The sequence below is a fragment of the Rattus norvegicus genome, chromosome 18 (assembly GCF_036323735.1).
Source record: "Rattus norvegicus strain BN/NHsdMcwi chromosome 18, GRCr8, whole genome shotgun sequence".
In the NCBI taxonomy this organism is placed as follows: domain Eukaryota; kingdom Metazoa; phylum Chordata; class Mammalia; order Rodentia; family Muridae; genus Rattus; species Rattus norvegicus.
In genome coordinates, this window is record NC_086036.1 from 2,733,746 (window position 1) to 2,805,834 (window position 72,089).

A 72,089-nucleotide genomic window follows, 5' to 3' on the forward strand; every position below is an offset into this window, starting at 1 on the left:
TGTCTTTGAAGTATTCTGACTTGGCCTATTTGATGATGGCTTGAAACCCAAAATACTGCTGCTTAGAAGAATATTATGTGTACACGTGTCTGTATAGCTGTGTGAGCATGTGTATGAGGCCCACAGAAGCATCATATTCCCCTCAAACCTTAAATACAGGCAGCTGTGAGCTGCCCAATGTGGATGCCGCCAGCTGAACTCCCGCCTCTGAAAGAGTGTATGTTCTTCAGTGATGATCCCTCCCTCCACACCCTAGAGCAGTGGTTCTCAGTCTTCCTAATGCTGTAACCCTTTGACACAGTTTTTCATATTGTGGTGACCCCAACCATGAAATTATTTCATTGCCCACATAATCGTAATTTTGCTACTGTTGTGAATTGTAATGTAAATATCTATGTTTCCTAATTGTCTTAGGTGACCCCCAAGAAAGGGTCACTCAATCCCCAAAGGGGTCATGACCCACAGGTTGAGACCTCTAGACTATCCTTTACTGATAACAGGCTTCATTTTGTTCAGATAATGTTTATTCATTCCAGAGTATGAGATAATATGCTAAATGTTTTACAATGTTTAATTTCATGTAAGTTCTTTGTAGTCAAGACCACCATTAACTCAGATGAGGAAGCAGAGAGACATTCAAAGCAACCTGTTCAACCAAACCAGCAGTGTACAGTCTTCAGTAGGAAAAAACTAACACAAACAATGATGGAATTTATCTAGCAGATAGTAATATCAGTGCACATAAATGTGAGCTACTCATGAGCCTTAGGCAACAAGATGATAAAGAAAACCCATGTGTCAAATGTGGAAACCAAAGAATATTTATTTCAGGACTTCATGTTGTCATATGTAGCTTTCTACTGCTCTGGTATCCTCTGTATAGCTACTTATGTATTTACACATGGAATATCACACACAGTTAGTATGCAGAATATAGCATATTCTGTTTCCTCTTTGATGGTTCAGTATATTCCAAACTTAGGATCTTTCCTGATCTTTTCTGATGTGCTCTACCTCAGTGAGTAGCTCCTTTGGAAGGCAGAGATTCCAGCTGGCCCTGCACCTCCATCCATCACGCCTTGAAGTCTGACCCACTGCTGAGGAGCCCCTTTATCCTCACGTCGCCTCACCAGTATCCAAGCTGCCACACAGTATCTCCCTGACAGGGTTTAGAGGCTCCCCAGTCTCTTGTCCTGTCAGTTCATGCTACCTATGATTCTTTTCCCACTCTATCAGCACAAATTCTTTTTTTTCTTTTTTCTTTTTTTTTTTTTTTTCGGAGCTGGGGACCGAACCCAGGGCCTTTCGCTTCCTAGGCAAGCGCTCTATCACTGAGCTAAATCCCCAACCCCACAAATTCTTTTTAAAAGTAAACTTTGATGGCTTTCTGCATTTCTAAGCTAAAGACCCTTATCCTTGAGATAATTACCCCTTCCTTACCAAGTTTAAGTTTCAGCACACTAATTCATATTCTATCAAATGATTTTCTATTTTTACCAGAAACATCTAATATTCTCTACCTCTTCTCTTTTCATGTTACCAGGTGCCCTACTCACAGGGAGTTTCCCTTTGCTATGGTTATGTAAGGTTGTGTTTTCTTTATAGTTAGTCAATTTCCTATTATCTGGTTATTTTAGTATGTAATGCTCCACTAGGTGAATTATTATGAGGACAGATACAAAACAGGTGTGAATATCCCACATAATCACCAGTACCTCAGGGAGGGCTCAGAGACTTACCAAAATATATACCACACCTAAGGATAAACTTAAAGATATGTGCTCAAGTGAAGAAAACTGTGAAACTTTCCTGAAGGAAATAAAATACTGAAGTACTTATGTAACATCATCAGTACTTTATCTGTTATATACATATAAAGAACTTTTAAAAACTCTGAGGGAAATAAAAGAATTAAACACACAGGAGACATTCCATGTTTGTAGATAGGAGACTCAAGGTTGTCCTATGTAAATTCTTCCCAATTTGATCTATAGAGTCAACATAATCACAATAAAAATTCCATTAAGTTATTTTGTGGCTATAAAAACACCCCTAATTTTAAAATTAATAATGGAAAGAGAGAAGGCCAAAATATTGAGGGACAGAGAACAATGTCAGATTGTCCATCAGACTTCAGGACAGTATAAGCAGAGCACAGTGTGGTATGGGGAGAAATAGATCAATTAAACAGAATAGGAAATCCAAGACTAGGATAGAGTTCAGTGATTTCTGTCAAAGTACCAAAAACAATAGAACACAGAAAACGTAAATCTTTTCAGCAGATAATTCTGGAACAAGCAATTTTCTTCATGTAAAACAAATTAATTACATATACATTGCATGTTTCATAAAACTATGCTTGAATGAATCATAGATTGAAATGTAAAGCTATAAAACATCTCCCGGATAACACAGGAGAAATTCTAGATGACCCTGGGTTTGGAGACTATGATGTAGACATGACATCAGATGCATAATTAAATTCGAATTAAAAGAAGAAGCCATGGCAAAACTTTTAAAGTGGTGAAAGCAATGAACGTAAGAACCCAGAAGGTGGCAAAGATATGGAGAAATAAGTGTCTTGATTAATTGTTGGTAAGGCTGTAAGACCGCATAGACATATTGCGAGATGATTTGGGGGTTGCTTCTAAAACAAACCATGTTTGTATAATCCAGCAGCTATGTTCCTTGATAGATATCTGAATGCCTTAAAAACTATCTCCACACAAAACTTGCATGGGGATATTTACATCACAGTTAACGATTGCCAGAACTTGGAAGCAGCTAATACAAGTTTAAGTAAGCGAAGGATTACTAATCAATACCATATTATCACTAAAGAGAATGCTGGGGTTGGGGATTTAGCTCAGTGGTAGAGCACTTGCCTAGCAAGTGCAAGGCCCTGGGTTCGGTCCTCAGCTAAAAAAAAAAAAAAAAAAAAAGAGAGAGAGAGAGAGAGAGAGAGAGAGAGAATGCTGCATTATCACTAAAATGAATTGGCCTGTTACAACACAAAAAGACACCATACTGTCTTAAGCTTACATTACTAACCAAAAGAAACCAAATTTTAAAGCCTACGATTTGCATAAATCCAAGTAAATGATGTTTTGGAAAAGAAAGCAACAAAAACAATCATGGTGGAGGGTGTTTAGGACAGTGAGAGCCCTCAGCATGCAGCGTGTTGGATTTGCATTTTTACGCAGTTATCAAACCCTGCAGGATGTACAGTCACATGGGTATGTGAACTGTGCACTGGGGTAGTAATGGTTTGTCAGCATTGGCTTCTGACTGTAGTTAGCACACCAGGAAGAGTGACAGTGGGGGGACACTGTATGTGAGCTGAGAAAGGAACTATGTAGAAACTCACTTCTTTCTGCTTCGTTTTGCTCTTACCTTAAAATTGCTCTAAAGTGCAAGGAAGTTTGGGGGGTTTTGTTTTATTTTGTCTTTAATCTGAATCTGAAAGTGGATTTTATTTGCTAAGTCTTCTCAGTGGCCAGTAGTACTCAGATATTTTATAGCAGTGAGGGTTGAGTCTAGGGCTATGTGAGTGCTAGGTAAGCATTTCACTACTGAACTATGTCCCTAGTCCCTAGTCCTACTGGTCAATGTGTGTGTGTGTGTGTGTGTGTGTGTGTGTGTGTGCACTCATTTATGTGTTGGTCTGTGGAAGCCAGTGATTAATGCTGAGTGTCTTTTTCCAAGACAAAGTCTTTCATGGAATATGGAGCTAGTCATTTAGTTAGACTGACTGGCAAGAAAGGCCCTGGGGGCCACCAGCCTCTGTTGTCCCCATTCTACCCCAGTGCTGAGGCTAGAGACACAAGATGACAAGCTTTTATTTAGGTACTGGTGATCCAAATTTATATCCTTGTGGTTACACAGCAAGTTGTAGTTTATCTACTGAGCCTTCACCCCAACCCCCTTATTTTTTACTTTTTATTATAAAACAGGGTATCACCAAATTTCCATGGCTAGCCTGGAACTTGCAACCCTCCTACCTCAGCCTCCTGCATGGCTGGAATTGCTGTTTAGCCTGATGCTTTGGTGAACTGTTTATGACTTAGAGGTAGCAGACAAATCTTGCTATTAACTTCTTACCAACACTATCACTAATTAGCAGCAATTAATCCTCTCGTATGTTAATATCCTGTGTCTATAAAATGGAATCAAATGGGACAAAAGGTATTATAATTAGTGTAATAAGAATAATAACAGATTTTCTCCTAGTACCCCATGTAGATAAATACATGCTAAGCTAAAACCAGACAGCTCCAGAGAGCTATTTGCATGTTTGGGCTACTTTGCATTAATACCTAATTTTTAATAAAAATTCGGTGCTTTGTTACTTCACTAAAAGACAGAATCTTTGGTGTCTTGTGTCATAATGAGTTGTGTCAGCTGCTGTTGAAAAATGGTGGAAACACATTGAAGATGCCACTATAGTTACACTTGGATAAATCTGTTTTCTTATGACTCAGTTGTGTACAGTATATTGTAATTTTCTAAGATCATTTCAAGAATTTGTATAATAAAATCACTTATAAGTTTCTATACCTTGGCATCTATACTAGCTAGTTTGATGTCAACTTGACACAAGTTAGTCATCATAGAGCAAGGAAACTCAATTGAGAGAATTCCTTCATAAGATAGGGCTATAGGCAAGTCTGGAGAAGCCTGTGGGTGTTTTCTTCATTAATGATTGACAGGGAAAAGCCTAGACCATTCATGGGTGCTGCTGTCCCTTGGCTGGTGGTCCTTGGTTCTATTAGAAAACAGGCTAAGCAAGCTATGTGGAGCAAGTCAATAAGCAGCTCTCCTCCACAGCCTCTACATCAGCTCCTGCCTACAGGTCCCTGCCCTGCTTGAGTTCCTGTCCTGACTCCTTTAACGATGGACTACAGTGTAGAAGTGTAGGCCAAATAAACCCTTTTCCCACAACTTTATTTTTAGTCATGGTATTGTATCACAGCAATAGAAATCCTAAGATAAATAGAAATCCTAAGATAATAGACTGAACTGTATATAAACTCTGACTCAAAAAATACTGGCTGTGTGATAGTAGACAAAGAGTAAGTGTAACTTCTATGGCTTATCTGACTCACAAATACCATTAAATTCTTCACTTGCTTACTGTGAATGTAAAGAGATGTTATGCAAGAAAGAAGGCCCACATGGGCAATGGCTGGATAAACAGAAGACAAATAAACAGATAATCAATAGATAAATAGATGATAGATTATGGATGATAGATGTCAGGCAAATAATTAGATGATGCATACATAGATAGAGGCGATAGGTGTATGATAAATGATAGACATAGATATAGATATAGATACATAGATATACAGACATACAGATAAGTATAATGAGATGTATATATTTAAAAATACTAAAGCAGGTTGAAATTTTTTGAAATCAAAGGAAGAATTTGAAAAGACAATTTTAATATTAGTCTAGAAGAATTATTATGAAGTTTACTGAACATTAAAAATAATTCTAAAGAATGGAGATATGGTGAGGAACACTTCAAAGAACCTAGGTTCAATTCTCAGAGATCATATTATGGTTCAAACCCGTCCATAACTCCAAAGCTTTCTGGCTCTCACAGGTTGCAGTCATGCATACAGTACACAGGCATATGTGCAGATGCACACTCAGATGCATTAAATAAATAAATAAATAAATAAATAAATAAATAAATAAATAAAATTTTAATAAAGAATTACAAGATATAGTAATAAAATGATATTACCGAATAGGATTTAAAACACACATATCCCAGTGTATTTAGTGTAAAGTAAAGTTGGCATCATAAATCACTTGGGAAAGAATAGTTTATTCAATAAAATTTGTGGGAATGTTTGGCTAACCATTTGGCAAGAAAGAAATTTAATCTCTTCCTCTAGTCATATACCAGAATCAATTCCAGATGAGTTGGTGTATAAATGGAAAAAAATGAATGCTAAAAATTCTAGAATGAGCTATGAGTGAGTAGGACAGTCATCAAAGGCAGAAGCCATGCACCTAAAAAATGGCATGGCAGAATGGGCACATTCGCAAAGAATTACATACAGTGCTCCTGTGTGCACATGCATGTGCGTGCACACATACATACAAACAAGATACTCACATGCAGATTCACATACACAAAGGGAAAAGCAAACACACAAAAGGATGGCCATCAAAGGCAGAAGCTATGTACTTAAAAATGACATAGCAGAATGGGTGCATTCACAGAGTCACACACATGTACACACATGTGTGCATGCATGTGTATGCACACTTACACACAAAGGGAAAGGCAACTTGGGCTGCCAAGAGTCACACAGACATGCACACACACCACACACATTACACACACACACACACACACACACACACCCCAAAGGCAACATGGGCTATGACAAACCCCAAGGTACCGGCAATTTCCATGCTGGGAAAGGGTCAGCATCTTGAATGCTGTATATGAAACTTCTTATACACAGTAGAAAATTGGCTCAGTATTAAAGTGTGTGAAAGGTGTGGGCAGCTGACTCACAGAGGAGTGGTGGGAAATCCAGGTGTCAGATCTCTCTGGGAGTTTATGGCAAATTAAGATAATACCAATAATCGGCAGAAGAAGAGACAAGAAAGATATCTTGATATCTTGGTGTTTTTAATTAAGAAACACTTGAGCCTGGCTAAGTTGTGAGAAAAAAGAGACTTATTTAACTCACAGTCCTGGAACCAAAGAACAAGATTAGGTGAGGGAACAGCAGCAGGTGAGCGTCTCATCCTTCCTCACAACCTGCTAGATGGCTTCCCATAGTAGGAACATGTGTATGCTTAGGGTAGGAATGCATATATGAGTTAAGGCTGGGTATGTATGTAAGAACACGCATATAAAAGAACCTGGGGGATGGACAGGGTTTGCTTTCATGAAACCTGTTTGAGGGAACTATTCAGTTCTTATGGGTCAGAACTCAATCCCTGGAGAAAAGCATTTATCTTAAAGGCTCTGTGATAAGGTACCCTGAAAGAGCAACTGATAGGAGAAAGGGTTTATTTTAATTCACAATTGAGGTTACAGTCTGTCACTGTGGGAATGTTAAGGGGACAAGAACATGAATCAGCTGGTTATATACACCCTCAGTTGGAAGCAGAGAAATGGAAACATGCATGCTCTCTTGCTTGTATCCAGCTTGATTTTTCCATTCATATAGTAGGGAATGGTGCTGCCCACAGCAGACTTGTCTTCCCAAATCAATTAGTTTAATTAAGACACTTTCCTATGAACAGAGTTACAGACCAACCCATGTAGACGATATCTCATTGGGACTCTCTTCCAAGGTGACTCTAAGTTGTGTCAAGTTGACAAAACTATCACAAGTCCCTAAAGGTACCAACACCTCTCTACTTTATTTCACTTGGCACCAAATCTCAAAATAAGTTTTGATGGGGACAAAGCATAATTGAAAAAGTAGCTCAAGACATGGAGGAAAAGTTCAATAGTACATTTTACTGTTTTCCTGAAGTAACTTACTGGTTATCAGGGCTTGGCCAAGAAAAACAAAAAAACAACAATACACCATAATATAGTTGTTGCACAGGGAGCTCCATAGCAGCAGAAATATAAATCAATATAAGCATGTATTTTTTCTTAGGAAATTCCCATCATAAGACAGATCTTTTAGCTTTTGATTTCATGGAGTCGTTACTAAAATATGAAAACTCTCCTGCTTCCTGAAGTGGAGAACTTTCTGTTTTCCCTTTTAGGGGATCTTTTTTTAATGATAATATCTGGAAGCTGTAGAGAACTTAAGGAATTGATACCACTTAGAACAAACGAGCACCCAGTGTCCTTTAAAGGGTCCTTCTGGTATAGTAGTTAGAGGACAGCTTCGTTTGTGCAGCCATTCATGAAAATCCAGCAACTTCTAGAATGTTTTGAAAGGTGAGAATGAACTGGAAAGAGGTAAAACATGAATGGAGAAAACAAATGAGTGTCTTTGTTCTACACTGGAAGCTGGAGGAGACCCCTGGTATGTGTCTACTATACTCCAACACTCCAACACTCTGAACACCCCAGGTCTGAGATGCAGTCCTTTCCCCACCCATGGAGACATAACAGCTCTGTGTAGACATACATGGTCCTTTTGATTTCCTTTCCAGCAGAATATTTTTGCTGCTTCACCTAATCAATCTCCTAAGTTACAACCACATAATTAACCCCTAGGTAGTCATACCACCACTACCAAACGATCTCAGTCTGCAAGGTTTATTTCAAGACTCCTCAATGTGTGTGTGTGTGTGTGTGTGTGTGTGTGTGTGTGTGTGTGTGAGAGAGAGAGAGAGAGAGAGAGAGAGAGAGAGAGAGAGAGAGAGACAGACAGACAGACAGACAGACAGACAAACAGACAGGAGGAAGGGAGACAGGAGACCAGGGTTCAACTTTGGTTCCACCTGTCTTATTTTCTTGAGACTTGTCCTTCTTTCAGTGGCCTCAAGCTTGACAAGTGAGCCATATTGATGGCCAGCAATCCCAGAGATCTGCCTGTCTCTGCCTCTCCAAGCCTGGGGTTATAAGCATGTGTCACAAAGACTAGCTTTTTTTAAAAAATGAATACTCTTGGAGAGCAAACTCAGGTCCTCATGCTTGCAAGGCAAATACCTCACAGGCTGACCTATCATTTTTTAAAAATGTATTCTTCTCTCATACAATGCATCTCCACCACAGCATACCATACCTCCACTCCTCCAAATTCTCCCACACCTTCCCTCTCCCTCGGATCCATCAGCTAAACTCTGTCTCTCCCCCGAAAAGAGCAGATCTCCCAGGGATGTCACCTAACATGACTCAACAACATGCAGTAAGACGAGGCACAAACCCTCACATCAAGGCTGAGCTAAGCAACCCAGTAAGAGTAAAAGGGCCCAAGAGCAGGCAAAAGAGTCAGGGACACCCCTATTTCCATTCTCAGGAGTCCCACAAAAACTGCAAGCCAACAACCATAGTATGCATGCAGAGGACCTAGCACAGACTCATGCAGACTCCATGACTGCTACTTCAGTCTCTCTGAGCCCCACGAGCCTTTCAGAGTACCTTCTCATGCCAAAGAGATTAGAATGCAGTAGTAAGGGCTCCAAGCCTGTACTAGCAAGGAGCTGTGTGGAAGTTGTCCTTGGCAATGGTGCCCCACAGTCAGTTTTCAGAGGTCAATGTTCTGTCTTAGCATTATCCTGGGCTGTTTAGGGATCTCCACAGTACCTCCTGGATCAACAACTCAACTGAATGTAACTCAATCCCACCAGTAGAAGCCTTTCATGGCTACAAAATATGGTCACTTCCAACTCCATTTCCTCCATTACTAAAAGTCCTCACTAGGGTCACTGTCATAGATTCCAGGAAGTTTCTACTGCACTAGGTTCCACATTAGTCCCCGAGTGTTCCTTAATTCCGAGTGTCTCTGCCTGTGTTCTCCCTCTCATACCTTCCTCCTCACCTGACTCCTCTCTCACCCATCCCCACCTGACCCCAGTAAGCCCTCAGAATCTATTCTATTTCCCTTCCCCAGTGAGATCCATGTATCCTTCGAGATTCCTCCTTGTTACTTGTTACCTCTCTGGGCCTGTTATCATTTAATTAATACTTAATGTCCTCTTATAAGGGTATACATACCATGCTTGTATTTCTGGGTCTGGGGTCTGGATTACCTCACTCAGAATGGTTTTTTTTCTAGCTCTTGCAAGTTTCACAATACCATTTCTTTTAACAGCTAAGTAATACTCCCTTGTGTAAATGTACCTCATTTTCTTTATCCATTCTTTGGTCGAGGAACCTCTAGGTTGTTTCCATTTGCTGGCTATTATGAATAAAGCTGTTACGAGTGTCCTTGTGGTAGAAGGAGCATCCTTTTAGGAATATGCCCTAGAGTGGTATAGGTGGGTCTTGAGATAGATTCCCAATTTTCTGAGGAACCACCATTTTGATTTCCATAGTGGCTGTACAAGTTTGCACTCCCACCAGCCATGAAAGAGTGTTTCCCCTTGTCTCACATCCTCTGCCACTTGTGTTTTTATCTTAGCCATTCTGACAGGTATAGGATGGAATCTCAGGGTTGTTTTGATTTGCATTTCCTAATGGCTAAGGATGTTGAACATCTTTTTTAAAGTGTTTCTCAGCCATTTGTGTTTCCTCTATTGAGAATTGTCTCTTTAGATCTGCACCCCATTTTTAAATTGGATTGTTTGATTTGTTGATGTCTAGTTTCTTGAGCTCTCTACATAGTTTGAACATTAGTCCTCTGCCATTTTTGGAGTTGGTGAAGATCCTTTCCCATTCTGAGACTGTCATTCTGTCCTATTATTGGTGTCCTTTGCCTTACAGAAGCTTTTTAGTTTCATGAGGTCCCATTTGTGAATTGTTGACATGAGTGCCGGCACTATTGGTATGCTGTTCAGGAACCAACTTCATTTCTTAATAGCACTTTTGTATTCATAATTCCTGTCTTAGCAATCAAATCCATCCTTAAAATGAGGTATTCTCTCCTTTTAATAAAGGTCTATGTGGACACCAAGTTGTTTGTATGGGTATTTGAAACTCACACTGGCCCTACACTTAGAAGCGACTCTTAGTCCGAAAGTGTATTAAGAATATCGTAATGGCTCCGAGTCTTTCACCTTTACCTCCTTCTCTCGGTTTATAAGAAAAAGCTCCTAGGTTTTGGCTCTCCTCTATTCAGACCATCAGCACTTGGTGATAGCAGAAGGAACTGCATCCAAAGCATGTCTAAAGAGCCATTCCCAGCCCTTCTTCCTGTCCCCTTCCTTGATGTCTCCATAGACACCGTGAGAATGGCGTGCCAGCCTCACTCTGTAGCTTTGCATGACTTGACAGTATTGTTGGGGTGTCCACTGATATCCTAAGTGCTTCTGCACTTAGGCTGTGCTCAGCCCTTTCGTACTGCTGAGAAGTTGGGGGAGCTGTGCTGAGCCTTGGCCATATGGCACTGATTTACTCTTGTCATCTCAAACCCTTCCATGATTATTTTATTGGTGAGGGAAATGGGGGTGCTACAATGTGACACATATTCCCAAGAGAGCCTGGCAGGCAGCCCTTTCTAGCTAGAGACTACAGTGTCCCCCACCTGTCCCTCTCAGAAGGACAATCCAGGCCAGGGTTTCTTTGCAGGGATATGGTAGGATAAAGACTGTATTGTTCTTGATATTTCTATGTGTTCATTTTGCATATATCAATAAATCTGATTCTCAAAAAATTCCATATGACTTAGGTTTGAGAAAGATAATGGCAGTTCTTGACACCTCTTCTGAGACAATAAATGACAAGTGTCTATGTCAGCATAGTGCATGATAAGGTTTACTTGGGTCACACATGACCCAACAGAAATAGAAAGTGGGCTCTGATGAGAAGCATAATTCAGAGGATGGATGTAATTATTGTTGACAAAGGAAATAGTGGTCTTTACATGCTATCTAGGAGGGGGATGGGGATAGTGATTACATGAAGGATTTCTTTGAGACTTTCCTGGGTAAACCCACAGACTCCCTTGCATGTGCTGGGATGGAGTGGACAGCATTAGGGCTTGCATAGGGGCTGTGGAGAAATGCACACTTCTAGTTGGCAAACCTAAAAGGAGCTCTGGGAGAAGATCTGAGAAGAAAACTGCTTGGATGAGGGCGACAGGGGAGATGTGGGAGGGGCTTTGAACTTGGGATCAAGGAACCTTTGCTTGCAACACTACTGTGCTCCTGGATGGCAACGTATACCTAGTGAACCTAGCTCACAGTCTGAAGCCCCAGTCATAGCCCAAGGAAGTTGTCAATATTGGTGTCCTCTAGGAATGGTAAGGGTGCCATGTGACACCCATTGGAAGGCCTTCACTCAAGGCTGTGCCCTTGATGGAGCAACTAAAGAGCTCAAGACCACTTGTTATCAATGACACAGTTATCTCCAACTGTAGATCATGGACTTAGTGCTGTGCCTGTCGAGTCAGTGGCCCAACAGTCCTATTTCAGCACCTTCATATGAGCAGTGTCCTTTCCTCACTTCAGGGACCTTTACCATGTTAGACTCCCTACCTTAGAATACGCTTTCTCAAAGTCTGAACCTGGCTAACTCATGCTGTGGGTTTCTTCTCACACTACTTCCTCTGGTTAGGTCTGGTGTCCCGTTAAGCAGAGAGGGCAGCTCTCTATTTCAAAGCATTGAACACATTCTTTTCCCCTAGCCTGTAACTCCAGCATAGCAGCCATTTTCTGCCTCTCGTTCAATATAATTTACGTCAATAGCCAACACCTGTGACAAGCACATATTAAGCATGCAATAAACATTTGTTATAGATTGAACCAGAGGGAGCAATAATCACTTGACTTGAGTACCTGCATATTTCAGGCCAAGCGAGTCTCGGGATTTATCCTTTCTCTTCCAAAAGAAACAGCCACTGTGGTAAGATATTTGGATTAATAGAGCCATTTGATGTTTGAGTTTGCATAGCCCTTCGGCTCCATCTGTGCTCTGCAACTAAAGTTCCTTCTAATGTGTTCCAGAAGGCCCCAAATTTTCAAACATAAAGGATTAAGTCTGATGGATTGTAAGCTACTCCCAAGAGTCAGTCAGAACTTTAGGGGAACTTCTATATTAACTGTGTTGAATTCACTCCCGGTCAGTTTGAAAGCATATGTTCTACCTCAAAAAGAGCCAGCAACAGATGACACAACAGGGTTGGAGTGAGCGAATAAGAAGCACCGTGGTGAGTGTGTATAGCAAAGAGACACGGCTAAGGAAAAGGCCTATTGTTTGTGAACTTTCAGGATCCATTGGCTCTAAAATGTTATCCATGAAGGCTTGGAAGCTTTGCAGAGTTTCTGTGTGAACACACAAAACATACTTGTGGCTAGCAAAGCGACAAGCGTTATGAATACCACAGGCATAAGGCGGCCAACTGCCCTGATTGGCCAGTGCTGGGAGGTATTCTAATAATACCTGTGAGTGTTTGCCAAACCAGAAGAACTGGTCACTACAGCACCAACTGGGAATCCTCAACCTTGGTCATTGCCTTGCTGGTGGACACTCCTGCTCTCGAATCCTTGTTCCTAATCTGTGAAAAAAGGCCAATTTCAGGGATGAAGGATGCTCCTGTTGGCTCTGAAATGAACTACCTTCAGTAGTGTACAGCATAAAATGATAACATTAAGAATAATGGTGGTAGAGAGAGTCTTCACTCCAGCATCCCACTGCAACACCAAAGCAGGGGTGGGGGGTGGGGTGGGGGGGCTTCTAGGTGGGGAGAGGAAGGTGGTTCTCATTTAACATTTAATCCTCTTCCATTTTACAGATATTCCACATACCCAGCGCTGTGCTCATGACTCCACATCATAAATTAGGTCAGGAAGAAGGGAGTACCTGTTGCCTTTCCTGGGGAGATAAACAAACACCGATTCCCTGCAGAAAGGGTGTCAACAACAGACCAAATGAATGATTCTGCCCTAGACTCTTGGTGAATCAATGTGTTTAATTGGGAGTATGGGTGAAGGCTATTTACAGAAACATGGGCATTTTACAAGCAACTAGGCAGCTACCCCATCAAAGGCAATGCTTCGTCAGGCAATATCAAGTGCTTTTTTTTTTTTTTTTAATTAACTTGAGTGTTTCTTATTTACATTTCGAGTGTTATTCCCTTTCCCGGTTTCCAGGCAAATATCCCCCTAATCCCTCCCCCTCCCCTTCTTTATGGGTGTTCCCCTCCCCATCCTCCCCCCATTGCCACCCTCCCCCCAACAATCTAGTTCACTGGGGGTTCAGTCTTAGCAGAACCCAGGGCTTCCCCTTCCACTGGTGCTCTTACTAGGATATTCATTGCTACCTATGAGGTCAGAGTCCAGGGTCAGTCCATGTATAGTCCTTAGGTAGTGGCTTAGTCCCTGGAAGCTCTGGTTGCTTGGCAATGTTGTTCATAATGGGTCTCGAGCTCCTTCAAGCTCTTTGAGTTCTTTCTCTGATTCCTTCAACGGGGGTCCTAATCTCAGTTCAGTGGTTTGCTGCTGGCATTCGCCTCTGTATTTGCTGTATTCTGGCTGTGTCTCTCAGGAGAGATCTACATCCGGCTCCTGTCGGCCTGCACTTCTTTGCTTCATCCATCTTGTCTAATTGGATGGCTGTATATGTATGGGCCACATGTGGGGCAGGCTCTGAATGGGTGTTCCTTCTGTGTCTGTTTTAATCTTTGCCTCTCTATTCCCTGCCAAGGGTATTCTTGTTCCCCTTTTAAAGAAGGAGTGAAGCATTCACATTTTGATCATCTGTCTTGAGTTTCATTTGTTCTAGGCATCTAGGGTAATTCAAGCATTTGGGCTAATAGCCACTTATCAATGAGTGCATACCATGTGTGTTTTTCTGTGATTGGGTTACCTCACTCAGGATGATATTTTCCAGTTCCAACCATTTGCCTACGAATTTCATAAAGTCATTGTTTTTGATAGCTGAGTAATATTCCATTGTGTAGATGTACCACATTTTCTGTATCCATTCCTCTGTTGAAGGGCATCTGGGTTCTTTCCAGCTTCTGGCTATTATAAATAAGGTTGCTATGAACATAGTGGAGCAAGAGAGGTATAGCTGGATCCTCAGGCAGTTCAATGTCCAATTTTCTGAGGACCCTCCAGACTGATTTCCAGAATGGTTGGACCAGTCTGCAACCCCACCAACAATGGAGGAGTGTTCCTCTTTCTCCACATCCTCGCCAGCAGTTGCTGTCACCTGAGTTTTTGATCTTAGCCATTCTCACTGAGCCAAAATCTCAGGGTTGTTTTGATTTGCATTTCCCTTATGACTAAAGATGTTGAACCTTTCTTTAGGTGTTTCTCAGCCATTCGGCATTCCTCAGCTGTGAATTCTTTGTTTAGCTCTGAACCCCATTTTTTAATAGGGTTATTTGTCTCCCTGCGGTCTAACTTCTTGAGTTCTTTGTATATTTTGGATATAAGGCCTCTATCTGTTGTAGGATTGGTAAAGATCTTTTCCCAATCTGTTGGTTGCCATTTTGTCCTAACCACAGTGTCCTTTGCCTTACAGAAGCTTTGCAGTTTTATGAGATCCCATTTGTCGATTCTTGATCTTAGAGCGTAAGCCATTGGTGTTTTGTTCAGGAAATTTTCTCCAGTGCCCACGTGTTCCAGATGCTGCCCTAGTTTTTCTTCTATTAGTTTATCAAGTGCTTTTATACCGTTAGAGAGGGTGGGTCTCAAAAGCTTGTCTGTTTATCCCGAGACTGGGACAGAACCTGTGATCCGCAGAGGGCTACTGGTTCCTCCTGTGTCAGATAAAGCTGCCCAAGTAGGATGTGAGCCTGGATTGTACCTTGAACCAGAGGAGCCTGATTCCATCCTGCTGCAGGGGTGCATCCCAGCCCCGCAAAAGAGCAGGGGCAGAGGGGAATTCAGGAAGCTCAGCGCTTTCAGATATATCTTAAACGTGTTCCATCCAAAGGCAATTTCTCCACAGTCAGGGCCAGGAGCGTGTGCGGTCATCCGGGTGGAAGGCTCCCTCATGAAATCGCAGGAGGAAAGGCACAAAGGTTAGTCCCCTGGCAGGGAGAAGATAAGCTCGGGGCTGGAGAGGGAGAAAGGTGGAGTCGGCCAAAGGCAATAAACAGCCTTTCAGGAGTGCCCCAGAGCAACCCTGGGGCGGAGAAAGAAATAAGCTGGGGAAGAATCAGGAAGGGAAGGAAAGGACTGCCCTAAGAATGTCTGGGGCACTAAAACTATTCTAAAAATGCTTTTGGCAGGAGAACCGGAGAGGCCCTGGGTAAAAAGCAGGGGCAGCGTCTTCCTGGCACCCTCTCAGATGACGCTGGTTCAGGACAGCCCCCACACAAGGTAGCCAGCCAGGAACCGCTGTCAGCAAGGGTGCAAGAATCCGGGCCGAGGGACCTGATGCCAAGCTGATTCTTTTCTTAGGACATCATGGTGGCTGGAGCCCAGGGCTTGAATTGGTGTGGATACATCAGATCTGCACTGTTACACTAGCTCCGTAACTTCAGGTAATTTTGGAATGTACCTGGGCGTTTCCTCCCTTAACATACAGCTACTTCTCTGCCTCCTGTGTAGAGTCTTAGGATTCCAAAGGCACAATTCAGCAGCAGCATTTAAAAGCCCTCCTCCACTGCAGGCCCTGTAATTTCCTCCTGATAAGCTCATACATTGAAAAATATTGAAAATGAAAAGGGATTTGAAAACTCATGTGATAACAAACTTGTTGATCAAAATTGAACCTAACAGATTTTAGATTATTTTTCATGCTTACTTCACTTAGTTTAAATATTCATATATTTTAATGAGGTAATATGAATATATATTTGATTAAGGGATGGTTTCTAGAGAATATTATACAGTATATGTATAAACATATTGCTTCTCTGAAAGCTAGAAAATTCTGAATTACATAGGATTGAAGGATTTTAGACTCAGATCATTATATCCCTTCCCTCTCATAATCCACCCCCGCCCCCGTCTCCCCCGTTCTGGAAGCAATGTGGTTCTCAATTGGAATCTTGACCTCATAGCTCACACAGAGAATCAGCCTCTGAAATCCCCTCCCCCAATTCTACAGGGTCTCCATGCTGCCAGCCCTGCTCAAAAAAATAGCAAGAAGGAGACTAATTTATTAGCTGTTAATGCTGTTAGGCAATAATCCCAAGCTCCGAGTTGCACAAATCCAGTTGGAAGAGATGGAAATGTGAAGTGGTCATCCGGACAAAGCCGTCAAGTTCAGAAAAATAGATGGTTCATGAGAAGTTTGCAGACGTCAAACCAACGGTAAAGTTCAGTGGATGTTTACAAAAGAAGAGTATAGCCTGACGGAGAGGTATTTTCTGTGGTGTTGAAGCTAGTGCTTTGAGCATGAGGAAATGGTTAAGAGCCAGGCTCTGTACAGCTCTTCTGTGAGTGAAATCTCCAAGTCACAGCAGGAAATCTGAGTCAAGACAGGGAAGGTGGAGATGACAAGGGAAGTGCTAGCTGATGCTGAGGCAGAGTGGACTTGGTAAGATCGATGGGCCCGGCAAGCATGTGGGACATGGAGCAGTCAGGTGAGTACAGGTGCCTTACCTGCTCTATCGTCATCCCTCACCAAGTCTCCAGCTCAACGCTGCCCCTGTCTTTTGGCTGAGGCAGCTGTCACAGCAGCTGAGAGTGTGTTCTTGTCATCAGCTTTTGTCTGAGTGTAAATCCCAGCCCTCTATGTCCTTGGTCACATCACTTTAATGTCTGTAAATGTGGCATGGCAGCCCAGCCCCACATTCCTGGAGCTCTTCAAGAAGTAGATGAGACAGGTCAGGTTGCCAAGCTATGGCTCCATGCTTTCTGCCCTGAGCCATGACAAGCAGTCTCTCTCTCTCTCTCTCTCTCTCTCTCTCTCTCTCTCTCTCTTTCTCTCTCTCTCTTTCTCTCTCTCTGTGTGTGTGTGTGTGTGTGTGTGTGTGTATCTACTTTTTATGTCCCCTGGCTAGCAACTCTTAACTTTATTATTTTCTTCATCATTCTAGGTCTTCAGCCTACAAATCTTTCTGGCAATAGCGCTACCACTCCCTACTTTCCCATCCCTAGAAACTCACCCCTACACTACAGCATTGCCACTTCCTACTTTCCCATCCCTAGAAACTTCCCTACATTCTTTTATCCTCAAATTCCAGTGTGCTAGTGTCCAAGGCTCAACTGTGTACACTGCTTTGTTGAAGTCAACGGGTTGGGAAGATGGCTAACCCAGTCTACAGTGCCAGCCTGCCCTTCCCAGGTTCAAACACTTCCCAAGTCTCCTTGAAAGAATCCCAGGAAGCATTTTTTTCAACTTGAGGAGAAATTTTGGAAGAGGAAGCGTTGAATATAATCACGTAGGATGCAAAGACTGCCACCAGCTTTTGCAGTACTTCTAATTGATAACTTTCATATCGATTGGGATATCAGCACTTCTGGGGTGTTAGAATTCTTGCTTATGTTCCTAGTGAAGTTACATCATTAACAAAGAAGGAGAGCCACAATGCATGAGGATTCAGAATGTGGCTGGGGACAGGGCCACTGTGCATATTAGTCTTTGTCCTCAAAAGCTGGGCAAGACGGGAGAAAGACTACCTGACATGTGTTAGTTCAGGATTGATGGAGTCAACACAGATAAAAAGGTAGAATACAGGCATCTTCAGGAGCAGAATTGTTCTTTTAATCAGAATGACTGAAGGGTCCTAGTCTGTCTGAGGGAATGGAGGCTGTTATGAAACACAATGGGGAGAGGGGAAACCTGGAGGGCCTGTGCCTGGGTATGCCCAAGAGAAAATAGGCCATGCAGCAAATCTGTTATATAGTGGGTCTGTTGGAGGAAAAGGGAGGAGTGAGGACCTGGGAAGGGGTAGAGGCAGATGAGTGGACATGTAGACAGGCAGACAGATGGAGGCAGAGCCTTGAGTGCAGTGAAGGACAGAAAGGGGAAGAGAGGGAATACACGGGGACAGAGAAAGAGCTGTGATGATGGGCAGTCCTTTTATAGGAAGCCTGCACCTGGCTGTGGCAGGTGATAACACAGCCTTTTCTTGGTTCCCTGGAAGGAGCTGAATGAAATCACCTGTTAGCTAACAGAGCCAGCACTGTGGCTCTAGGGGCAGGTGTGCGGTGTTATACTCAGTGGGTAATCTTTCAGCCTCAGTTCTGCTACTACTGTGTCAGGAACTGTCCGGGCTGGCAGTTATCCTTGAGCATGGGGTTTCCTGGTTAGTGTTTGCCAGACTGAGAAATGTTTACTCTTTAACATGGCCATAGTTTTGCATCCTGATTCTAAAAGTATACCAAAATTACTTCAGTAAAATAAAAGTTAGACAGTAAAACAAACAACACCAACAAACAGGCCCAGGCTTGTTTGTTAACAAGCAAACCCTGACACAGCAGCTAGATGGTCCTGAGCCCCAGGCAGCCTCAGCTACTTCCCGTTTAGCAGGATTCAAAAACAAGAGATAAGAGTCAGTCCACGGCACTGGCCACCATAGCAAAGCAATGAACTTCAGTCTAGGTGTTGTGCAAACTCCTCTGAATTGAAACCCTCCATCTTAGAGGAAGTCTCATTCAGACAGGAAGTAAACAACTCACGACTTTCAGGAAGTCACCGAAATGTACAACATTCACAAGGCCTTCCTCCCTCAAGGCTCTAAAAACAGTCATAGTCATACAGAGGAAGAGAAACTCTAGGCAGTTGCTACAAGGTGACAGAGAGCTTTAAGGATGCCTCTTGGTAAACAGTCACCCAGGCTGGGGTTTGCTTTTCATGAGTTGTCCATGTTTCCTCTAAGTATCTCTCATTCACACTCCTGTAAGTAACCAATAAACTAAGTTGGACTTTGGGGAGTTGTGGGATTTTGTTGTTGTTTTGTATTTGGGGGGTTTGTTTGTCTGGGATGATTAGGGTATTATTCAGCTGCAAAGATGAATAAAAGTATGTCGTTTGCAGAAATATGACACAATGAGGTCAACATATTAGGTAAAATATGGCAGACTCAGAGTGCAAATATCACATTTTCTTTCATGTTTAGAGGGGAAGTTTTTATTTTGTTTGCAGTAGGGTCTTACTGTGTAGCCTTGGCTGCCTTGGAATTTGCTGTGTAGACCAGTGTAACCTTGAACTCAGAAATCTGCCTGCCTCTGCCTCTAGCATTAACTGATTAACTGATGTGTATCACATTGTCTGGCTAGCATCTAGACTTAAAAGGACTTGGAGGTGGAAGTGAGAGGCAGAAAATAAAAGATAGCATTAGACATGTGAGATACACGCATTACACACACAAAGGAGACCTTGTCATATTAGCTCTCAGATGCCATCACATTCAATTACATGTGCCCAGAATCTTGTGCTGGGTATAGTAGTGAACACCACATTCCCATGTCTACTGTTTTATTTAAAGTGGAATCTCTTCAAAATTTGCTTTAATGAAGTTTTCTACATGTAGACTCATACCTGATTAATAAGATGGGATTTCATGGTAGCCAGTGGTGGTATCCCTTTGATATGCTCTTTGTGAACTCCCTGAAAGACTATCCAAAAGAACAAGTGAGAGTCTGCTCACCATTGCCAAGGATATTTGGAAATAACACTAATACTGTCCCTGTGCATGAGTACTTCTGAGATGGGACATTGTTGTGTTATTGTATCACTCAACTTAACCTGTAATAATAGTCTAATATACTTAAAGGGCATAAATGAAGACTTGATTTCTTTAAAACATCTCAGTACCGAGTTTATGAAAGCTACAACAGAGTCTGGGAAGATATTTTAGAGCCCTAAGGCCACAGACATTTTGTGTTTGCAGACTGGAGGATGTAACATACATGAGACATACATTCTGATGGAGAAAGCCTTTAGGGACTGTGGCAACCAGGAAGACTGGGAGACTCTGGTACAGCTATGTCCCCACAAAGCCCTTAAGAGGGAGGACGGTTACCTTGTATGGCATCCTAGGGCAAGGAAGGCATTCATCACAGCAGTGAGGTCACAGAAGGCACCACTCCAAAACAAGAGAAGACTTTACTTGGAGTATGCTATAGAGACCATCCAGTTTGCAGACCACCAGCCATCTCTTTTTTTTTTTTTTACAATTTGTTTGTTTTGTTTGGGGCACACTGTTGCTTTTTTGCTTTTGTTTGTTTTGTTTGCTTTAAAATTTTCTTTCTTCCTTCTCTCTCTCTTTCTTTCTTTCTTTCTTTCCTTCTTTCTTTCAAGACAGACTCTTTAGGCTAGTCTGCCATCGAATATATGTAGCTAAAGTTGACCCTCAATTCCTGATCTGCCTCTGCTTGAATGCTGGGATAATAGGTGTGTGCTGTCACCCCTGTTTTATACAGGGCTGAGAATGAAACCCAGGACCTCCTGTGCTAGGCAAACACAGTCCAACAGAGCTACATCACCTGCCTGTTGTTTCATTCTTCACTCTGATAGCCCTTCTTTCCCCATGTATTCCTGGTCGGGAGCTTCCATGGGAATGTGGAGTGAAGGCTGAGGGGAGGCCATCAGAGTAACTAAGCTGTATTCTTCTGGGTGACTAGGGAAAGGCTTTCTAGATTAATTTAGAATTATTAATTATGATGAAGTTATTATGGTTAAAGTTTCTTGGCACACGTATGGAAATCATTTATCCAGATAGTCCCTAGTTAACATGGGTAATTGGATTTTGGAAACATAAAACGTTAGTTTAGGGGTGGGGGTTGTTGTAGAAGATGGAAATATTTGGAAAAGAATTGTGTCAAAATTGTCATCCAAGATGAAGGGTGATTGTACAGCGCCAAGATTCTCAAATCCCATTACCAACCTTGGATAAATCAGATTCAAAGTACAACCAAAACAGAGCAGAAACAATCCCTGCAATAGACAGGGTGGTGAGGAAGAGAGCAGTCTGTAGGCCTAAGCAGGAGGTGCTCAGTGATTTCCTTATGTATTACACTCTAAACTGGCAAGACATCTTTGTGTGGTCCAAATGCCATTAATGAGGTTAAGTGAGAATTATTGTTGTTTAACATTTCCATAGAATTACACATTTGCTAAAAGATGTATAGCCCCTTGTTCCTAAATATTCATATCTTTGTAAAGCAGAAGCTCCTATCTTTGGATGGGAAGCCTCAGGGAAGACGAAGGAGCTCCAAGCAGGTCGTGAGGATCAGAGCTGTGCTTACATCAGCTTTTTGGCGGATGGATCAGTTTACACAGTAAACTGTGAACTGCAGAATGTGAGTACAGGCTCCTAGAGCCCAGTGTTCTAAGCAGCCCATCATAGTGGTGAACATGCAAAAGGGCAAATGTTTCAACTCATCACCAAAATACAGAGAAGAGACAGGAACAGACATGAGTCCCAGAGCCCTCTTTAAAGCACACCCCCAGTGACTAAAGTCTTGCCCTGTGTCCCAAGAGGTTTTTAACATTATTTAATCAACTCCAAGATGGGACCAAGTTGTTAATAGCACAGACTCTGGGAGATACTACAGATTCAAACCATCACATTCAGAAACATTTCAGAAGGCCATTGTGCAGTGTGTTGGTAAGGCAGGGGGAGATTTGCTTTGGTGCAGCTCCACTGTGAGTCTCGGAAGGAGAGGAAAAGAGCAGTCATATCCCCTCATACACAAGCCTTATATCTGAGCTCCTGCCATCTTAGAATGTAGCCTTGGCCACATTCTTACACGTGCATTGCAGATAACTGATTCAGAGCTCAGTACAGCCTAGAGTCTTCTGAAAGGCAGGCCTCAGTTAGGGAATTACCTAGATCAGATTGGCTAGTGAACATGTCTGAAAGGGGTTATCTTGATTATTGATTATTTCCTTGAGTTCTCAGAGATCTGCATGCTTCTGCCTTCCAAGTGCTGGAATTAAAATATGCTACCATGTCTGGTTCCTTCTCCATTGCTGTGAGGAATTACATTATACAAATGTATGTGTCTGCTAATAAAACTCAGAAAAGGCCATGTTAGTCTTTGAGGATTTTTATTAAAGAATTATAGCGAAAAATATTTTGAACATTCTCTTGTTTTTAAGATTTATTTATTTTATTTATATGAGTACACTGTCACTGTCTTCAGGCACACCAGAAGAGGACATCAGATCCCATTACAGTTGGTTGTGAGCCACCATGTGGTTGCTGGGAATTGAACTCAGGACCTGTGGAAGAACAGTAAGTGCCATCTCTCTAGTCCCATTTTGAACATTCTTATATATTAAAATCCAATTCTGTTCCCCAAACCAGCTGGGAGGAAAATAAAAGGACGTTGCTTTCCTTGTCTTAATGAAAAGGGGTTTGTTTGAATTATGAGTTTGGTTTCTTTTCCTTTTGAAAATAAAGGTGAGTGAACACATTGAAATTTCTTCAATGACTGTCAGTTCTTAAAAAGTTCATTTTCCAAACTTTAAGTAAAATTCTTTTTTTTAAAAAAAAAGATTTATTTAGTAGTTTTCTGTGCATGTGTGTCTTTGTGGGTTTGTGGGCACCATGAGGAGGTCTCTCATCAGGAAGCTTCCAGAAAAATACCATGTGTCTGTTCTCAGCAAAACATCCTCTCAAAAGACAGTTTCCAGAAAAACAGCACATGACACAACTGAGTCTCCAATGAAACCAGAAATTCCCACTTCAGTGATTTCCCTAGACCCACTGAAGAAGCAAACCTGAACTTTCCACGGGCACACATCTTTACCTTAGCATTCTGTACAGCTGAAGACTGCCAAAACTGGACAGAGAGGCACCATTCATTAGAGCCAGTATAGTTAACAGACAGCAGAGACGAGTTCTACAATGACAGCAAGGCATATCATGAGCAATTGTGTAACTTTCATTTGACTAAATAGTCAAATATCTTTGGGAAATAAGAAATAACAAAAAGTTGCAATGGTTCATTTGAAAAAAAGGAGCAAAGAGGACTCTGTAAATGAGAAACAAAGGTGAAGAAAGCAGCAGGTACATGTGGCAGGGCAGCAGGTATCCATGGCAGGGCAGCAGGTATCCATGGCAGACCAGCAGGTATCTGTGGCAGACCATCAGGTATCCGTGGCAGACCAGCAGGTATCCGTGGCAGACCAGCAGGTATCCGTGGCAGACCAGCAGGTATCCGTGGCAGACCAGCAGGTATCCGTGGCAGACCAGCAGGTATCCGTGGCAGACCAGCAGGTATCCATGGCAGACCATCAGGTATCCGTGGCAGACCAGCAGGTATCCATGGCAGACCAGCAGGTATCCGTGGCAGACCAGCAGGTATCCGTGGCAGGCCAGCAGGTATCCATGGCAGACCAGCAGGTACATGTGGCAGACCAGCAGGTATCCATGGTACAGGTATCCATGGCAGACCAGCAGATATCCGTGGCAGACCAGCAGGTATCCGTGGCAGACCAGCAGGTATCTGTGGCAGACCAGCAGGTACATGTGGCAGGCCAGCAGGTATCCGTGGCAGGCCAGCAGGTATCCATGGCAGACCAGCAGGTACATGTGGCAGACCAGCAGGTATCCATGGTACAGGTATCCATGGCAGACCAGCAGATATCCGTGGCAGACCAGCAGGTATCCGTGGCAGACCAGCAGGTATCCGTGGCAGGCCAGCAGGTATCCATGGCAGACCAGCAGGTACATGTGGCAGACCAGCAGGTATCCATGGTACAGGTATCCATGGCAGACCAGCAGGTATCCGTGGCAGACCAGCAGATATCCGTGGCAGACCAGCAGGTATCCTTGGCAGGCCAACAGGTACATGTGGCAGACCAGCAGGTATCCATGGCAGACCAGCAGGTATCCGTGGCAGACCAGCAGGTATCCGTGGCAGACCAGCAGGTATCCGTGGCAGACCAGCAGGTATCCATGGCAGACCAGCAGGTATCCATGGCAGACCAGCAGGTATCCGTGGCAGACCAGCAGGTATCCGTGGCAGACCAGCAGGTATCCGTGGCAGACCAGCAGGTATCCGTGGCAGACCAGCAGGTACATGTGGCAGGCCAGCAGGTATCCGTGGCAGGCCAGCAGGTATCCATGGCAGACCAGCAGGTACATGTGGCAGACCAGCAGGTATCCATGGTACAGGTATCCATGGCAGACCAGCAGATATCCGTGGCAGACCAGCAGGTATCCGTGGCAGACCAGCAGGTATCCTTGGCAGGCCAACAGGTACATGTGGCAGGCCAGCAGGTATCCATGGCAGATCAGCAGGTATCCGTGGCAGACCAGCAGGTATCCATGGCAGACCAGCAGGTATCCTTGGCAGGCCAACAGATACATGTGGCAGGCCAGCAGGTATCCGTGGCATGCCAGCAGGTACATGTGGCAGGCCAGCAGGTATCTGTGGCAGACCAGCAGGTATCCATGGCAGGCCAGCAGGTATCCATGGCAGACCAGCAGGTATCCGTGGCAGGCCAGCAGGTATCCATGGCAGACCAGATCAGCAGAAGAGACTAGAGGTACCTGTGAGTCATAAAGGACCACAATGCAGAAAAACTGAGAAATAGAGATACCAGAGAGATCAATTTTATTATGTTTATTTATTATTTAGCTCATGTGTATGTGTGCAAGTGTGCAAGTCCCAGGGTACAATTGGAGTCTCTTCTTCTACCATGCAGGCCTTGGGGACAGAATCCAGGTTGTCAGGCTTGGAACCAGCCTCTTAGAATAGAAATCCCTTCTTGGAAAATTAACTTGAGAGGACTATGCCTTCATCACACTTCCCAAACTTTCCTGATCACAAAACACCTGTGAAACAAATTTATTGATAGGATACTGATAAGCACTCACTCATGAGCTATGGCACATATCCACATCACAATAATGAAGACAGCAAAGTAAGTCACACCGATAAGTAATTGAGCAAGTGATCAGATTTGACTTACACATCAGTTTTTGACAAAATGCAAAATAAATGCTATGAACAAACTACACCAAGTAGTCAACTTTTGAAAATAAATTGTTCTTCATTTAAAACAAAGTTTAATTGGTCTCCCAGACAGTGAGGAGGAAGGAAGAGTGGTAGACAGTGAAAGAATAGTAAATACTAAAGATATATGGAGAGGTTTGTCTCAGGACATATCACAAGGAGATGTTAAACTCTGTAAATAAACAGGAGAGCCAAGTATGCTCTTGGCTGGCGTGTGCCTGTGTGAGAGGATTAATCCACCACAACTTCATGCAGACAAAAAGCTCTGTACTGGAGGATAGAACCCCACAAATAAAACACACACACACAAAAAAAAGGAATTCAGAATGTGACAAAAGACAGCTCATTCAAGAAAAGCTATCCAATGGGCAGGCCTTGGAAAGTATACTTGCATCCAAATCTCATTTGTCACTACAATTTAATTCAAATGCAGAAGAAAAGTAAACTCTAAAAAGTACTGAAGGAAAACTTGGATTATATTGTAAGAAAGAAACCCACAGTAGTAAAAGCTTTGCTCTGGACAACAGAAAACTGAGCCATCGTACACTACTATAGGTAATAACATCCACCAAAATGTTAAAGTCTTACACGGCATCACGGGGAAACAAAATGAATCAGAAAAACCTGCAACTTGCTTTCACTGAGTGAAGACCAATTCCCTCAATGGTTTAAGGACCTGTGTACATTATCATGCAAAAGATACTGAAATAAAAAAAAATTGCCCAAAAGTTCCAAAACACCTCACAAAAATGGCTCTCTTCTAACCACACAATGGCTCTCTTCTAACCACACAAAAAGATGCTCAACCTCATAAGTAAGAAAATGCACGTTTAAACCACAACATAAGGCTGTTCCCAGATTATTGGACTGACAGAGGTGGGGATATTGCCAGGACACTGCTGGCAGGGATGGCTGGATGGAGGGGTCACTCACATTCCTGGCAAGACTGAACTTAAGACTCTCTTCCTGGTGCAGGTGAATCTCATGCTTGTTGATCCAGCAATTTCTAGGGTTTTGTCTTTCAGATATGTTGGCATGTGAATGAAACGCAGGGCTCAGAACAAAATCTTGGGAACACACTCAGACAATCTGGTCTTTGAGCCTCCTGCTAACTGTGTTCTGTGTATCACCTCATGTCCACAGCACAGGGCACACTGATCTATGAGGGAGACAAACAGGTCCAGTTCTCTGATTTCGCAGGAGCTTAGGAGAACGAGGAAGAGCTACTGAGCCATTGACAGCCTAAGGCAGTCAGCTCAATAAGACAATGGATCCCGCCCCTCCTCACAAACCTTTAACTCAATTCAGTAACTTCCTTTCTTTAAGTGTGTTTTTTGTTTCAAAACATACATACATACTCACTCCTGCGGGACAGTCCTGCCCCTGTTGTTCTCCCTTCATTCTGCTCAAACCGCCCACGGGAGGGTCACTAATATGCTTGTCTACATCTGCCAGATTCCCCCGGGCCTTCTCAGCCCTCCCTGCCAACCTCCTCTTTACACTGAGGAAGCTACACTTTTTTGGCGGCTTGTTGCTTAGGATGCTGTTTCTCACCATGCTACAGGATTTCCCATGTCCTTTCTGGCTTCGTCCTCCTTTTCTTCTCTCTTATAGCCTTTCCTGCCATTCTTAGCCATTCTTGTGGCCTCATTTGTCAATGCTGCCAAAGCATCTATGTAATCCATCCTTCCTTGGGAATTTAGCATTAGTAATTGCTTAACACTGGATCTCGCCAGCCCACGGCTGGTCCTTGTTCTCTGAAGTGACCTAAAGTGTCCCCTCACTGTCAGCTGGCCTCCCACCCTCTGTTACAAGAGCCCTTTTAATGGGAGAGGGGGATATTGTCTCTTGGGCAGCAAATGGGTTCCTTGGAAGATCTATAAATCCTACTCTTTTAAGGTCTATCTATCAGCAATTCATCAACAGTCAAAATTTCTTGGGCCCAAAGCAATTAGGACAAAGGCGTTAGAAAGGGCTTCTTAAGGGATGAAAAGGAAATCTGAGAACCTTGCCTCTGGACATTTCCATCAGGCTGGGGATACTTGCCAAGGCAGATCGTCCAAACTCACAAGAGCTGCCCTCCCTAATCCTGCTTCCAGTTCCCAACCGGCTGACCATGTTCTTGCCACAGCTAACGTCATCTTAAATTCTACAGTTCCCTGTGGAAGCCTGAGTATTTCGTTGATTCTTCAGCTTCCTTCTGTGGAGCCAACCATATCCGGCCTTCTGTCTCCTCTTTCTCTTGCTCCCTCTCTCCCCTCCTTCTCCCCATCTACTTCTTGTTTATCCCCTCTGGCCATCCAGGCCACCCAGACTGAGTTGGGGATCTTCCCCTCTTTCCCTTGGACCCACTCTTACACTCTCCTGCCTTCCTGCCACAGGCTTCTGGGCAGCTCTCACACCCTCCTACCTTTCTAGCCACCATTCTTCTGCTGCAGCAATCCTGTCAAATGCAAACCGAGAACGACATTTGAATATTTTGGAATTTCTCGTTCTGTTCTCCTAAAATATAAGAACACAGCCAATGAGACACGTGTCGTGTGCCTTCACACACAGACGAATATAATATGTACAAGTAATACTGTATATGACCATATAATAATGAGATATAAAATTATGTGAAAATTCAAGAATTTGGGAGGGTTATTTCCTATATCTCTGTCCAATGTAACCCAGTTCAATAATCAGAACCTCTACTTTCCTTGGAATTTATTCTGTACTTTTGTGAACTCTCTGCTGTTTGACACCAGGTCCTTTTTTCTCAAAATTTCCTTTCTTTTCACCTGAATGCCAACTGTACCCAGAATCCCAGGTCAACTGTCAGCCCTTCAGTTGGGGCTTCCTCCATGTGCTTTCTGCATCTACAGTCCACTCCGTACATATTTATACACCAGTGACTGCATCACACTGGGCTCAGCTGTCCCCTCCTGCAGACTGTGGGTCTGGAAGGTAAGGAGACCTATCCTGCTGAACACAAATGTAGATACTAATACCCCCACGGCAAAGCTTTGGAATCATCATGGAGCATGCTAAAGAGGAAATGTACTGACTACTGAAGGCGTCAGTGAGGGATACCTGTATTCGCAGGCTTGAGACAGACTTCTTCGAGTAAACATCTTAAGCCCTAAACTGGGATGAGTTGGTCTGGTGAGAAAAGTTTTTGCATGGGGTGAAAAGTTAGAGATTACAAAGAAAGCAAACCAACCAATGCTAAGCACAGTGTCTAAAGGCGAAGGAGGAGGGCGTGAGGAGTCTCTGACTGGATTATGGTGGAAAGTAGCCACAAAAGGGGCTCATAAGGTGTCACATAAGGAGATGACCTGGATCCCCATGACAACACATTTGTCTGTCCTGCCATGTCACCTGGAATGTTGATTCAAAAGTGACCTTCTCGACTAAAGGAGAAAAAAAAAAGTCAGAAGTAGCTGATTCATAAATGTTCTAGAAATACCCGAACTTCATTCTGAATTCTTTGGAGAATGCAACACCCTATACAAATGCCTAACAGCCAAGTAAGGTGTGATTGTTCAGAACGTGACCTCACCGCCTGGTGCCCCAAACGTTTGGTTGCCTAAGACTTCAGTCAAGTCATGGGATTTGAGCACAGAGGGAAGAAATTGGGGGCTGGAGGTGGGTGATGGTGGTTGTGGTAAACGCTTAATTCGCTTAATTCGTTGTAGAAGCTCCAGAGCTGGGGCTGCATTGCCTCAGCCTCCCCAGGGATGGCTCATTTCCACACCAGAGTCCTCTGGATACTGCAGGTAGCCATGGAATGCGAACTCTATTTGTCAAAACAAGCCAGTCCCTTGTTCAAGAGGTCACATGGATGTGGTGCTTTCCACAAATATGAGTCATGGAGGGAGGAACAGAGATGGTTGTGAAAAGAAGGGAGAAACCTAAAAATAACAGTTCCACTGAAGGGTGGAGCTGGAGGCCAGGCTTGTGTCACATTTTGGCCGCCATCTCTGTGAATTCCCCAACTAAAGCAGCAAGCGAGTGAAGGCTGCAGACACTTATGAGCAGGAAGCACAGCAGGTGCCTAAGCAGAGTCACCAAGGATCCTTGTCACTTATTCTTAAGGCTGGCTCCCAGGAGTACAAAGACTTAAAGACTTGGATCCCCAGTAAATGAGAAGGACGACATTAGGCTGCTGTCAGCGACACACGTGCAAGGATGCCTGTGTGGTTTAGCCACTCTTCTCATCTTCTTTCCACAGCTCCATCTACTCCACGGGGGCAAGGGCCTTGCTCGTTCTGTTTCAACTCCATCCTCAATGTCCAGCAAACATAAACATTTGCCTAAAGAAAAATGAGAGGAATGTCTGCCCCCCAGTCCTCCCAGCTTGCAAGAAGGCAACTGAGTAGTGGGTCTGGCGACCAGGAAGCAGGGACAGGACTTCAGCATGACTCCTTGCTTAGTTCTCTCTATATACTGAATCATTACTGTTACTCAGAAAGGCTGAGGCTGTTCAGCTTTGGGCCAATGAGACCAAACATGAGGTTACTGCCAGTAGGTTGGAGAGAATGGTATGGGTTAGGGGTTGAACATGGGTGGAGCTGGTAAGGACAAAACAGCACTGAGAGCTGCCGAGCACAGCCTTGAGGCACAGAATTTGTTTCTAGTACAACTTAGAGGAAAGTGTGGTTCAAGGGCTGTGGCACACTCGGATCTCACTTTGCCTTGTGCACACAGTGCTAACAGTTTTTAAATAGAGGTGATGGGCGTGCTTTTGTGTGCTTTGCTTTTTTTCTTAATAATCAGGCAATCGTTGACATCTGTCCATTGGCAAGGAGCCATGAAGAAGACCATCCAAACAGAGAAGAGAAAAGCCAGACTGGCAAGTGGGTTGGCTGGGAAAGCAAAGCCAGATACTTTGTCTCCAGTCCCCAAGGATGAAAGGATTTAAAGTTCACTGTGGGGGAAGGGGAGGGGGAGGAAGAGAGGGATTGTGAAGGATTGGAATGGATACAAAAATGGGCATTTTCCAAGTCAGTGTGCATTTGCCTCACAACTCCTTGCTAAAAATAAAAGTCTCTGAAACAAAAGGCTTCTGAGAGGTCAGAGTCAGTAAGAACAGCAAGGTGAGGGGACAACAGGGGACAGGGAGGACAGCTATATCTGGGGCCTCATAGCCCTGCACAAGAGGAAACAAATAAGAAAGCAGGGCCCTACCTGCATCACTGTCCAAGTCCTGGAACAGATGGACATTTCTGTTTCTAGCGAACGGGATGGCCAACTTTGACTTTGACTCATTAAACAACTTTCCAGAACCAAGACCCGAGATCACCCATCTATGGCAGCTCATGACTTCGCTTGGGTTGGGATAATTTGCTGGCTGGGAAACCAGAGGAGATAACTGATGACAAGCTCATGTTAAGTCCCTCTGGCCCAGCCTGTGAATTCAGGCATAGAATGAACTATATGCAAACCATTGCTTCTTTGGTCAAGCTCCTGAAGAGAGAAGCTCACGGGGATTGACATACACACATGTGATGGCCAGGATGGGTTTTGGAAAGTGCACAAAAAGCTGTTAAGATTTCAGTTTGAGATCACAAACCCTCATCAGACGGGAAAAGCAAGGCACCAGGTTATTTCGTATTTAAAGCACAGGGATGGCTGGAAGTCTGTTCTTTTGAATCTGAGTTGTAAAGCACGCACATCAAAACCAGCACGGGCCTCCTCACATGCGTCACCAACGGTACTCCTCCCACATAAATGTCAAACACCAAACGTGCTCTGATTTATTTGGCTTGTTTTTTTGTCTTAAAAAAACAAGTAAACAATAGTTGTAGAATAAGACCATATTCAAACTCTGTAATGAATAAGGGTGTGCTTCACAATGAGAGGAGAGCATGATTGACAGGGGAACAATTTCAAATAATCATACAGGAGAACGTAGTAGAGGGAAGTTTCAGTGGAGATGCGGTGGCTATGGAATCATTGTAAAGGAGGATGCTGCGTGAGTCTGAAAAGGGAAACTTATTCAAGTAGCCACATACAACACATTTAGCCTCTGAATGAGACTCGTAGGCATCCTATACCCAATGCATCCCTCTCGTGGATCATCTAAATTCTCATTCTGAACTTGTTTCTCTTCCAGGGTTTCCTAGTACATTCCCAAGAATGGGAATAGTTTTGACATTTCTGACATAACCTTGGGGGAACCTGAAGACATTAAACCAAGACCTTACGTTTCCCCAGCAGCTGTCAGACGCCTGTCTAAACAGTCTCTCGCTGATCTACATGAATTCCCTTGAATACCACATGCATGTTCTATTTATATGTTTCCTTGTCCCGAACAAGATTTGGCCCCATTGTGTGGGAGCAACATGGAGAAAGAAAAACAAAGTCTATCCACAGAAAGAAAAATGGAGAATGTGGGAGCTTGGAAGAACTTACATACTTTGTTTGGGGTGATGTAAGAGCCTTTGAAACACCTAACACACACATTCAAAAAATGTTGAGGCTTACCAGCTCTGTCAAGTGGATTGTCATTAAAAGGAGAAAAGTAAACACTGGCTGGCCTGTCCCCACCCTTTCCACTTCCCTCACCAGCCCCCGAAGAACCTAGCAAATTAGTACAGACTCCATTTGGGTGGAATTAAGGACATGTCTGTTGAAGGGGGTGGGTATGATGGAGAGGTGGGGGCCCAAGGGAGGAAGATGAGGCTGGGATAAGGCTGGGTGAGCCACCCTGGTGTTTTAAGGAGGCACGGGGAAGCCAGGATGACACTTTATGGATTGGGAGTAATGTTCAGAGAATTTGGCATTTCTGCCACAGGGCGCTGACTGCCCTGCCAGCAGCTTTCTCTCTCCCTGCTGGTAAAGTGCAGGAGAAAAGGGTTAAATAAATGTTTGTGATATGATAAGGTGCTGGTTTACTCAAGGAATGACAGATCATTGGCTCCAAAGGCAGTCCTGACAAATAGTCCACGAGAGCTGGCTCTCCCCTCCAGTGGTGTGATCTCCTCCCAGGATTCCGCTCTTTCTGAGGACTAGCTTGCTCTGGGAATTAGGAAGAAGGATTTCCCTGCAGTTAGAGAGGGACATGTTGGCGCTGAGGGCTGCAGCCTCCAAGGCTGGCTGGGAACTGGGAAGGGCTGGACCTGGGGAAGCTTTTCTGGCCAGGAACAACCCCTCACTGTTGGCCCAGCACACAGTGCCAGTTCTAAACAGCACCCTGGGGTCCTGCTCCCTATCCCAAGGAGGCACTCTCTCCTGCTCCCCACAGAATGAGGAAAGAGTTTACTCCCCAGGAATGATGTCTTCTCCCAGGAAATTCTGCTGCTCTGCTTGCCTGTGATCACAGACTTTGCACATGCAACAACTGTGTGACTCCCTGTCAACACTCATGCCCAGAGCATACATGCCTTCCCCTGAAAACCCTCTCTTAGCCCCATGAACTTTCTTCTCTTAGGCTCTAGTGATTTTATAGCTATGAGAATTCCTTCCAGATCCCCAAACAATGAGATAGTCACAGGCAGCTTATGCCCCTGGCATTGCTGAAAATCAAAGGTACCTGATCTGAACACCCAGAGCCAGTCAGATGCTGAGGCCATGACACCATGCTGGGAACTATGACTGGTTCAGCCCCTACCCTATTTCCTCATCATACTCTGAGTTGGCTCCAGACCACAGAGCCAGCGTTCTGGGCCCAGAGAGCTTTCCTTAGCACAGTTCCCTGTCTCTACTCACCCTTCTGGCATGCGGTGGAGGCTGCTCGAATACTGGCCGAGTAGAAGGGTTCACACAAGATGTTTGGCATAGTTCTCATTTAAAAGAGCTCAGTGCCAAGATCAAACACCAAGGGGGAAAACAGAAAGTGTCAGGATATCACTGCTATTTTCTTCAGGACTCTGGGAACTACTGTGTGGTTTTCACAATAGTCCTGTAGACTTACCAGCCTGGTTCCCAGTTTACAAGACACCAGGCACCAGCTGGAGAGCCCAGTGAGTGAGTGCCCTTCAGACATGGTGACTCAGGTTAGAGCTGACGTTATCAAACCTCCATGTTTAGGCTATTTTTATGATTGTATTCAGTGCTAATAGGGCTCCTTGAGCGGACATAGTCATGTGCTCATGCTTAAGGGCATGAGATAAGACTCTCGTCCCCAAGAGCTTACTGACTGACTTTTGCAAAAACCAGATGGCAGAAAATGGTTTCCCTCTGCCCATCAGCAGTGATTGAGGGGGTGGAGATGAGAAGGGAGCAGTCAATCCATAAGTCTCTCAGAGTGGGACCTCTGCTTTAACGTCATTCCTTGTGATGCTTTACTGCCTCTCTAGCTATGAAAGTTCAAAATAATTCTAATAACAGTTTTATTAAAGGCTAATCAGGTCATGAAGATGTCTCCTACCGTTTACAAACATGAACACTGGACTGCCAGCGGGGACACAAAAAGTGTTGAATGGCCCTATCAGTCATATCTGAATTAAATGCTGTGAGGATGGGTCATAAGGATCTTCTTAAAGATTTACCTTCTGTGCCCAGTGGAGCAGCGGGAACCAGCGTTCTCCACCCACACACCAGTATCAACTAACCTCCAGGAAGCCTTCCTACATGTGAGTCAAGGAACGCCCTAGTCAACCTAAAACTACCTGTTGCTTTCCGACAATGAGTATCAGCTTGCTATGGCAATGTGAGAATGATCCTCTTATCACAGGTGTAACCCCAGGGATGAGTTAAGGAGGTAATTGGGCACTTGTTTTGTCCTCATCTACCTTTTTCAAAGCTGACCCTGAGGCTGAGAAGAATGGAAATAGTAGACATGGGTTGCAATGATGGGCGTGCCAGCAGGAAGCGTCAGGAAGCCACAGTACAGTGTATTATGAGAAGGCTTTCACTGATGGCAGCCAGCAATATGAAGGGCACACCCAGAGCTCTCCTTCCCTAAGAGCAAGGTGCTGGGCACAACTCTGTCAGCTCCTCTTTGGCATTGGTAAGTTACTGCAGCCCCTTCCACCTCAATACTGCCACCCTTGCCCTGTAGGTTCCCTTAGCCAGGACAGGTTCCAAGATGGGTTACATGTGCTTGTGGTGCAGCCACCAAAGTGTGAGCTTGATGGAGGGAACCACGAATGCATAGGAAGGAACCTGGCACAGTCTGCCACAGGTTTCCTTCCTTCTTCCCCCCTCAGTCCTTTCTTCTTTCCTTCCTTATATTGAGAAACCCTTTTGAGAGAAGTTAGTGATGTGTATGAATCTGCCTGCTGAGTGGAATCTTAGGGGATGTATCTTAGGGGAGAAGGGAGGGAGGAAAGGAAGTGGGTAGAGAGAGAGGGAGGGAGAGAAGCAAAGAGCTCAGCTGAGCCTTCATAGCCATACTCCCTCCTCTAGCTGTTTGCTATGCAATCTCATCAATGTACCCAGACTGTCTCCAACCATATGCAAAGGGTTGGTACCCACAACCTTGTACACAAACCAAGAGATTCTCCTGTGTGTTTGCTTGACTCTGCATTCCCATCCCTATGTGTCTGGCAGTGACAGGTTACCTGATTAACCTCCAGGGAATGGATACAAAGACTCACACTTATCTCTTCTTTCTTTCTTTCCTTCTTTCTTTCTTTCTTTCTTTCTTTCTTTCTTTCTTTCTCTTTCTCTTTCTCTCTCTCTCTCTCTCTCTCTCTCTCTCTCTCTCTTTCTTTCTTTCTTTCTTCCTTTCTTTCTTCTTACTTAGTTTTTATCCAGAACCATAAACTTAACTTTATAATTCAGCTAAACTTAGAAGGGAATCCCCTCCCCTTGCATCTATGAAGGTGCTCCCCAACTCAGACACCCACATCCACCTCCCTGCCCTGGCATTCCCCTACACTGGGGCATTGAGCCTTCACAGGACCAAGGACTTCTCCTCCCCTTGATGCCAGACAAAGACATCCTCTGCTACATATGCAGCTGGAGCCATGGGTCCCTTCATGTGTACTCTTTGGTTGGTAGTTTAGTCTTTGGGAGCTCTTGGGGGGTGGTCTGGTTGGTAGATATTGTTGTTCTTCCTATGGTGTTGTAAACCCCTCCAGCTCCTTCAGTCCTTTCCCTAACTCCTCCATTGGGAACCTTATGTTCACTCCAATGGTTGACTGTGAGCTTCTGCCACTGTCTTTGTGGGGCTCTGGTAGAGCCTTTCAGGAGACAGCTATATCAAGCTCCTGTCAGCAGCACTTCTTGGCATCTACAACATTGTCTGTATATGGGATGGATCCCCAGGTAGGGCAGTCTCAGGATGTCCTTTCCATCACTCTCTGCTTCACATTTTGTCTCCGTATTTCCTTTAGAAAGGAGTCATTCTGGTTTAAAAATTTGGAGATGAGTGGTTGGCTCCATCCCCCAAGCAGGGGCCTTGCCTGACCTCTGAATATGGTCTCTACAGGTTCTCCCTCCACTTTGTTGGACATTTCAGCTAATCTCATACCTGTTGGGTCCTGGGAGACTCGTGCTTTCCTGTCGTCTAGGATTTTCTTGTGGCTACTCCCAGTTCCCCATACACCATTGCTACACACCTCTGTTCAATTTCCTGACCCTCTGTATATCATCCCTGTCTCCGCCCATACAAGATTCTGCCCGCTTTTCCCCTCCCCCTACTCTCTTTCTCCCAAGTCAATCTACTGCCTGTGAGTTGTCCCGTGGGTATTCCAAGCATTTTGCCTAATATCTACTTAGCAGTGAATACATATCATATGTGTTCTTTTGTGACTGGGTTACTTCATTCAGGATGATATTTTCTAGATCCATCCATTTGCCTGTGAATTTTATGAAGTCATTTTTTTCTAATAGCTAAGCAGTATTCCATTGTGTAAATGAATCACATTTTCTGTATCCATTCCTCTGTTGAGGGACATCTGGGTTCTTTCCAGCTTCTGGCTATTATAAATAATGCTGCTATGAACATGGTGGAGCATGTATCTTTGTTGTATGTTGGAGCATCTTTTGGGTATATGCCCAGGAGTAGTATAGCTGGGTCCTCAGGTAGTACTATGTCCAATTTTCTGAAGAACCTTCAGACTGATTTCCAGAGTCGTTGTACCAACTTGCAACCCCACCAACAATGGAGGAGTGTTCCTCTTTCTCCACATCCTCTCCAGTATCTGTTGTCACCTGAGTTTTTGACCTTAGCCATTCTGACTGGTGTAAGGTGAAATCTCAGGGTTGTTTTGATTTGCGTTTCCTTGATAACTAAAGATGTTAGGACATTTCTTTAGGCGCTTCTCAGCCATTCAATATTCCTCAGTTGAGAATTCTTTGTTTAGCTCTGTAACCCATTTTTAATAGGGCTATTTTGTTCTGTGGAGTCTAACTTCTTGAGTTCTTTGTATATATTGGATATTAGCCCTTTATCAGATGTAGTATTGATAAAGATCTTTTACCAATCTGTTGGTTGCTGTTTTGTCCTATTGACAGTGTCCTTTGCCTTACAGAAGCTTTGCAATTTTATGAGGTGCCATTTGTTGATCTTAGAGCATAAGCCATTGGTGTTCTGTTCAGAAATTTCCCCCTGTGCCTATGTGTTCGAGGCTCTTCCCCATTTTCTCTTCTATTAGTTTCAGTGTATCTGGTTTTATGTGGCAGTCCTTGATCCACTTGGACTTGAGCTTTGTAGAAGGAGATAAGAATCAATTGATTTGCACTCTTCTACATGCTGACCTCCAGTTGAACCAGCACCATTTGTAGAAAATGCTGCTCTCTGCACCCAAATCCCGTGGGAGGGAGAGCTAAACCTTCAGAGAGGCAGACAAGCCTGGGAAACCAGAAGAGACTGCTCTCTGCACACACATCTCGGACGCCAGAGGAAAAAGCCAAAGACCATCTGGAACCCTGGTGCACTGAAGCTCCTGGAAGGGGCGGCACAGGTCTTCCTGGTTGCTGCCGCTGCAGAGAGCCCGTGGGCAGCACCCCACGAGCGAACTTGAGCCTCAGGACCACAGGTAAGACCAAATTTTCTGCTGCAAGAAAGCTGCCTGGTGAACTCAAGACACAGGCCCACAGGAACAGCTGAAGACCTGTAGAGAGGAAAAACTACACGCCCGTAGGCAGAACACTCTGTCCCCATAACTGACTGAAAGAGAGGAAAACAGGTCTACAGCACTCCTGACACACAGGCTTATAGGACAGTCTAGCCACTGTCAGAAATAGCAGAACAAAGTAACACTAGAGATAATCTGATGGCGAGAGGCAAGCGCAGGAACCCAAGCAACAGAAACCAAGACTACATGGCACCATCGGAGCCCAATTCTCCCATCAAAACAAACATGGAATATCCAAACACACCAGAAAAGCAAGATCTAGTTTCAAAATCATTTTTGATCATGATGCTGGAGGACTTCAAGAAAGAAGTGAAGAACTCCCTTAGAGAACAAGTAGAAGCCTACAGAGAGGAATCGCAAAAATGCCTGAAAGAATTCCAGGAAAACATAAATAAACAAGTAGAAGCCCATAGAGAGGAGACACAAAAATCCCTGAAAGAATTCCAGGAAAACATAAATAAACAAGTAGAAGCCCATAGAGAGGAGACACAAAAATCCCTGAAAGAATTCCAGGAAAACACAATCAAACAGTTGAAGGAATTAAAAATGGAAATAGAAGCAATCAAGAAAGAACACATGGAAACAACCCTGGATATAGAAAACCAAAAGAAGAGACAAGGAGCTGTAGATACAAGCTTCACCAACAGAATACAAGAGATGGAAGAGAGAATCTCAGGAGCAGAAGATTCCATAGAAATATTTGACTCAACTGTCAAAGATAATGTAAAGCGGAAAAAGCTACTGGTCCAAAACATACAGGAAATCCAGGACTCAATGAGAAGATCAAACCTAAGGATAATAGGTACAGAAGAGAGTGAAGACTCCCAGCTCAAAGACCAGTAAATATCTTCAACAAAATCATAGAAGAAAACTTCCCTAACCTAAAAAAAGAGATACCTAGTGCTCGCTTCGGCAGCACATATACTAAAATTGGAACGATACAGAGAAGATTAGCATGGCCCCTGCGCAAGGATGACACGCAAATTCGTGAAGCGTTCCATATTTTTGCATTTTCAGCAAATGGTGCTGGTTCAACTGGAGGGCAACATGTAGAAGAATGCAGATCGATCCATGCTTATCACCCTGTACAAAGCTTAAGTCCAAGTGGATCAAGGACCTCCACATCAAACCAGACACACTCAAACTAATAGAAGAAAAACTAGGGAAGCATCTGGAACACATGGGCACTGGAAAAAATTTCCTGAACAAAACACCAATGGCTTATGCTCTAAGATCAAGAATCGACAAATGGGATCTCATAAAACTGCAAAGCTTCTGTAAGGCAAAGGACACTGTGGTTAGGACAAAACGGCAACCAACAGATTGGGAAAAGATCTTTACCAATCCTACAACAGATAGAGGCCTTATATCCAAAATATACAAAGAACTCAAGAAGTTAGACCGCAGGGAAACAAATAACCCTATTAAAAAATGGGGTTCAGAGCTAAACAAAGAATTCACAGCTGAGGAATGCCGAATGGCTGAGTAACACCTAAAGAAATGTTCAACATCTTTAGTCATAAGGGAAATGCAAATCAAAACAACCCTGAGATTTCACCTCACACCAGTGAGAATGGCTAAGATCAAAAACTCAGGTGACAGCAGATGCTGGCGAGGATGTGGAGAAAGAGGAACACTCCTCCATTGTTGGTGGGATTGCAGACTGGTAAAACCATTCTGGAAATCAGTCTGGAGGTTCCTCAGAAAATTGGACATTGAACTGCCTGAGGATCCAGCTATACCTCTCTTGGGCATATACCCAAAAGATGCCTCAACATATAAAAGAGACACGTGCTCCACTATGTTCATCGCAGCCTTATTTATAATAGCCAGAAACTGGAAAGAACCCAGATGCCCTTCAACAGAGGAATGGATACAGAAAATGTGGTACATCTACACAATGGAATATTACTCATCTATCAAAAACAACGAGTTTATGAAATTCGTAGGCAAATGGTTGGAACTGGAAAATATCATCCTGAGTGAGCTAACCCAATCACAGAAAGACATACATGGTATGCACTCATTGATAAGTGGCTATTAGCCCAAATGCTTGAATTACCCTAGATCCCTAGAATAAACGAAACTCAAGACGGATGATCAAAATGTGAATGCTTCACTCCTTCTTTAAATGAGGAAAAAGAATACCCTTGGCAGGGAAGGGAGAGGCAAAGATTAAAACAGAGACTGAAGGAACACCCATTCAGAGCCTGCCCCACATGTGGCCCATACATATACAGCCACCCAATTAGACAAGATGGATGAAGCAAAGAAGTGCAGACCGACAGGAGCCGGATGTAGATCTCTCCTGAGAGACACAGCCAGAATACAGCAAATACAGAGGCGAATGCCAGCAGCAAACCACTGAACTGAGAACAGGACCCCCGTTGAAGGAATCAGAGAAAGAACTGGAAGAGCTTGAAGGGGCTCGAGACCCCAAAAGTACAACAATGTCAAGCAACCAGAGCTCCCAGGGACTAAGCCACTACCTAAAGACTATACATGGACTGACCCTGGACTCTGACCCCATAGGTAGCAATGAATATCCTAGTAAGAGCACCAGTGGAAGGGGAAGCCCTGGGTCCTGCTAAGACTGAACCCCCAGTGAACTAGACTATGGGGGGAGGGTGGCAATGGGGGGAGGGTTGGGAGGGGAACACCCATAAGGATTGGGAGGGGGAGGGGGATGTTTGCCCAGAAACCGGGAAAGGGAATAACATTCGAAATGTATATAAGAAATACTCAAGTTAATAAAAAAAAGAAAGAAAGAAAATGCTATCTTTTTTCTACTGGATGGTTTTAGCTCCTTTTCAAAGATCAAGTGACCATAGGTGTGTTGGTTCATTTCTGCATCTTCGATTCTATTCTATTGGTCTACCTGCCTGTCTCTGTACCTATAGCAAGCAGTTTTTATCACTATTGCTCTGTACTACAGCTTGAGGTCAGGGATGGTGAATTCCCTGAAGTTCTTTTATTGTTGAGAATAGTTTTCACTATCCTGGGGTTTGTTATTCCAAATGAGTTTGCAAATTGCTCTTTCTAAAGGATTTTAGCTGCCTCAGAGAGCTTGGATTCAGAGCTACTGGGACCACCTTCTGTGCAAAGATAGAGGATGGCTGCTTTCTCTCCTAGAGTGTTAGATAGTAGACAAAGCTTGTTTCCTACAAACATATAATTAATTGATAAGAAGAAATAAAATTTGATTTAATTGTTTTTAAGGACAGAAGGGAGAATATTGGGGTACTGAGTGAAAAAATGCTTTAGAGAAAATTTGAAAAGGTCTTGTCAGGGCAAATACTTGGGATCTTTGAACATGGTCTACATGGATTTCTGGGATTTCTTTGCCTGGTATGACAAAAATCGAACCTGGAAATAGGTTTTACAGTAAGAATACTGTACATAATTGAGGCTTTGGATCTTAAAAATTAGGTTGAAAAGCAGGGGATTAGGAACCTAACCTGTCTCAGACAGTAGAAACTTGGGCCTTGATCTCACAAGTAAAAATTAATTATAAGAATAAAACATGAGACGGTGGAGCAGAGTTATCTCAACAGATTCTAATATTTGTTTAGATGGTTTTGATTACTTTGAATTGTTTTAATTATAAAAATGCCTGTGGCTATGATTTTGGTAGTTACATTAAAATTCCTCTGGAATAGGGGACAAACTATTAAATCAATTCTGTCAATACCTTTAATGGTTTCCGGTTACTGAACCAAGGACATGTTATTTTGGGAGAGAGGCTCTGTATTTTTATTGATTGGAAAGAAGAAAAGGCTTTGATCCCTTCCAGAGTGACATGGATTAGATATGACAGGAGAAGACACCCTGAAGCTTTTGGCTATAGAAAAGAAAACTCAAGAAAGTCAAACAGGACAGGTAACTTGATCTGCTGATTCCTCGACGTGGGAACAACCCAATAACTGGCTTAGACATAAAAATGTCGCCAGGAAAATCTTCAGCTAAAAATTAGACAATAAATCTTGTTGGTTATGCAATCCTTAAGATTTTTGCAACATCTTTCATATGGCACATATGAAAATTTATCACAGTTATTGCTCAAATTAACGCATAAAATTTAGTTACCTTTCACCTGCTCAAGGAAGGAATAAAATTCATCCTTAACTGATCTGTGCACCTTGCACAGTCCATATAAATCTCTTAGTGGCACTAAAATTTTGGTTATGAGATCTATTTATTGTAGAATGTACATCTTTCGCAAGATCCGTCCTTGGAGGTGTTGAACTGACCTGCTGTTCCAGCCTCCTGCTTCCTGATGCTGTCTATGGACTTGCTTCCAGAACAGCTTCAGGAATTGCTACTGATTCCAGATGATCTTGATTCATCCAACCTTTCAGATGAATCCAGTCAAAATTTCAGGCAACCCTGACCCTTGTAAGCATACAGAGACTGGATAACCTATGCTAAAGCTAGCTTTCTTAAGTCTAACCAATTTTTCTAATTTTCCTACCCCTCCCTACACCTTTAACAAATTTCTCATCACCCCATTGAGCAGGAAGAGTCATATGTTTGAGTACCAGTGCCATGTAAACCAGACATGGTAGTACACACCTGTCATGAAGCCCTTGGGTAGTGGAGGGAGGAAGATTGGGAATTCAAGGTCATTCTTTGCTACATGGTGAGTCTGATTGATGCCAGTCTTAGCTAAATGAGACCTTGTCTCCTTAAAATAAAATAAAAATAAAAGTAAAATAACAAAACCCAGTCACCATTAGAGCCAAGCCTTTTGCTTTGTAGTGTCCACTGTCTCAGCCCAGACATGGCTTTCCACAACAATATCATATAGGTAGTTTTATGACACCATGGTAACCCTCAACTCTACTCTAAAACATAGCACTGTGCTGCCTAGGACCAATGCACCATACTTGAAACTTCCTGGCATTAACACTGAGAGAACAGATTTCTGCACAGGAACTCACAGGGGCACACTGCTTATGTTGATATATGATATATGACATATATCATATGTGACATTTATATGACATATGTTGAATTTGAATATTAGGTTTGGGGGCTGTCATATCTAGTACACTCACCCTATACCTACTGGAGGACAATGACACCCCTTCTAGACATAGTAAAAGCCCTCCTATTAGAACCACATGTCCTAGAGTGTTTAAGATCAGCTCTGGGATGAATCAGCTGAAGAAAGGTAATAGTTTGGCTTACATTCCAGTTATATTTTGGCTTACATTCCAGTTATATCTTGGCTTACAGTCCATGTCACTTGGCCTATTGATTGTGGCTGGTAAGGTAGAACTTGGTCACTGGAGATGTGTGGTGAACAAACCTGCTCACATTATGTACTGGGGGACTAAAAGGTGATGAGTAGTCCTGTCCCACTAACCTTTCCAGGGCAAATTCCAGCAACCCTGCATCCTTCCAGTAGGCCCTCCCAGCTAAATATTTCACTACCTCCCATCAGTGTCAGAGGCTGATGACATGCATTTAATACATGCCCATGGGGGATATTTAAGGTCCAGAGTGCACTATCTCCTGTGACCATATACAAGACTCAGAGGGGCTGGTTAGAGGGAGCAGGTTAGCAGCTGCTTCATTGCTTCTGTAATAGCCTCTTTTGTCACACTTAACTCCTGAGATACTAAAATTAACTTCTAGAACACAGAGATGCATGTGTTGATTCATCACCAGAATGTTTTAAAGAGATTCTTGTGTGTCTGCTATGACCTTGGGGAAAGGAAATGAGCAGGTGCCTACCCTGCCCATGGTTAGGGAGACTGGATGGCAGAGGAGACAAACAGTAGAAACTCTACTTGTAGCACATTTCATGGCTTGTTGTCTTAGAGGAGGACACCAGGGACTGTGGAGAACATCGTAAGCCTCAATAGAATGTATGCTGTACAAAGGAACCCCACCCTCAGAGCCAGAAAGGAAACACCAAGGCCTCCCTTGTGGATGTTGAGAGTGTGCACAGAAAATAACCAGTGTCTTTCTCCCCCTAGATGTCCATGGTTTAAAGACTGCTCCCCCAAAGAGACTGTTAACCATGTCTCTTCAGTCCAGCTGCATGCCATAAACTCTGCCATCTAGTTCAGTTAGATGTAATAATCCTGTCTCTCTCTCTGTTAAGTTCTATGTAATAGACATACTGAGCGTCTGGGCTACTGTGGATTCTCTAGTAGAGAGCCAAGACCACTCTAACCCAGTTTTCCGTAGATTTATCTGTCTCTCTGTCTTTTTGTTGTTGTTGTTGTTGTTGTTGCCTGACTTCCAGTCAGGTCTGTTTCTGGAGTTGTGACAGACACAGCAGGGGGCACCTGCTTGTCCTTTTAGGTCAGAGGCTCTGTGAGTCTAGTCTTGCCTGAAACCTATAACTTGTAAACCATGGCCCTTGGCTAAATATAGCCTACAGTGTATTTTTGTACATTATATGAGCTATGGATGGTTCTTACATATGTAAAGAACTATTCAAAAAGCAACAATAATCAACAAAAAAGAACAGGCAACAGAGACTAAAAGTGTATTACATATCCTAAAATATGTACTATTGAATCCTTTACAAAACAACAGGTTTGTTCACTCTATTCTTGAATGAGGGAAATCTAGCCTTTGCTACTTTGAATAAATGCATAACTAGTAAATAACAGTGGTGCTTCTTCCTTCTGCCTCCATAGGAAAGTTTTAGTGAGAGGCCTCCCCATGCTTTCCCTTGGAGGAGACATGACTCTAAATGATGACAGTGTCACTAAAGGCTTCGCACCATGTGCTCTATACTGCTTAGAACATGGCCAATGTGTGACTGGAACACTAAGATCATTCTATTCTATTTAAGATCAAATGTTGTTAATGAATTTAAAGTTCTGGGATATCACACCATCACACACTCACCAACTGTAGAGTTAAGACCACTCCGCTCCACAGATATCCAGGGGCCTGAGCTGAGAGAGGCCACTTCATGTTCACCTTTCCAAATCATCAGAGTCAGCATCTTGCCAGAAGACAACGGGACAAAGGAGGGTCAGTCATTTATAGCATAGGAGGGAATGATTACTACTGAAACATAAATAAGCCTTTGCCAACAGAGGAAACTCTGGGTAGAATGGGAATCAGTGCCCTATAATGACAAAGCTGATGCTCATAAGAGTGCGTTTGAATTAATATGACGTGAGACTAACACCTGCTAGTGGACTGGGAAGATGGTCAGTGGGTTAAAGTGTTTTCTGTAAAAGCATGAAGACCTGAGTTCAAATCCAGGCACAACAGTGTATGTCAATGGCTCCTGCAGTGAAATGGGAGAATAGGCATAATCTTGAGGAACAGCCAGCTCAGAATAAGCAGCATAGCGGCAAACAGATTGTCTCCTTCAACAAGGCAGAAGGTAAATATTGACACTCCAAGTTGTCCTCTTACTGTCACATGAGTATGATACCATGCATGGGCATACACACACACACACACACACACACACACACACACACACACACACACACACACGTAAACTACATACACCAAAAGGGGAAAATCCCCAATAATTTGTAGTGTCCTACAGAATCACACCTGAAGCTCTGATGTGGACTGAATGACAGAGTTGACACTCTGTAGCTAAGAGTGCCTAAGTATATGACAGAGACTGGGTACTGGTCAAATGAAGGAACTGAGATGGAAGTTTACACCTAGCGTTGATAAGCACAGGAGGACAGCCATGGAGCCAGGAGACCCTTGACATGACTGCTGCATCTCACCACAAAAAATTCCCATTGTTGTCAGATCATGCCTGTACATCCATGGTGCAGCATAAATCCCTTTATGATCTACTATGGGAGAAAGGTCATGGCATCCAACAATACTCATGCCATGATAAGCAAGAATTAACAGCACCATGGTTCACTGAAAGAACAGGAAACAATTTAAAACCAATGGGATGTAAATGAAACATACAGTGGTTGTGCAGAGAGGAAGTGTGCAGAGAGGAAGAAGTGTGCAGAGAGGAAGAAGTGTGCAGAGAGGAGGAAGACGTGTACAGAGAGGACGTGTGCAGAGTCTTTGCATAGGAGGGGATGCTGAAACACATGCTGACATTAGTACAGGTGATTGAAGAGAAACAGGCAGAGGAGGGTGCTGGAGGCAGAAATACAGCACAAATAAAGTCTGGGAGCATGGAGGAATTGGAGGAATTACACAGAGTAAAGAAGGAGGCTACACTGGCTCCTCACTGCACTGAGATTCTGTGTTCTATTCCACAGGAAATTAGGAATCACTAGGTTTATCAGGGGCAACGTGGCAAGTTTTAAGGCAATCATCCCCTCTGTTAAGTTAGAGAGTTCTAAAACTGCCTTCCGAGAGATCATTTTTCTCTTATTTAAACTATAACACAAATGCCTGTGCATTGTAGATACTTTAAAAAGCATTCAAAAACATAATCAGTAAGACAAATAGACACAATTGTCCATTTCATTGCTAATAGAGAAACAACACCCCTTTAATATTATCATTAAATAATAATACTATTGATTCAAGCTTGAAGAAAATTCTATAGTGTTGGGCATGATCTTATTGTGCCCTGTGCAAACTTTACCCCTGTGCTATTCAAATGCTGATTTCTCTGCCCTCTCGTTTCAATCCAACACAGCATTGCAATGCTTATGCTAAGAATCTCCTGTCTCAGGTTTGTGAAAACAGCTCTTGCCATTTATTCTCTGCCTTGTCAATAAAAGCTGATCACCCAATGGCAGGCAGAAGAGAGAATAGAGCAAAACCTCTATCACCCAGGGGAGGGAGAGAGAGAAGACAAATGTAGTCATGAGGAGGAAGAAGGGCAGACATTATAAAACTTCAGCTGGAACACAGAAGGCCCTAAATGCAAGTATTATGGGAATTTTGGCTGGGAAGTAACCAGATTACGGAATTAAAATAGATGATTGACTGTCCTGGTATTGCGATAAAGCTTGAAAATAAATCTTGGTCCTCTCTGTGTCATTATTGGGGACCTAGCTAGGATAAACAGCATATGTTTATATTAAAGTTACCATTTACAACCGGTGCCACATATTAGGTGCTAATTATAAATATTAATTTTGTACATGCGTTTATATTAAAATTAACATTTACACTATAGGAAACTGTCATCTAAAACCTAACCTCTCTCCTCATTAAAATTCTCTTATTGTCTGATATGAGTTATGATGTGTACTTAGGATTTATATTGTTCTGACAAAACTCCATGACCAAAAATCAGGAAAGAAAGTCAGGACAGGGACTCAAACAGGGCAGGAATCTTGAGATAGGAGCTGATGCAGAGACAATGGAGGGGTGCTGCTTACTGGTTTGCTCTTCATGGCTTGCTCAGCCTGCTTTCTTATAGAACTCAAAACCCCCATCCCAGTGATGGAACCACCCATAATGGGCTGGGCTGTCCCCCATTGATCACTAAGAAATTGTTTTGCAGACAGATCTAATGGAGATTGAGGATTCTCTCTGATGACTCTACCTTGCACCAACTTGACAGTACAACTAACCCCTTGTCAACCTGAAATATAAACACATCACTTTTCAATTAGAACCTTTCCTTTCTCATTTATCCCCACAAATAGAACATTGATATTAATCACAATTTAAAACAAAAAGGACTGCAATAAGTCCCACTGTTCTTACAAATTCTAACACATTAAAAGTTCAGTTTTTTTAAAATATCTGTTCTCTTTAAAAATCCAAAATCTTTAAATCTTTCAGCAGTGGGCTCCTGCAAAAGTCAAAAGTAAGTTAAATACTTTCTCACTTCAAGAGGGAAAAACCAGGGAATTGTCACAATCTGAATAAAGTAAACCCAAGCTCTAACTCAATCTGTGAAAACTTAGTATCTGGTGTCTGGGATCCACTCATGACCTTCTGGCCCCCTCCAAAGGACTTGGGTCACTTCTTCAGCTCTGCCCTCTGTAGCACACACAGCTTGCCTTCTAGGCCCTGGAGGCTCCAGTCCACTGCTACAACCACCATCCTTCATGGTCATCCCATTGTACTGTCATCTCCAAAACTGCTTTGGTCTCTTGATGTAACCATATTGTACTTTCACCAAAAGCCTTTCTTTGGCTCTCCGCGTGGTGCCAAGCCTCAACTTCTCTGCATGACCCCTCCAATCTTAGGCCTTCAACTGCCACTGCCACTGCATTTTTACCAATAGCCTCTCCTGACCTCTCATAGTACCAAGCCTCAACTGTTCTCCACAGCCCCTCCATTCCTTCAAAACCAGGACCACCTGGGTGTCGCTTACTCTATGTAGCTCAGCTGCCAGTGTGAGGTACAACCTTGGCTGCCTCTGGAACACAGCCCTGTTTGCTCCCAGGAAATACTTCCAAGATTTCACCTCAAAAAATGCAGATCTCTTCCTGGTCACAACTAATTTCTTAGTTCCAGTCAACCAGCATCAAGTATCCCAGCAAAACCAAGGTTTCATTTTAGTAGTTCTGGGATCATGTTAAATCACAGCTGATTCTTCAGACACAGCAAACCAGGCCACAGAATACTAATTCAAAATAACAAATTCCCCAATAGTCTTTAAACTTCTATTTTTAATTATTTCATTTGTGTTGAACATTTTATTTATTAACATTTCAAATGTTATATACCCTTTCCAGGTATTCCCTCTGGAACTCCCTATCCCTTCCTCGCTCCCCCTGCTTCTAAGAGGCTGCTTTCCCACCCAACCACTCCTGCCTCCTGCCCTGGCATTCCCAACACTGGAGCATTGAGACTTCACAGGACCAAGGGCCTCTCCTCCCATTGATGCCACACAAAGACATCCTCTGCTGCATATGTGGCTGGAGACATGGGTCCCTCCATGTATACCTTTTGGTTGGTGGTTTAATCCCTGGGAGCTCTGGGTGGGGGGTCTGTTTCGTTGATATTGTTGTTATTCCTATGCTGTTGTAAACCCTTTCAGCTCCTTCAGTGTTTTCCCTAACTACTCAATTGGGGACCCGTGCTCAGTCCAATGACTACAAGCATTTGCCTCTGCATTTGTTAGGCTCTGGCAGAGTCTCTCAGGAGACAACTATATCAGACTACTGTCAGCAAGCGCCTCTTTGTATCTGCAGTATTGGGTGGCCTTTCCTTGAATCACTGCTCCACACTTTGTCTCCATATTTCCTCCCTTGAGTATTTTGTTCCCCATTCTAAGAAGGAATGAAGCAGCCACACAATGGTCTTCCTTCTTCTTGAGCTACACGTGGCCTGTGAATTGTATTATTCTGAGCTTGTGGGCTAATATTCACTTACCAGTGAGTGCATACCATGTGTATTCTTTTGTGACTGGGTTACCTCACTCAGGATGATATTTTCTAGTTTCATCCATTTGCCTATGAATTTCATGAAGTCATTGTTTTTAATAGGTGAGTAGTACTCCATTGTGTAAATGTGCCACATTTTCGGTATCCATTCCTCTAGTTTCTGGCTATTATAAATAAGGCTGCTATGAACATAGTGGAGCATGTGTCCTTGTTATATGTTGGAGCATCTTTTGGGTATATGCCCAGGAGTGGTATAGATGGGTCCTCAGGTAGTACTGTGTTCATGTTTTTGAGGAACACCAAGATTGATTTCCAGAGTTGTTGAACCAGGTTGCAATAGCATCTGTTGTCACCTGAGTTTTTGATCTTAGCCATTCTGACTGATGTGAGGTGGAACCTCAGGGTTGTTTTGATTTGCATTTCCCTTATGACTAAGGATGTTAGGACATTTCTTTAGGTACTTCTCAGCCATTCGGCATTCCTCAGTTAAGAATTCTTTGTTTAGCTCTGTACCCCATTTTTAAGAGGGTTATTTGATTCTCTGGAGTCTAACTTCTTCAGTTCATTGTATATATTGGATATTAGCCCTCTATGGGATATAGGATTGGTAAAGATCTTTCCCCAATCTGTCACAGTTTTGTTCTAATGACAGTGTCCTTTGCCTTACAGAAGATTTGCAATTTTATGAAGTCCCATTTTTTAATTCTTGATCTTAGAGCATAAGCTATTGGTATTTTGTTCAGGAAAATTTCCCCTGTGATCAAGTGTTCAAGGCATTGCCCACTTTCTCTTCTATTAGTTTTTGTGTATCTGGCTTTATGTGGAGGTCCTTAATCAACTTGGACTTGAGCTTTGTACAGGGAGATAAGAATGGATCGATTTGCATTCTTCTACAAGTTGACCTCCAGGTGAACTGGCACCATTTGTTGAAAATGCTGTCTTTTTTTCCACTTTATGGATTTAGCTGCTTTGTCAAAGATCAAGTGACTGTAGGTGTGTGAGTTCATTTCTGGGTTTTCATTTCTATTCTATTCTATTGGTCTACCTGCCTGTCTGTGTACCAATAACATCCAGTTTCTATTACTATTGCTCTGTAATACAGCTTGAGGTCAGGAGTGGAGATTCCCTCAGAAGTTCTCTTATTGTTGAAAATAGTTTTAAATATACTTGGTTTTTGGTTATTCCAAATGAATTTGCAAATTCTTTTTCTAACTCTATGAAGAGTTGAATTGGAATTTGGATGGGGATTGCACTGAATCTGTAGATTGCTTTTGGCAAAATGGCCATTTTTATGATATTAATCCTGCCAATCCATGAGCATGGGAGATCTTTCCATCTGCTGAGATCTTCTTTGATTTCTTTCTTCAAAGACTTGAAGTTCTTGTCATACAGACCTTTCACTTGCTTAGTTAGAGTCACACCAAGGTATTTTTTATATTTGTAACTATTATGAAGGGTGTCATTTCCCTCATTTTTTTCTCAGCCTGTTTATCCTTTGAGTAGAGGAAGGTTACTGATTTGTTTGAGTTAATTTTATATCCATCCACTTTGCTGAAGTCATTTATCAGCTGTAGCAGTTCTCTGGTGGAACTTTTGGGATCACTTGATTATACTATATCATCTGCACATAGTGATATTTTGACTTCTTCCTTTCCAATTTGTATCCCTTTGACCTCCTTTTTGTTGTCTAACTGCTCTGGCTAGGACTTTGAGTAACTGTATTGAATAGATAGTGGGCAGCCTTGTTTAGTCCCTGATTTTTTAGTGAGATAGCTTCAAATTTCCCTCCATTTAGTTTGATGTTGGCTACTGGTTTGCTGTAATTTGCTTTTATTATGTTTAGGTAAGGGCTTTGAATTCCTGATTTTTCCATGACCATTTGAATTTTGTCAAATGCTTTTTCAGCATCTAATGAGATGATCATGTGGGTTTTTTGTTTGTTTATATAGTTTATATGTATATAGTATATATGTTGATGGATTTTTGTATATTGAAATATCCCTGCATCCCTGGGATGAAGCCTACTTGATCATGATGGATGTTTGCATGATGGTTTTGATGTGGTTTTGGGTTTGGATTTTTAAAATTTATTGAGTATTGAATATTTTCACAGGGGAAATTGTTCTGAAGATCTCTTTGTTGGGTCTTTTTGAGGTTTTGCTATCAGTGTCATTGTGACTTCATAGAAGAAATTTGGTAGTGTTCCTTCTGTTTCTATTTTGTGGAATAATTTGAAGAGTATTGGTATTAGTTCTTTTTTGAAGGTCTGATAGAATTCTGCACTAAAACCCTCTGGTCCTGGGCTTATTTTTGGTTGGGAGAATTTTAACGGCTGCTTCTAATTCTTTAGAATTATCAGACTGTTTAGTTGATTTATGTGATACTGATTTAACTGTGGTTCCTGGTATCTGTCTAGAGAATTATCCATCTCCTCCAGATTTTCAGTTTTGTTTAGTATAGGCATTTTTATTAGGATCTGATGATGTTTTGGATTTCCTCAGTTTCATTTATGATTTTGTTAATGTAGATATTATCTCTATGCCCTCTGGTGAGTCTGGCTAATGGGTTATATATCTTGTTCATTTTCTCAAAGAACCAGCTCCTGGTTTTTATTGATTCTTTGTATAGTTCTTTTGTTTCTACTTGGTCGATTTCAGCCTTGAGTTTGATTATTTTATGCCCTCTACTTCTCTTGGGTGTATTTGCTTCTTTTTGTTCTAGCGCTTTCATATGTGCTGTCAAGCTGTTAATATATGCTCTCTCCAGTTTCTTTTTGGAGGCACTCAGAGCTATGAGTTTTTCTGTTAGCACTGCTTTTATTGTGTCTCATAAGTTTGGGTATGTTGTGCCTTCGTTTTCATTAAATTCTAAATAGTCTTTAATTCCTTTCTTTATTTCTTCCTTGTCCAAATTATCACAAAGTAGAGTGTTGTTCAGTTTCTGTGTGTGTGTGGGCTTTCTGTTGTTTTTGTTGTTATTGAAGACCAGCCTTAGTCCTTGGTGATCTGATAGTATGCATGGGATTATTTCAATCTTCTTGTATCTGTTGAGTCCTGTTTTGTGATGAATTATATGTTCAGTTTTGGAGAGGTATCATGAGGTGCTGAGAAGAAGGTATATTCTTTTGTTTTAGGATGAAATGTTCTACAGATATCTGTTAAATCCATTTGATTCATTACTTCTGTTAGTTTCTCTATGTCTCTGTTTAGTTTCTACTTCCATGATTTGTCCTTTGATGAGAGGGGTGTTGAAGTATCCCACTATTATTGTGTGAGGTGCAATTTGCACTTTGAGCTTTAGTAAAGTTACTTTTATGAATGTGGGTTCCCTTGTATTTGGAGCATTGGTGTTCAGAATTGAGAGTTCATCTTGGTAGATTTTTCTTTTGTTGAGTAGGAAGTGTCTGTCCTTATCTTTTTTTGATGACTTTTGGTTGAAAGGTAATTTTATTCCATATTAGAATGGCTACTCCAGCTTGTTTCTTCAGACCATTCGCTTGGAAATTTTTTTTCCAGCCTTTTACCATGAGGTTGTGTCTGTCTTTGTCACTGAAGTACATTTCCTCTGTGTAGCAAAATGCTGGGTCCTCTTTACATATCCAGTCTGTTGGTCTATGTCTTTTTAATAGGGAATTGAATCCATTGATGTTAACTGATATTAAGTAAAAGTGATTGTTGCTTCCTATTATTTTTGTTGTTAGAGGTGGAAGTGTGTTTGTGTGGCTTCCTTCTTTTAGGCTTGTTGCAAGAAGGTTAATTTCTTGCTTTTTCTAGGTTGTATTTTCTCTCCTTGTGATCTATCTATTATCCTTTGTATGGCTGGATTTGTGGAAAGATATTGTGTAAATTTGGTTTTTGTCATATAATATCTATCTATGTTAATTGAGAGTTTTGCTGGGTATAGTAGCCTGAGCTGTCATTTGTGTTCTCTTAGGTCTGCTTGACATATGCCCAGTATCTTCTGGCTTTCATAGTCTCTGGTGAGAAGTTTGTTGTAATTCTGATAGGTCTGCCTTTATATGCCACTTGACCTTTTTCCCTTACTGCTTTTAATTTTCTTTCTTTGTTTTGCGCATTTGGTGTTTTAACTATTATGTGACAGGAGGAATTTCTTTTCTGGTCCAATGTATTTGGAGTTCTGTAGGCTTCTTGTATGTTCATTGGGCATCTCTTTCTTTTGGTTAGGAAAATTTTTTCTGTAATTTTGTTAAAGATAAACTTCTAAAATAGCCTTTTAAACCATTTGCAACCTCCCAATCCAGGCATCCATCTTCTCCACTGATCTCGCCATTTGTATCTTCCAAGCCCCTAAAGAACATTCTGTTGAGCACTCAGGCATTTTCTCAATTGAGGTGTCTCTTTGATGATCTAGCTTGTAAAACTATCCAGTCAGATGGTAAATAGTGCCTCCCCCTAAAATGTGACTCTCTTCAATATTCTTGCCGCATTAACAATCTCAGTGAGGTAACATTGTATAAGAAGCTCTGATATGATGGTGATCTTCTGCCCTTCAGAGTAGACCCATGCTTAAGAACTGCCGAATCTCTCCAGCCACAGCAGGCAAGGCCCTCTTTAGACCCATGAGGTACAAGAGGCAACTTCGTGACACTGTAGAAAATGCTGATCTCTGTGAGATCTTTAGAGTTATCACCTACATGTACCCCAAGCTAACTGCATCAGTGTTGGTAAGCCATGAAGCATTACTGCCTCAGGCTCTACTTTATAAACTGGCTCAGGCCTCTGTGAGGCTCAGGCCTCTGTCCTCATGCCTCTTACTTTGTTTTCTTTTCAGACCTCTTTCAGTTAGAGGACCCCAGAATGATGGCTGCTCAGAGTGACTTGTCTTGTGTTCCATGTAACAATGGGAAGACTACCAGCCTCAGAATTGAAGCAACACGTGGGTGTGCTGCTTGGAGACATTTTCCTAGTTGAAACAGTGATTTATTTAGAAGGACCGGGTTGATACATGGCTTAGGTAGTGTCCTGAAGTTTCTACACTTCCAGATTGATGCCTGGAACCAAGAGCGTGGCTATGTGAACTTTTAATTGGTACAAGGGAGAAGCTCTAGACTGTAAGACTACTTAATCCTGAGTCCAGAGCTTATTACTAATGAGGTTAGGAACAAGGCTTGAAATTTCTTTAGGCTATAATCTGCTTACTTAAATATAATGATTTGAACTAGGTTCTCATTAATGTTCCATCTAGACCAGCATTCTGTAACTTCTTGTACACAGGTTTGTACTCACAAGCATACAACTGTGATATGTGCTATTTATAGTAAATGCTTTGGTGAAGGTTGGAATCTCTTCCAGTTCTCACAATAACAACAATCTTTGGTCAACTCTAACAATCTGTGGCTTTGTTCCATGTGAGTGATGAACATCACATAGATCTTGAAGGCAAAGGGCTTCAGTTACACTCCATCATTGATTATAACTGTGTGGTTCTGAGCTTTTTAACCTCCTCCTTGTCTGAACATTCTGATATCACTGGTGTGTGGTTTTTGTTGTGATAAGTGACTTGCACAGGTGTTGGCACATAAAAATGTTTAATAAATGATGGCTTGTATGTTGTAATCTCTGCAGGCTTAATAAAGACATTTGAGTCTATTAATCAAATGACTAATGAGCAAACAGGGCTGTCATTTGTTTATGGGTTATTCTACAAGAGAATGAAGTAACAAGTTTGTGATGTTGGAAAAATATATTTATAAACTCTGTGAGCTCTCAGTTTCTTCATGTACATAGATTATATTCTTAGACCTCTCTATGAGTCTATAATTCTTGTCTGGCTTATAAACTGGGTCTGGATGTAATTCTAAAGTAATTCAAAGAGATAAACTCCAAAATGAGGTTTTAAGTAATAACAGCATAGTTGTAATAAATTTAAGTCCAACAATTTTGAGGATCATCCTTATTTAAATGTGTAATTCAAGTTACCTTTTTAATAATGTGTGATGAATGTTCACCTTGCTACATTCAAGTGTGATGGTCATGCCTTAGGAGAGGATAACAGGAAGAGATGGAGACAGGATGAAGTGGAAGCCCAGGGCTAGAGCAAAGGTGATCAGGCAAGACCCACACTGTCTTCTCTCTGCCTTGGCAAAGCTTCACTTGCATAATAGGCCTTTGACTTCAGAACTGAACATAATTTTGACAATTAATTTTGAAAGCATCTTAGAAGTATTTGTAATTGGATTGTGTTTTCCATGTATCCCAGGCATGCTCTGTTGAAAACACTCCTGTGGCTAACTTTTCTATGAAAAGGATGTTACTCTGTAGTTCTAAATCTATATTAGATTTTGTTAAAGGAAAGTTCAACTCTAGTTCTTTTGTTGGAGAGGAAAAGTGTTGTCAACCTACCCTGCTGAGAGCCCAGTATGGGAACAACTTGTCTGGCTTCCTGGGCTCTCTGGGGAAAGTAGACAGAGATGAAGAATAGATACATATTCCAGAACTGGATTTTGAATGGGCTTTTGGCCAAACTTGGCCCAATTTCTCAACAGAGAGAAAACACTGACCCAGGCTGAGTGTAGACTCAAATCCAACTTGCTTTGGACATACTGTTTTCTACCAGGCATACCAGAATCCTTTTCCTAAGATACTTGCTGGGCAGTGCCAAGAGAGGCCAGGAGAAAGGAGGCCTAGCTCTTTCTATTTCCACTGCCTAGTTCCACCTTCTCTTCAGCTCTCATTTGAGAGCACAGAGGAAGGGGAGGAGAAGACGGTCGAAGGAAAGGAGAAGCAATGGGCCACCCATGAAGATGAGAGGCTTCCAGATGGCAAAGGGACTCCAGGATGGAGTCATTTGGGAGGGGGGAAATGATTGGATAAACTTTCTAATAAAAGAAAGAAAATGGGGGGATCAATGGGAGCTTTATAAACAGAATTAAAAATATAGAAAGATGGGAGAATCCCAGGATGGAGTGTGGAACTTGAGTCTAGTTTTATGCTCTTCCTGGAGGGACCTGGATCTCAGATTCAAACCTTCTTGATGTTTCTTCTTTACAGGCTTCTGGAATCAGTTACATGATGGGAAAACACTGGGTGGGCCCTCTGAGGAGACAGTGTTTATGGGGCAGCTATAGCAGGGATGGTAAAGATGATGGTGGTTGAAGAGAGGATTGGTGAAGAGCAGGAACTAATTGTCAAGACTGTTCAATTCTGAAGTCAAGAGGTAAATGTGAAGAATTTATACTATTAATGGGGAAGCTAGAATGATGGATTCTAGACTGTAATATCTCTGGTATAGCACTAGCACAGGACCTCAGCTGATCTAATATAAACTCTTGCCTTCCGGCTGGAGTAGTTTTACAAAAGAATGGAAGGGATTGGAGCGATGGCCCAGCAGTTAAGGATACTGGCTGATCTTTCTAGAGGTTCTAATTTCAATTCCCAGCAACCATTTGATGGCTCACAACCATCTGTACTGAGACCTGATGCCCTCTTCTGACATGAAAGTGTACCTGCAGATAGAGCACATTTGTATGATATAAATAAATAAACTTTTTAAAAATAGTCTTTAAAAAAAGAAAGAAGAAAGGATGGATGGAGGGGATCCTGCTATGATATTTGTCTTCGTATGACCAGGTGGAACAAAGAACTCTAAAGTCAGGTGTTTGAGGACCTTCCATACTGTGCAGATATCTATGGGAGATAACCGAGGGTGAGAGCCAGCCTCTGGGACCAACCAATCATGTTCCACCGTGGGTGTAAACAGCCTGCATCAGCTCCAGAGATGGCGTTTCCACGGCAGCTGGTTCCTTGCCCAGCTGCTTTATACACTGGCAGTCATGTGCCTAATCATTCAGGGCTATTTGTTCAGTTTCTGTCAGCATTCAGACTGGATGTCTGTTGAAGAGCTTCTTCTGTGTGCTGTGGGTGGTCAGTAAATCTTTTGTTATCTGACTACAGGTTCCACACCCATAACTAATATAGGAAGTACTTCATCTCATTGGGACGTGGCTCATCTAAAATAACTATGCCTGGGGCTGTAGCTCCAAGGTAGAACACATGCTTAGGATGTGTGAAGGATGAAGCCCAAGTCCCAACTTCCACAGATTGACCAAAAGTTAAAGTGTACAGTCATGAGAGCACTCTGCATGTGCTCACACTCTGCTGTTAAGTTGCTCAGTGACTGTGGAGCGCTCCTCCTTTCTCTCTGCTGCTGACTCCTCTGCTTATTGGGTGGGTAGACTGATGACGTTGGAGGCAATTCCACCTCTAATGCTCAACGGCTCAGTTCTCCCATCACGAAGCCTCGGAATGTGACTACACAACCCGCTGCCGAGAGCTTTCAGGGCAGCCCTGCACAGGCTGTAGATTCCTGTCACTCTTGTCCAGGGCCCATTGCTTCCTGAGTTTCACACTGTTGAGTTATTATTGACTTGAAGTCCAAAAGGGAAAATCTTTTGCCATCTAGCATTGGACCCTGGAGCTATACAAGTATGATTGTTGGTAAAGAATTTTTCAGAGAATCTCCACACAGCAGTGTTCCATTCAGGACGACTTCATGTTGTCTCAAAACTCATATGTGAAGTGAACTTTTATCTTTATCATTTTAAAAAGAAACAATGTTATTCATTTATCTTTTAAAAATAAATGTTATTGTAATTCTTGGATACACGTAGGTAGTAAAAGGATTGGTGGAGTGGATGGACACAGTCATACTCTCAAAATACCTTTTGATATTTTGGAGTTTTGTGGAAAAAGCTACTAATTTGCTTTCTTTAGAAGGAATTCCAAACACAGTAAGATTTCATGGCAGACCTTGTACCCTTTGGTATCCCCTGTACCCTTTGGTAGCCCCTGTACCCTGTGGCAGCCCCTGTACCTTCTCTACCTCTGTGGGTTTTGTTTAGAACCCAAGGAGAAGAGACATGATGCATCACTGGGGGAGGAGATCTCTAGCTTATTCCAATTAGGTAAATGTTTTCAAGGTTTCTCAATGGTACAAGAAGCTCTCCCTCCTCGATAAGATAAAAGTGTGCATGTGTGTGTGTGTTTGTGTGTGTGTTATGTGTGTATGCGGGTTAATGGTACAGTATATAGGTAGAAGATAGACATATACATGTATCACTTTCATTCATTCATCCATTGCTCAGCATTTAGGCTGTTTCCACATCTTAGCTACTGTGGAAAAAGCTGTCACAAACCTGGAAGTGCAGATATCGCTGCAAGGTGGTGACTTCATTTCCTTTGGGTATATGCCCAGAAAAGTCTTGGGGGTCATATGGTAATTATATTTTGAATTTCTTTAGGAAATTCTGTCTTGTTTTCTGTGACTAACAAATGTACATTCTCACAAACCATGTCCAGCTGCTCCCTGTTTACACCCTCACCAACATGTGCTACTTCTTGACTTTTTGATAACAGCCAGCCTAACGGATGGGAGGTGAAAGAAGGCTTAAACAAGATTAAAAATATCCATAGTGCAGCTTACAAGGCGCTGTAGAAGTGAGGCTCCATTTGTCGTCACAGAGAATGGCCTATGTAGTCATTCAGAGAGGACATTATACCTCTGGCCTCTTGAGTCTCAACACACTGACTGTTATGGCTGTTACTCATTTGAAAACTCCAAACAAACTCAGAAAAACTGTTAAAAAGATTTTAGCATTAAGTGTTCAAAATCTCTAGCTTTTCTACACTGAGGTATAGACCTGAGCAAGTCCCCATTTTTCCGAGTCTCATTTTACCCCTTGTGAATGCTGACAAGTTTAACTTCCATGGAGATTTTTAGTAGGAGAGAGATGGGGGCTGGAGGTTGGGGAGAGAGAGAGAGAGAGAGAGAGAGAGAGAGAGAGAGAGAGAGAGAGAGAGAGAGAGAGAGAGAGAGAGAGAAATTGGCTGGGCCCTGGGAAACAAACAAGTCCTCTGCCTTTGTCTTTTGTATGTGCTCAGGATGAGCATTTGAATGTCATTGAAGAATTGATGTCAATGGTAGTAAAGAGTTAGAAAGCAAAGGTTCTAAAGAGTAGTTCTCATGAAAAAGTAAGCTCACAGTGTTTTCATGCACACATGTGTGTACACATGTCACACACACACACACACACACACACACACACACACCACATCACACACCATCTACAATGGTACAAAACCATTGGCTAAAGTTCCACAGGCTAAAGTTCCCTGCACCATGCTCGGAAGCACAATTCTTGGTCCTCTGCGAGTACTCCAGTCTTCCTCGAGGTGGCTCCAGATCATGAGGGGATTTAGGGGGTACTAGACTCTACAGTTTCCTGCTGAAAATTCAAGCAGTGAGAGCTCAGCTCTCTTCCCATTCATTAAAGAGAAGAAATCTAAGCTAAAACAGGGAGTGGCTTGCCTGTGCTGTTATCACTAGTTGATTTGATTGGCACAGCTGGCACCACTGGAGCTTGACTTGAAGGCAGTTGTCTGACACGTATTGTTTCCTTTCCACTGGATGCTTGAACATGAAGAAACTGCAGAGAGCATGACCGAATGAGCATTCTGTACCAATGGATCTCCCAACATAACTATTTCCCATCTACTTCTGTGCTGTCTAAATATAAAACTATGATCTACCCATAGTAGAAAATATGTTTGCATATATACCATATGTTTGTGTGTGTGTGTGTGTGTGTGTGTGTGTGTGTGTACATGCGCATGAAAGAGAGAGAGGGGGGGGAGAGAGCGAATATGTGTGTGCATATGCACATATACAGATTGCTAAGGGTACAAAGGGAAAAGAAAAATCCTTAGCAAAGGATACTTTAAAGCTTTCAAAGGTTTATCTGAAGAAGACTTTGAGTAGAAGTGATGCTTTATGAGTTCTCTTAATCTCCACAAAGTGTGGTTTGCTGAGTAGCAGAATTCTTTTTGGTGACTGTCAGTGAGTTATAGACACAGGTCTGTGACAATCTAAAAGCTGTATTTTGTGGGACTAAAGTCTCCTGCAATGACAGGAGGTATAACTTATGCTCTGCTAAAGATGTGTTGTCTGCAACTTGTTACCTAGACATCGTTTTCTTCCTACTACTTCTCCCCATTGTTTTCCCTGCTACTGTGCTGTGATAATTAGTTCCAACACCACAGATTCCCTTCAGCCCATTTGAGAATTACAGTATTCTTAGATGGTGCAGCAGACCCAAACTTACTGTCTGGCAATTGTGAAACCAGGGTACAGTGTGAAAGACTAGAACTAATGAGCTTACTGTCATGTGGTAAGAAACTGAGAGCAACAGAAGGTCCACAGAGTTGAGGGGCTGCTGGGGCAGTAGAAGCCAGAGGGTGCTCCAGGCTTCCCTCGCTCTACACTGTTGTTAACCCTGCCTGCCTCGCCTCTGTGGCCTCTAGGCAATTCCATTTCAAGGCAGCGTCAGACAGGTTGGAATTCTAAGAATCTGTCCAGCAATTTGAATCTTACTGTATGTGGGTGGAATAAGCAAAATGGAACATTTCAGGCCAAAATTTCAAACTCTGGACTGTAAACTCAAGAGCTGTGGCTTCCCGAGGTCTCTTTCTGCGCTCACACAGGGTCTCTTAAACATATTCTCTCTCTTGCAGCAAGTCCAAGTTGAGAAGTTTATGTCATGGTCTATTATTCATCCCTCTCTTGATAATTAAACTCCTTTTTAGGATATGGGAGATTGAATTGTTACTTGACCATTGTAGATTTATGTGACATTCCAATGCAAGTCTAGTACAGCCAACAAAACCTGCCAAAGAACACAGGATGAGCAGAAGTACCAAACACAGTGGAGTGAACTGAATCACTGTAGCCTCTACCTTGTGTACTAAAGGAAGTGAAACAGGAATTGGGGAGAGCCAAGGCTTGGATGCAGATGGATTCTCCCAAGGCTGTGCCTGTAGAAAGGAGATGGATTGTGCAATCAAAATTCTGGCCAGAATCAGACACATTTCAAGAAATGGTTCTCAAATCTATCCATGTGGGACACTGGGCACGGTGCAGTTTTGGGTAGAAAACTGTTAAACAAACAAACAAACAAAACAATATATTTCTATGAAGAAAGAACCTACTGTGTCTTTCCATATTTCTTCTACCCTCTAGACCGGAAGGGAGGAAATTAGGTGTGAGGCACATGCCAATGCTGAAACCACAAAGAATTTTAAGACAAGAAGATGTTATGGGAAGACCCACAGTCCAGGGAGAGAAGGCCTAGAATGAGAGGGAGTACAGAGGTTGCTTGCTAGAGGCATGAAAAGAGACAGGATGATGACAAAAAGAAGGAACCACCATGGACCTCTTACTGAGGGATGATGGATAGAAGATGCTCTAAGTCAACACAATCCACATTTATATCAAAGCAAGAATCATGGCTGGTCCTACTTTCAGCAACTCTTCCCTTACTACAACTTCCAAAGCAGAGTTCTGGGAACTCTTTCTCCTATGCTAAAGATGTTTAAACTGTAGCTCAGGGAGTCCCAGAAAGGGAGTCTCTCGTTGACAAAGGAGTCCAGAGGATTTTGAGTGCATGAAAACGAAGTAAAAGTGCTAGGGATATGCCCCAAGGTCCTATTCTGAGGTCTTGCAGCTCTGTGTTGGGTTGGAAGGGAGGAACACTGATAGTGCTTGTGTTAGTTACAGTTTGTTGTCTAAGAACTTTAATAATGTTACCTAAGTCTGTGCTGTCTACAGGAAACCTACTTCAAAAGATAGCATAGGCAAGTGGGAAGAGAAAGAGTGGAGTAAGACCTATGAATGTCAGTCAAAGGAAAGCTGTATTGATGTCAGAGAAAGTTAATTTCATAGCAAAGGAAAGTGTTACAGATAAAGACAAAAGTACCAACCTATCAGAAGACAAAAATCTTAAGCCTCTATTCACAAAACAACAGAGTCACAAAGTAGGCGAAACCTAGGATCATAGGAAGAAAAAATAGGCCAGCCTAGGTTCAGATGGAGACTTCAATCCCCTCGGTGACTGAATATTAAGGAAATAAAACAACCTCAGGATGTGTTGTAGAAAGTTATTTAAATCCTGGCCAGGAGTTTCTACACTGCCTTGATCATTGAGTTTTCAGAAAAAGACATATTTATAAACTTCATATTTGCAATAAGTCTTAATCAGCACAACAGTTGGGTAGCTAGCTGCCTATTGTCCACGTTGTTAGAATCTATTTTCCTATCAAAAGCCCTGAGTTATTACTTAATACTTACTATGTTTCATCTGGGCTGCTCTTATGTCCAGTTGGGTAGCCCTCAGGGCCATGCTTTCTTGACCCTTATCCTGTGGCTGGCTGTTTTTTCTTCTCCTCTCTGACCCAAGACCGGGAAACCTCAACCCCACCTATGTCTCTTCTGCCCAGCTGTTGGCATCTTTATTACCAATCACAGTTAAGTGGGGGCAGAGTCATCTACATGCAGACTTTCTCCTTTCTGGGACAACCAGCTTGGGGGGCTTAAGTTAGCGTTGGAATATAAGCAGGATCAGGCCAACCCACTATAGGATGTTCAAGGGTCGGGATCTAATTGACAGCTACAAAAGGCAACCCAACAGTAGCAGAATATACAGTGTCTTTCACGTTCCCATGTCATGGCATCAGGGTAAGCCATATTTGAGAAATAAAGCAAAATAAATTGAAAATAGTTTTAAAAGTATGAGGAGAGATCATAATAGGACCAAATCAATACTAGGGACAGGAAGGTCTTTAATGCTTGAGATTAAGCAAGACTCTTAAATAACCTATGGGTCAAATAAGAAGTGCTAAGTAAAACACACACACACACACACACACACACACACACACACACATATTAAAATAAAAATTCATCATGACAATATTTATGAGATATACTTGACGCAGTCATCAATAACTTTGTAGCTCCAATCAGATACATTAAAAAAGAGAGACCTCAAATGCATACTCTTGAACTTTCATTACAAAATACCACCACTACGCGAGGTCTATTAAGACCGGATCAGGATATTACTATGGACTCTACAGACATCCAGAGGGTAACAAAAGACTGCTACAAGAAGTTCTTTACAATCGTAACAATTCGAGACGAAGTGGGCTGCGTGCTCCCAGAGCATAGGGCACATTTGCTGTACGTGGAGCCATCCTCTGAAAAAGTCACAGGAATCATAGAAAACTGAATGCATAATTTTAGATGCCAAAAGGCAACCCCAGACCCACTTGATATCATTGATCATACTACACGCTTAAAATAGAATTAACCACAATTCTACAATGTTTTCCTAGACAGGGAAATGCTCCGATTCATTCCAATTCATTCATCCCCCCAATTTTAAAATTAAGAGGGATGTGGAGGCCTAAGTTCTCAGCCCTCAGCAAGCTGAGGCAAGATGATAGACGCTTGGGGGCTAGCCTGGGTTATAAGTTGACACTTTACCTGAAAATGGAGGAGAGGTCCAAAGGGAGGTCCATGGGTAGAGTCTAGGGACCTGCTTATCACCTGACATCTAGATTTTGAGACACCCAGTCTCAAAAAGAAATGTAGGAAAGATCAGATCCATTAGCTGAAGCTAAATTGATTGTTGCAGGCTCCTGTGGGAGGAACTTCTCCGTGCCCACTGGCAGGTTGCCATGCCTCAGTGCATGACACACCACCATATGTTCATATGGACAGCATTAATTCGACTCAGTGGGCTACAATTTTAAAAAGGGCTTGACGATGGGAAATGGAAGAGCGATATAATGGGGCAGGGAGTTCCACAGGAAGAAGAAACGGGGACAGATGTGGTTAGGATGCACTGTACAGACCTATGAGATTTTCAAAGAATAAAAATAAACAAATAATACTGTGGTTCAGAATAAAGACATCATTGTCAACCTCAGTTTCTAAATATACATGTGCATATACTCTACACACACACACACACACACACACACACACACACACACACCACAGAAAAAGTATTTGACAAAACTCAATATTGCAAACTCTGAGAGTGGGACTAGACAGACTATCCCTGAAGCTGACAACCACAATTTTGAGCCTAATTCTGAAAGTTTTCAGCAAGTTAGAGCGATAGGTACTTACATTGAAAGTATCAATACTTTGGCCTAAGATAGGAAACAAAGCAAAAGTTGTAGCCAATGTAATCAAGCAATTTAAATTTACAGAGTATAAATAAATAAAATGATCCCTGTTTGATAACAGGATAGTAAAATCTTAAGGAATTCACAAAAGAGATGCCTTGTACCTACTAAGTATGTTCAGCAAAGTGACCAGATACAAGATAAGCACACAGCCACTACTTATATTTTGATATATTATCAATGAACATATGAATAATAAAATTTAAAATAATAAAATTAATAAAATGCAATACCATTTAAGTCTAATAAAACATGTATAGGGGCCTACGAAATTGCTCAGTGGACTAAAGCACATGCTACCCGAGCCTGCTAATGGCCTGAGTTCAATCTCTGCTACATATACACAGTCAGAAGTGACAGTTTCCATCTGGAGTCCCAGAACTCCTGCAGTTAGGATGGGAGTGGGCACAGGAGGGTCACCTGGAAGCTTGGTGGGTGCTATACTAGAGTCCACAGTGGCAGAAATATGAAAAGAGATCCTACCTCAATAAGGTAGAAGGAGATAACCGACTCCTGAACGCTGACCCCTGACTGCCCACACACACCAATAATAAATAAAGAAACCCACACATATAGACTGCATATATAGGCTGTGCATCTAGAATATGCAAATAGGCCATGTATATAGGCCATGTATATGGATATACATGTAGGATGGGTATATGGGCCATGTATATAGGATATGCATATATGACATGTATATAGGATATGTATGTAAGATGTGTATATAGGCCATGTATGCCAGAAACTATACAGTGCTGATGAAAGAAACTAGACATCAAAATCCATGGGGAGACAAGCCGTGTCTGTCACTACATGAGTAGCAGAACAAAGACTTCAATTCTCTTAAGATTAACTTCCCATCAATTTTAGGGTGCAGTTTTTATAGAACTAGATAAAAGAATGTGTATGGAATACTGAAGGAACTGGAAGAACCGGCCAAGGCCATCCAGGCTGTACAGTATTGATAGAGACATAAGCACACAGATCAACAAAACAAAGCAGGGACCCCCAGTAGTCCCACCTCCTGTAGAACACTGTCAATTGACTGACAAAGGTCCAAAGGCGATTCCACAGAATGGCCTGGTTTAGTTTTGCAATGGGATCCTGCTGCATAGTCCAGGTTGGCTCAAAGTTTGTGATCCAGCTTTGTAAGTTCCCTGGTAGCTGGTGTGAACCATAATGCCTGGCTCCAAAAGATATCTTTTCAGTAAGTGGGGCTAAAGCAGTAGGATATCCACTTATTTAGATAGGTAAATCTCCAATTTATACAAAGGTTACCACAGGAAAAGGTGTAGACATTGAAAATAGGATAAAAACCTTGACGGATCCTAAGTCTAGGTGAAGAATTCTTAAACTCGTCATGATTGATCCTGAGGTAGAAGAGACTCTGTAAGGCTTCAGAACATGAGAGCTTCCAAGGTTGCAGCGTGGGTGGGCTTCTCAGTGAGATAGCTGCTCTTGGGTCATCTTTGCTCCTGTAACTCCAATGAACTCACTGATTTATCCAACGAGGTGCAGATGGAGGTGTTTCTCGTGTTTGTCACCGCTGCTCTAAGGCAGTTATGTAACACCATACTCCAGAACACTACTCAGAGAGAAAAGAGCATTGCTGAGCTACACTGATGAGTGAGAGTGAACCCAATCCTCACTGTGTCAGGCAGCAAGACAGACTACACATCGCATGATTCCGTTTGGAATGTCTGAACCAGCCATAGAGAAAGCAGAGCAGTCCTTGGCCAGAGCCTCACTCAGGTGGAGCAGTTAACTACTGAAGGGAAAAATGGAATTTGGAGAAATGTTCTATATTTGATTGTGGTGGTGACAAAGATTTGTCAAAAGTTATTGAATTATTTTTATTTATGTGTTTACGGATTTATTTATTTTTTTGTACTGTGGATAGGACACAGCCTTTTACATGCATTGTGTAAGTATTCTATCACTGGATTATACCACTGACCCTGAACATTTTTTTTTTCCGGAGCTGGGGACTGAACCCAGGGCCTTGCGCTTGCTAGGCAAGCACTCTACCACTGAGCTAAATCCCCAACCCAAACCCTGAACATTTTAATGTATGCATATGGCTGCATAAGCCATTGCATACCAAATGATCCTTGAACCTACCTCACACCAAATACCCAAATTAATCTGAAATAGAGTGTGGACTAAATATAAATGCTAACGACTTCTGGAAAAAAACTAGGAAATTTTTATAACTTTCATACAGGCATATATTCTAATGATCACTAATCATAAAAAGAAAACAAGATTGTAAACTTCAGACTTCCCTCAAGTCTTCCTCCTGTTAAGATGAACAGGTTATAGTCTGACAGAAGCAGATCCGGAGAAGGTGAGAACATACCACCCACCTAAGCAGATGAGGCCTCTTCCAGAAAGACTAACTTAGAACCCGTGTCTTTGCACTTGTAAGAAATTAGATAGTAACAAAAATTATGAAGTGAGATATGTCAGATTCAGAAAGGTAAATACCTCATAGGGTTAAATTCTATACATGCACATATGTATGGTATGACACAGATGGGGGAGAGTGAGAGGGGAAAGAGATCTCAGAGTGAACACGGTGAGAGGACACTGCCATACCAGCTGAAGGGACTACAGGGAGAAGGATAGGGCCAGCTGCAGAGCAGGAGGGATGGGGTGGAGAGGGAGGGAGGAGGGCTAATAGGAGCAGAGGCATGAAGGAGAATGTTACAGTGAGATGGGTACTCTGAGTGCTGGGAAATGTGCCTGCCTTTGGCCATATTGAGATTTTAATGCAACCTCAAGTGCATTTTGTGTATCTTTACATGTCTGACATATAATGTAGTTCTTAGGAATGTAGAAATGAAGACATTAAATGCAGATAGATAGATGAACTTATTCCATTTGCATCTTTTATAGTATATTGGGGGACTCTTTAGATGCTTGGTTTCAAGAAGATCAAGGCAGAGCACCTTGCAAAAACTCTGTGAGGAGTCGGACAGAGAGGTCTTACAGAAGTTGTGACTATTTGAACTGGGGACACAAAGACATGGAATGTATCAAGTGTAGGAGCCAGAAAGAGGATCTAGAGGAGGCCTTTGAAAAGAAGAGGTTTCCATTTCAAGAGGGTTAGATTGACCTGGTTGTTCTGGGAGTCCACAAGCTCACACACTGCCAATACACTTCCAGGTGCTGTAGTCAGCATGTAGGTATACATATGTGTGAATAAAATCTTTGAAGATTGAAATCTGTCCCCTCAGACTTTGCTATTAATCTATCAGCTAAGGTTATGGGACATCCTAAATCTTTTGCTGACATTTTAACAATATTTGAGGATATGCACCAAGAGTCAACAGCATCTAAAGAAGCCATTTTCTTCTCTCCCCCCATCAGAAAGAGCTCCTCATGCATCAGCGCTGATCAGGAGATTCAAACATGTGCAGTTCAGCACGTGTGCTGAGACTACCCGAATGCATGGTTTTCTTCCTTTTACTGTCACATCTGAGCAGGGTTCCATGAGCTCCTTCCCAACTGCAGTAGTGTCAACAACCGGCTTCTTCCCATAAATCATGAGTGTTCTCAGTGGCATCCAGAATAGCAAAGTCACGCAATGAAGCTTTCAGCTTGCCTCAATGCCTTATAGAAAACACTATCTGTGTCAGCTCTAACCTTAAAATGTATTTCTTAAATAACAAGATTCAAAAGCTTAAATAACTGTTTGATCCACAGGCCACAGAATAGATGCTGTATGGGCAGGAAGAAAAGCGAAAGCTGTCTGTGTCTGGGTAGACCTCTCCGTCAAGCTCTTAAGTGGCCAGGTGAACCATCAGTGAGCAGTGATATTTAAAAGAATCTTTCTTTTGGAGCAATAGGTATCAATAGTGAGCTCAAAAATGTCAGTGAACCATGTTATGAGCAGATGTGCTGTGATCCAGACCTTTTTTCTCCACCTATTGCGCACAGATGTAGTAATTCAATCTAACTATGCATTCAGGGATCCTTGAAGTGGTGCGTGAGCATCAGATTTATTTCAGGTAACCAGCTGCATTTGCCCTTAACAGGAGAAGCAGGCTGTGCTTAGAGGCTTGAAGCCAGCCATTGATTTCTTTCCGGGTTTGAAAATTGGATAGTACCTTCCTCCAGTATGAAGTGGTTTCATACATAATGAGGGAGGCCGCTGTGAGCAGGGACCTTGGCTGCATCGCTCATATACGTTCCCATTTCTATGTTGGTGCTTGTATCTTCACCTGCATGTTATGTGGTGAAGGCAGCTGCTGTCTGCCACCGGCCAACCTCTACTAGCTTGAGACTTTTCTTCCTCAGGGTGCTTCTCTTACCCTTCATAGACAGAAACGCTAAGGCTTTGCCTGGATCTAAGTCTTGGTTTGATCTTCTATCTAGACCACCAAAACTTTCTTGCTATCCTTACTAAGCCTGCTCTATTTTCTTTAAATGTGTGTTTAATGGAGCAACACTTTAAATTCCTTCAAAAAGTTTTTCCTTTGAATTCACAACTTTCCTAACCAATGCAAAAGGCTCATCTTATGGCCCATCTGGGATTTCAGAGTGCTGATCTCTCACTGAGTGTAATTTTTTCTAGCTTTTAAAAGTATTTATTTTTATTATTTTGAGGGAGGAAGGGAGGGAGAGAGTGAGAGCGAGAGAGCAAGAGAGAGCAAGAGAGAGCCAGAGAGAGAGAGAGAGAGAGAGAGAGAGAGAGAGAGACAGAGAGAGAGAGAGAGAGAGAGAGAGAGAGAGAGAGAGAGAGAGAGAGAGAGAACGAACAGTACAGGTGTGGATATGTGGGTCCTGAACTTGTGTCTGCAAGAACTGTATGCACTCTCACCTGCTGAGCTGGGTCTCTGACACCTTCAGCTTTTGATTTAAAGAGAGAGCTGTACCTCTTTCATTGACTTGAACACTTAGTGGCCATTTAAGATTGTTAAATGCCTTAAGATCAATATTGGTACATGGGAGGAAACAGGGAGTCTAAGGAGAAACAGAGGGATAGAGGAGTAGTCAGTCAACAGAGCAGGGGTAACACACTTTTGTAATCCATCTTGATGGCCTATGGAGAGTTGCTCATGATGTCCTCAAACAATGACAACAGAGTCATCCAAGATCTCTGTTCACCCAGCACCCTGACAGATACAGTTATAGCAAACATTGAAGGGAATTAAAAATTGTGAAAGTATGACACAGAGACACAGAGGGAACATGAGGTCTTGGGGAAAATGCCACAACTGGATATGCTTTACATGGGTAGCCCTACCCCTCCGATTCATAAAATACACAATATCTACAAAATGCAATAAAGAGCAATAAAACCAAGTATGTTTGCATATCTACTTCTCTGTCTGTCTACTCAAGGCGTCAAATAAACACGCATGTCTTCCAAGCTTTTCTATCTGTCCCCATGCCCGAGAAGAGGGGAGGCCTATGGTTCACTTCCACAGACAGGCAGTGGAGAATCACACTCACACCTTGTTTATGTAGCTCAGTCTTTCTGCTTTCACCAAATGCCTTCTAGTCTTTGCTCAGTGAGCCAGTCAGGTTCCCAGAAAGAGCCTTCCTTCTTTCCCAACAGTAACTCTAAGACAGATGTTCTATATCAAGAACACCAAGTCCTGGCCTGAGGCCTTAGCCACAAAAACTCACTCTCAACCCTTGCCTTCAGGGGATGATGTAATGCCATAGAGACATGCCTTACAATCTCCTCGAAAGACAGAAGGCTTCAGGACTCACGGGAGACTAGGGACAAGGATTTGGGCTGGAATAAGTCTCTGTTGTGCTGTCCTGGGGAGGCTGTGTGAGCAGCCTGGGGGACTCTCTGTCTCCCAAAGACTCTTAAGGAGTGGACACCTCATCTCCTTGGCTGACATACCAGGCTCTGTCTTCTGTTTACAGGCCTTTCTTCGTAGAGTTTGTGTGCAGGGCTGCTCCCTGCGTGGACACAGAAGGGAAGCACTATGCCTCCACTGGGCGCTCCAGGGATTTGAATAGCAAGGGAGAACACTGCAGTTTGGCTGACAGTGCTCTTGAAGAGGCAAAGTGAGTTCTCAGGCTGTGGAGACAGCTCAGTGGGTAAGAGCACTTGTTGCATAAGCATGGGGCCTAGGTTCAAGTCCCTCAAACACAGAAAAATCAGACATTACTGCTTGTGTTCCTGTAACCATAGCACTGTTGGGTAAAGACTGGAGAATTACTAGGACTTGCTGGTCACTGGCCTAGCTTCAGGTTCAATGAGAAACTCTGTCTCTATATCTTGCTCTGACCTCTGTGCACACTCATGGGTGTGGGTACCCACAAAAGCATATGCACACCACACACACACACACACACACACACACCACACACACACCTACACACACACACACACACACACACACACACACACATTTTCTCTGTGACAGATCAAGTCTCATGGTCCTTATCTAGAAATGTTTACATTAACTTTGTGTACAGAAAATTTGACCCTCTGATTGCTGAGCCCATGCTATTGGAACTAGTCAGCTCTCAGAGGTTCACTGAGTTGGTTAGGAGTTGGCAATGCCTGGTAGCATTGCCTAGCACATAGTAAATGTTCACTGAATGCTTGAGAAAGAATTGAATGATAAAATGGCATTAAAACGGCACAGCCATCAGGAAGAGATGGCCCAGAAAAGCCATTCAGTCCATATGATCAATGCTTTCGTACCATGGAACAAGGAGTATAAGGGAATAACTGTGAAATTTTCTTCTATGCTTGGAGGGTCACATCATCTTGGTTACTCATGTGCCATCCTTGGAGGCATTAGGACATTGCACTACAGAAGCAGAGATTAAAGTCTTGGGACATGACAAAGTTTTCATAAATTCTTAAGGCAGTAAGGGGCAGAGTCAGGTCCACTCAGCTGCACACACCATGGCTTTGGCTCAGCTCCCTTTAACTACAGAAAGCACACAAACACTTCCTCTCAGATGAGGTGGCCTTAAAAACACACAGCTAAAACCCTTTGGATGAGGACCTATCACATTAGAATATGGAGAGGGTATAGGTTAACCTCTGTTTGATTCCTCAAAGAACAGGAGTAGAAAGCCAGCAGTCATGGAAACCACAGGGTGGAGATGGAGTCTCTGAAGGGACAATAGCAAACCAATGGTCTTTACAACACATCAGGCAAGCATGGAGCTGTACCACAGGGTTGCCTCTGCCTGGAATCATTTTTCACTTTCTCCTTCTTTCCCAGTTTTTCTAGCTAACATTTATTCATCCTTCAAGCCTTGCCTTAACTGTCATCCCCTGTGGGAAGTCTTCACTGAACCCTACCCTAAGTGGCTCACTCCCCCTATACACTCTTACACTGTTGTAGGCGCTCCATTACTTAATTAGTTGTTTTATTATCTTGCTAGGCAGAAATTCCACAGGGACAGTAGCAGACTGTCCTTAACACTTAGCGCAGCCTCTGGAACACTGCCAAGGAATACTTATAAAGTATTCATATAAAGGAATTAGAGACATGATAATTGCAGATCACAGGTTCTCCTAAGAACATTTTCTGAGCCGGGCATTGCATAGATTGGTGAGTTGTTTCTTTAACTGTTCCAGTTCCCTTTCTTTCAACATCTGTTTGCTGTCTGACAGCTGTGCATCAGATCCCATGTTAGATCAAGAAGTAGATGGATGGTTCTTCCCTAGGAAACTCGCCGCATCCTTTCTGTGGGTCTACGGAACCTTCATGGTGTTCTGCAATACCAACTCTACTCTGACATGGCTCCAAGCTGCTAGAACTCACACTTAGCATCTTAAGCATTTTACTTCAGCAGAAGCCAGCGCAGTGAATGAGCAAAGAAATCTATAATTATGTGTGGAGTGGTGTATAAATTACTTTAAGTTGGCACAACCTTTTGAAAGCAGTGTGGCAAGAAGAGTTGACTATTTTTGAGTTCTTATAGCTCAGTAATTCCAATGGCACCTAAAATATATAATTCTTTCATTCAAAGAGTTGTTTAGGCTAGCACGCTAAGTAGTAGGTTCCACCGCCATGTATTCCATTGCTCCCTTCCCTGCCACAGCACCCCTGACTTGCCTTCTGTCTGTCTCCATCTCCCCCACAGTTAGTGCCTGCTTTGCTCCCCCATGACACCATTCACCCCTCTGTTCCCTATTTCCCATAGCTCTCTTCTTCCCCCAACTCACAAGAAAAGCCAGTTTTCCCAGCAGCTATTCTTAAGGAGGCCGTTTCCTCTGCTGCATGTTGTTGACATCTTTGTTAGGACCAGGTAACTACACTGCATTGGTTTATTCTGGATACTCTATTTCTATGTCTGTGATATCTCTGTGAATTCACTTGAGATTGTGCATTGTGTCACCTTCGTCC

The 72,089-nt window shown here is 42.7% G+C and overlaps 1 protein-coding gene and 1 non-coding gene across 2 annotated transcripts; both read left to right on the forward strand.

Annotated features, from left to right (window-relative positions):
* Positions 1-15,788: 15,788 nt before the first annotated feature.
* LOC134482993 (uncharacterized) lies at positions 15,789-25,738 on the forward strand. The gene is made up of 3 exons (XM_063277679.1): positions 15,789-16,040; positions 16,610-21,753; positions 22,600-25,738. Exon 3 carries the CDS (start codon positions 23,496-23,498, stop codon positions 24,948-24,950), a length of 1,455 nt encoding a protein of 484 aa, XP_063133749.1. The 5' UTR covers positions 15,789-16,040; positions 16,610-21,753; positions 22,600-23,495; the 3' UTR covers positions 24,951-25,738.
* A 12,598-nt stretch (positions 25,739-38,336) lies between these two features.
* On the forward strand, positions 38,337-38,443 carry LOC120098425 (U6 spliceosomal RNA). The gene has a single exon (XR_005496586.1). It is a non-coding gene; the product is annotated as a U6 spliceosomal RNA (small nuclear RNA).
* The last annotated feature ends 33,646 nt before the right edge of the window (positions 38,444-72,089 follow it).

Coding starts and splice junctions, on each gene's coding strand:
- LOC134482993 (XM_063277679.1), top strand. CDS start 23,496: ATGGCAGGGCAGCAGGTATCCATGGCAGACCAGCAGGTATCTGTGGCA.